The 72,089-nt window shown below is 35.6% G+C and overlaps 1 protein-coding gene and 1 long non-coding RNA gene across 2 annotated transcripts; one reads left to right on the top strand and one right to left on the bottom strand.

Annotated features, from left to right (window-relative positions):
* The first annotated feature begins 26,154 nt into the window (after nucleotides 1–26,154).
* On the top strand, nucleotides 26,155–26,843 carry LOC139495005 (uncharacterized). The gene is made up of 2 exons (XR_011657234.1): nucleotides 26,155–26,387; nucleotides 26,800–26,843. It is a non-coding gene; the product is annotated as an uncharacterized lncRNA (long non-coding RNA).
* A 14,761-nt stretch (nucleotides 26,844–41,604) lies between these two features.
* LOC139496471 (uncharacterized) lies at nucleotides 41,605–71,405 on the bottom strand (the record flags this gene model as incomplete). Its single annotated transcript, XM_071285089.1, is given in 9 exon segments — nucleotides 41,605–41,671; nucleotides 42,701–42,885; nucleotides 51,593–51,720; nucleotides 55,513–55,615; nucleotides 56,684–56,758; nucleotides 64,762–64,853; nucleotides 66,593–66,710; nucleotides 69,467–69,538; nucleotides 71,323–71,405. Coding segments are annotated over 8 exon segments (839 nt in total), but the record flags the coding sequence as incomplete, so codon positions are not given.
* Between the last annotated feature and the right edge of the window lie 684 nt (nucleotides 71,406–72,089).

Here is a 72,089-nt window from a genome sequence, read left to right as displayed (position 1 = left end):
AGTATCAAAAGGAACGCAACACATACTTACAGTACCACAGGGAAGGGGATAGATATATATAGTATCAAAAATAACGCGACACATACTTACACTACCACAGGGAAGGGGATAGATACATATAGTATCAAAAGTAACGCGACACATACTTACAGTACCACAGGGAAGGGGGAAGATACATATAGTATCAAAAGCAACGAAACACATACTTACAGTACCACAGGGAAGGGGGAAGATACATATAGTATCAAAAGGAACGCAACACATACTTACAGTACCACAGGGAAGGGGGAAGATACATATAGTATCAAAAGGAACGCGACACATACTTACAGTTCCACAGGGAAGGGGATAGATACATATAGTATCAAAAGGAACGCGACACATACTTACAGTACCACAGGGAAGGGGGAAGATACATATAGTATCAAAAGGAACGCGACACATACTTACAGTTCCACAGGGAAGGGGATAGATACATATAGTATCAAAAGGAACGCGACACATACTTACAGTAACACAGGGAAGGGGATAGATACATATAGTATCAAAGGGAACGCGACACATACTTAGAGCACCACAGGGAAGGGGATAGATACATATAGTATCAAAGGGAACGCGACACATACAGTACCACAGGGAAGGGGATAGATACATATAGTATCAAAAGGAACACAACACATACTTACACTACCACAGGAAAGGGTATAGATGCTTATTGTATCAAAGGGAACGCGAAACATACTTATAGTACCACAGGGAAGGGTAAAGATACATATAGTATCATAGGGAACGCGACACATACTTACAGCACCACAGGGAAGAGGATAGATACATTAAGTATCAAAGGAAACGCGACACATACTTACAGTACCACAGGGGAGGGGATAGATGCATATAGTATCAAAAGTAACGCGACACATACAGTACCACAGGGAAGGGGATAGATACATATAGTATCAAAAGGAACACAACACATACTTACACTACCACAGGAAAGGGTTTAGATGCTTATTGTATCAAAGGGAACGCGAAACATACTTATAGTACCACAGGGAAGGGTAAAGATACATATAGTATCATAGGGAACGCGATACATACTTACACTACCACATGGAAGGGGATAGATACATATAGTATCAGAGGGAACGCGACACATACTAACAGTACCACAAGGAAGGCAATATATACATATAATATCAAAAGGAACGCGACACATACTTACAGTACCACAGGGAAGGGGATAGATACATATGGTATCAAAAGGAACGCAACACATACTTACAGTACCACAGGGAAGGGAATTGATACATATAGTATCAAAGGGAACGCGACACATACTTACAGTACCACAGGGAAGGGGATAGATACATATAGTATCAAAGGGAACGCGACACATACTTACAGTACCACAGGGAAGGGGATAGATACATATAGTATCAAAAGAAATGCGACACATAGTTACACTACCACAGGGAAGGGGATAAATGCATATAGTATCAAAAGGAACGCGACACATACTTACAGTACCATACGGAAGGGTGAAGATACATATAGTATCAAAAGGGAACGCAACCCATACTTAGAGTACCACAGGGAAGGGGATAAACACATATAGTATCAAAAGGAAGGCGACACATACTTACAATACCACAGGAAAGGGTATAGATACATATTTTATCAAAATGAACGCAATACATACTTACACTACCACAAGAAAGGGTATAGATACATATTGTATCAAAGGGAACGCCACACATACTTACAGTACCACAGGGAAGGGTAAAGGTATATATAGTATCAAAGGGAACGCGACACATAATAACAGCACCACAGGGAAGGGGATAGATACATATAGTATCAAAGGGAACGCGACAAATACTTACAGTACCAGAGGGAAAGGGATACATACATATAGTATCAAAAGAAACGCGACACTGCAGTATCAGAGGGAAGGGGATAGATACATATAGTATCAAAAGGAACGCGACACCAACTTACAGTACCACAGGGAAGGGGATAGATACATATAGTATCAAATGGAACGCGACACATACTCAAAGTACCACAGGGAAGGGTAAAGATACATATAGTATCAAAGGGAACGCGACACATACTTACAGCACCACAGGAAAGGGGATAGATACATATAGTATCAAAGGGAACGCGAAACATACTTACAATACCACAGGGAAGGCAATATATACATATAGTATCAAAAGGAACACGACAAATACTTACAGTACCACAGGGAAGGGGATGGATACATATAGTATCAGAGGGAACGCGACACATACTAACAGTACCACAGGGAAGGCAATATAAACATATTTTATCAAAATGAACGCAATACATACTTACACTACCACAAGAAAGGGTATAGATACATATTGTATCAAAGGGAACGCCACACATACTTACAGTACCACAGGGAAGTGTAAAGATATATATAGTATCAAATGGAACGCGACACATACTCAAAGTACCACAGGGAAGGGGATAGATACATATAGTATCAAAAGAAATGCGACACATAGTTACATTACCACAGGGAAGGGGATAAATGCATATAGTATCAAAAGGAACGCGACACATACTTACAGTACCATACGGAAGGGTGAAGATACATATAGTATCAAAAGGGAACGCGACCCATACTTAGAGTACCACAGGGAAGAAGATAGATACATATAGTATCAAAAGGAAGGCGACACATACTTACAATACCACAGGAAAGGGTATAGATACATATTTTATCAAAATGAACGCAATACATACTTACACTACCACAAGAAAGGGTATAGATACATATTGTATCAAAGGGAACGCCACACATACTTACAGTACCACAGGGAAGGGTAAAGATATATATAGTATCAAAGGGAACGTGACACATAATAACAGCACCACAGGGAAGGGGATAGATACATATAGTATCAAAGGGAACGCGACAAATACTTACAGTACCAGAGGGAAAGGGATACATACATATAGTATCAAAAGGAACGCGACACCAACTTACAGTACCACAGGGAAGGGGATAGATACATATAGTATCAAATGGAACGCGACACATACTCAAAGTACCACAGGGAAGGGTAAAGATACATATAGTATCAAAGGGAACGCGACACATACTTACAGCACCACAGGACAGGGGATAGATACATATAGTATCAAAGGGAACGCGACACATACTTACAGTACCACAGGGAAGGCAATATATACATATAGTATCAAAAGGAACACGACACATACTTTCAGTACCACAGGGAAGGGGATGGATACATATAGTATCAAAGGGAACGCGACACATCAATACAGTACCACAGGGAAGGGGGTAGATACATATAGTATCAAAAATAAAGCGACACATACTTACAGTACAACATGGAAGGGGAAAGTAACATATAGTATCAAAAAGAACGCGACACATAACTACAGGACCACAGGGAAGGGGGAGATACATATAGTATCAAAGGGAACGCGACACATACTTACAGTACCACAGGGAAGGGGATATTATACATAAAGTATCAAAGGGAACGCGACACATACTTACAGTACCACAGGGAAGGGGGAAGTTACTTATAGTATCAAAAGGAACGCGACACATACTTACAGTACCACAGGGAAGGGGTTAGATGCATATAGTATCAAAGGGAACGCGACACATACTGACAGCACCACAGGGAAGGTGGTAGATACATATAGTATCAAAAGTAACGCGAAACATACTTACACTACCACATGGAAGGGGCTAGATACATATAGTATCAGAGGGAACGCGACACATACATACAGTACCACAGGGAAGGCAATATATACATAAAGTATCAAAAGGAACGCAACACATACTTACAGTACCACAGGGAAGGGGATAGATACATATGGTATCAAAAGGAACGCGACACATACTTACAGTACCACAGGGAAGGGTAAAGATACATATAGTATCAAAGGGAACGCGACACATACTTACAGTACCACAGGGAAGGGAATAGATACATATAGTATCAAAAGAAATGCGACACATAGTTACAAAACCACAGGGAAGGGGATAAATGCATATAGTATCAAAAGGAACGCGACACATACTTACAGTACCATACGGAAGGGTGAAGATACATATAGTATCAAAAGGGAACGCGACCCATACTTAGAGTACCACAGGGAAGGGGATAGATACATATAGTATCAAAAGGAAGGCGACACATACTTACAATACCACAGGAAAGGGTATAGATACATATTTTATCAAAATGAACGCAATACATACTTACACTACAGCAAGAAAGGGTATAGATACATATTGTATCAAAGGGAACGCCACACATACTTACAGTACCACCGGGAAGGGTAAAGATATATATAGTATCAAAGGGAACGCGACACATAATAACAGCACCACAGGGAAGGGGATAGATACATATAGTATCAAAGGGAACGCGACAAATACTTACAGTACCAGAGGGAAAGGGATACATACATATAGTATCAAAAGGAACGCGACACATACTTGCAGTATCAGAGGGAAGGGGATAGATACATATAGTATCAAAAGGAACGCGACACCAACTTACAGTACCACAGGGAAGGGGATAGATACATATAGTATCAAATGGAACGCGACACATACTGAAAGTACCACAGGGAAGGGTAAAGATACATATAGTATCAAAGGGAACGCGACACATACTTACAGTACCACAGGAAAGGGGATAGATACATATTGTATCAAAGGGAACGCGACACATACTTACAGTACAACAGGGAAGGCAATATATACATATAGTATCAAAAGGAACACGACACATACTTACAGTACCACAGGGAAGGGGATAGATGCTTATTGTATCAAAGGGAACGCAAAACATACTTATAGTACCACAGGGAAGGGTAAAGATACATATAGTATCATAGGGAACGCGACACATACTTACAGCACCACAGGGAAGAGGATAGATACATTAAGTATCAAAAGGAACGCGACACATAAATACAGTACCACAGGGAAGGGGGTAGATACATATAGTATCAAAAATAAAGCGACACATACTTACAGTACAACATGGAAGGGGGAAGTAACATATAGTATCAAAAAGAACGCGACACATAACTACAGTACCACAGGGAAGGGGGGAGATACATATAGTATCAAAGGGAACGCGACACATACTTACAGTACCACAGGGAAGGGGTTAGATGCATATAGTATCAAAGGGAACGCGACACATACTGACAGTACCACAGGGAAGGTGGTAGATACATATAGTATCAAAAGTAACGCGACACATACTTACACTACCACATGGAAGGGGCTAATTACATATAGTATCAGAGGGAACGCGACACATACATACAATACCACAGGGAAGGCAATATATACATATAGTATCAAAAGGAACGCGACACATACTTACAGTACCATAGGGAAGGGGATAGATGCATATAGTATCAAAGGGAACGCGACACATACTGACAGTACCACAGGGAAGGGGGAGGATACATATAGTATCAAAAGGAACGCGACACATACTTACAGTTCCACAGGGAAGGGGACAGATACATATAGTATCAAAAGGAACGCGACACATACTTACAGTAACATAGGGAACGGGATAGATACATATAGTATCAAAACGAACGCGACACATACTCACAGTACCACAGGGAAGGGGGGAGATACATATAGTATCAAAAGGAACGCGACACATACTTACAGTTCCACAGGGAAGGGGATAGACACATATAGTATCGAAAGGAGGGCGACACATACTTACAGTAACATAGGAAACGGGATAGATACATATAGTATCAAAACGAACGCGACACATACTTACAGTACCACAGGGAAGGCAATATATACATATAGTATCAAAAGGAACACGACACATACTTACAGTACCACAGGGAAGGGGATAGATACATATAGTATCAAAAGGAACGCGACACATAAATACAGTACCACAAAGAAGGGTATAGATACATATAGTATCAAAAGTAACGCGACACATACTTACAGTACAACAAGGAAGGGGGAAGATACATATAGTATCAAAAGGAACGCGACACATACCTACAGTACCACAGGGAAGGGGGGAGATACATATAATATCAAGGGGAACGCGACACATACTTACAGTACCACATGGAAGGGGATATTATACATAAAGTATCAAAGGGAACGCGACACATACTTACAGTACTACAGGGAAGGGGAAAGATACTTATAGTATCAAACGAATGCGATACATACTTACACTACCACAGGAAAGGGATGGATATATAATGTATCACAGGAAAAAGGACACACATACTTGCAGTACCACAGGGAAGTTGAAAGATACATATATAATCAAAGGGAACGCGACACATACTTACAGTACCACAGGGAAGGGGATATATACATATAGTATCAAAACGAACGCGACACATACTTACACTATCACAGGGAAGGGTACAGATACATATAGTATCAACAGGAACGCGAAACATACTTATAGTACCACAGGGAAGGGGGTAGATACTTATAGTATCAAAGGGAACGCGAAACATACCTACAGTACCACAGGAAAGGATATAGATACATATAGTATCAAAAGGAACGCGACACATGCTAACAGTACCAGAGGGAAGGGGATAGATACATATAGTATTAAAGGGAACGCGACACTTTCTCATAGTACCACAGGGAAGGGGATAGATAAATATAGTATCAAAAGGAACGCGACACATACTAACACTAAAACAGGGAAGGGTATAGATACATATAGTATCAAAAGGAACGCGATACATACTTACAATACCACAGGGAAGGGGGTAGATACTAATAGTATCAAAAGAACGCGATGCATACTTACAGTACCACAGGAAGGCAATGATACTTAAAGTATCACCGGAAAAAGTACACACATACTTACAGTATCACTGGAAAGGGGATAGATACATATAGTATCAAAGGGAACGCGAAACATACTTACAGTTCCAGAGGGAAGGGGATAGATACCTATAGTAACAAGAGGAACGCGACACATACTTACAGTACCACAGGGAAGGGTATAGATACATATAGTATCAAAGGGAACATGTCACATGCTTACAGTACCACAGGGAAGGGAATAGATACATATAGTATCAAAAGGAACGTGACACATACTTACAGTACCACAAGGAAGGGGATAGATACATATACTATCAAAGGGAAGGCAACATATACTGACAGTACCACAGGGAAGGGGGTAGATACATATAGTATCAAAAGTAACGCGACACATACTTATAGTTCCACAGGGAAGGGGATAGATACATATAGTATCAAAAGGAACGCGACACATACTTACAGTACCACAGGGAAGGGGATAGATACATATAGTATTAAAAGTAACGCGACACATACTTACAGTACCACAGGGAAGAGGGAAGATACATATAGTATCAAAAGGAACGCAACACATACTTACAGTACCACAGGGAAGGGGATAGATACATGTAGTATCAAAAATAACGCGACACATACTTACACTACCACAGGGAAGGGGATAGATACATATAGTATCAAAAGTAACGCGACACATACTTACAGTACCACAGGGAAGGGGGAAGATACATATAGTATCAAAAGGAACGCAACACATACTTACAGTACCACAGGGAAGGGGGAAGATACATATAGTATCAAAAAGAACGCAACACATACTTACAGTACCACAGGGAAGGGGGAAGATACATATAGTATCAAAAGGAACGCGACACATACTTACAGTTCCACAGGGAAGGGGATAGATACATATAGTATCAAAAGGAACGCGACACATACTTACAGTACCACAGGGAAGGGGGAAGATACATATAGTATCAAAAGGAACGCGACACATACTTACAGTTCCACAGGGAAGGGGATAGATACATATAGTATCAAAAGGAACGCGACACATACTTACAGTAACACAGGGAAGGGGATAGATACATATAGTATCAAAGGGAACGCGAAACATACTTAGAGCACCTCAGGGAAGGGGATAGATACATATAGTATCAAAGGGAACGCGACACATACAGTACCACAGGGAAGGGGATAGATACATATAGTATCAAAAGGAACTCGACACATAGTTACAGTACCACAGGGAAGGGGATAGATACATATAGTATCAAAAGGAACGCAACACATACTTACACTACCACAGGAAAGGGTATAGATGCTTATTGTATCAAAGGGAACGCGAAACATACTTATAGTACCACAGGGAAGGGTAAAGATACATATAGTATCACCGGAAAAAGTACACACATACTTACAGTATCACTGGAAAGGGGATAGATACATATAGTATCAAAGGGAACGCGACACATACTTACAGTTCCACAGGGAAGGGGATAGATACATATAGTATCAAAAGGAACACAACACATACTTACACTACCACAGGGAAGGGGGGAGATACATATAATATCAAGGGGAACGCGACACATACTTACAGTACCACATGGAAGGGGATATTATACATAAAGTATCAAAGGGAACGCGACACATACTTACAGTACTACAGGGAAGGGGAAAGATACTTATAGTATCAAACGAATGCGATACATACTTACAGTACAACAGGGAAGGGGGAAGATACATATAGTATCAAAAGGAACGCGACACATACCTACAGTACCACAGGGAAGGGGGGAGATACATATAATATCAAGGGGAACGCGACACATACTTACAATACCACATGGAAGGGGATATTATACATAAAGTATCAAAGGGAACGCGACACATACTTACAGTACTACAGGGAAGGGGAAAGATACTTATAGTATCAAACGAATGCGATACATACTTACACTACCACAGGAAAGGGATGGATACATAATGTATCACAGGAAAAAGGACACACATACTTGCAGTACCACAGGGAAGTTGAAAGATACATATATAATCAAAGGGAACGCGACACATACTTACAGTACCACAGGGAAGGGGATATATACATATAGTATCAAAACGAACGCGACACATACTTACACTATCACAGGGAAGGGTACAGATACATATAGTATCAACAGGAACGCGATACATACTTATAGTACCACAGGGAAGGGGGTAGATACTTATAGTATCAAAGGGAACGCGATACATACCTACAGTACCACAGGAAAGGATATAGATACATATAGTATCAAAAGGTACGCGACACATACTAACACTACAACAGGGAAGGGTATAGATACATATAGTATCAAAAGGAACGCGATACATACTTACAATACCACAGGGAAGGGGGTAGATACTAATAGTATCAAAAAAACGCGATGCATACTTACAGTACCACAGGAAGGGAATGATACTTAAAGTATCACCGGAAAAAGTACACACATACTTACAGTATCACTGGAAAGGGGATAGATACATATAGTATCAAAGGGAACGCGAAACATACTAACAGTTCCACAGGGAAGGGGATAGATGCATATAGTATCAAAGGGAACGCGACACATACTGACAGTACCACAGGGAAGGGGGAGGATACATATAGTATCAAAAGGAACGCGACACATACTTACAGTTCCACAGGGAAGGGGACAGATACATATAGTATCAAAAGGAACGCGACACATACTTACAGTAACATAGGGAACGGGATAGATACATATAGTATCAAAACGAACGCGACACATACTCACAGTACCACAGGGAAGGGGGGAGATACATATAGTATCAAAAGGAACGCGACACATACTTACAGTTCCACAGGGAAGGGGATAGACACATATAGTATCGAAAGGAGGGCGACACATACTTACAGTAACATAGGAAACGGGATAGATACATATAGTATCAAAACGAACGCGACACATACTTACAGTACCACAGGGAAGGCAATATATACATATAGTATCAAAAGGAACACGACACATACTTACAGTACCACAGGGAAGGGGATAGATACATATAGTATCAAAAGGAACGCGACACATAAATACAGTACCACAAAGAAGGGTATAGATACATATAGTATCAAAAGTAACGCGACACATACTTACAGTACAACAGGGAAGGGGGAAGATACATATAGTATCAAAAGGAACGCGACACATACCTACAGTACCACAGGGAAGGGGGGAGATACATATAATATCAAGGGGAACGCGACACATACTTACAGTACCACATGGAAGGGGATATTATACATAAAGTATCAAAGGGAACGCGACACATACTTACAGTACTACAGGGAAGGGGAAAGATACTTATAGTATCAAACGAATGCGATACATACTTACACTACCACAGGAAAGGGATGGATATATAATGTATCACAGGAAAAAGGACACACATACTTGCAGTACCACAGGGAAGTTGAAAGATACATATATAATCAAAGGGAACGCGACACATACTTACAGTACCACAGGGAAGGGGATATATACATATAGTATCAAAACGAACGCGACACATACTTACACTATCACAGGGAAGGGTACAGATACATATAGTATCAACAGGAACGCGAAACATACTTATAGTACCACAGGGAAGGGGGTAGATACTTATAGTATCAAAGGGAACGCGAAACATACCTACAGTACCACAGGAAAGGATATAGATACATATAGTATCAAAAGGAACGCGACACATGCTAACAGTACCAGAGGGAAGGGGATAGATACATATAGTATTAAAGGGAACGCGACACTTTCTCATAGAACCACAGGGAAGGGGATAGATAAATATAGTATCAAAAGGAACGCGACACATACTAACACTAAAACAGGGAAGGGTATAGATACATATAGTATCAAAAGGAACGCGATACATACTTACAATACCACAGGGAAGGGGGTAGATACTAATAGTATCAAAAGAACGCGATGCATACTTACAGTACCACAGGAAGGGAATGATACTTAAAGTATCACCGGAAAAAGTACACACATACTTACAGTATCACTGGAAAGGGGATAGATACATATAGTATCAAAGGGAACGCGAAACATACTTACAGTTCCACAGGGAAGGGGATAGATACCTATAGTAACAAGAGGAACGCGACACATACTTACAGTACCACAGGGAAGGGTATAGATACATATAGTATCAAAGGGAACATGTCACATGCTTACAGTACCACAGGGAAGGGAATAGATACATATAGTATCAAAAGGAACGTGACACATACTTACAGTACCACAAGGAAGGGGATAGATACATATACTATCAAAGGGAAGGCAACATATACTGACAGTACCACAGGGAAGGGGGTAGATACATATAGTATCAAAAGTAACGCGACACATACTTATAGTTCCACAGGGAAGGGGATAGATACATATAGTATCAAAAGGAACGCGACACATACTTACAGTACCACAGGGAAGGGGATAGATACATATAGTATTAAAAGTAACGCGACACATACTTACAGTACCACAGGGAAGAGGGAAGATACATATAGTATCAAAAGGAACGCAACACATACTTACAGTACCACAGGGAAGGGGATAGATACATGTAGTATCAAAAATAACGCGACACATACTTACACTACCACAGGGAAGGGGATAGATACATATAGTATCAAAAGTAACGCGACACATACTTACAGTACCACAGGGAAGGGGGAAGATACATATAGTATCAAAAGGAACGCAACACATACTTACAGTACCACAGGGAAGGGGGAAGATACATATAGTATCAAAAAGAACGCAACACATACTTACAGTACCACAGGGAAGGGGGAAGATACATATAGTATCAAAAGGAACGCGACACATACTTACAGTTCCACAGGGAAGGGGATAGATACATATAGTATCAAAAGGAACGCGACACATACTTACAGTACCACAGGGAAGGGGGAAGATACATATAGTATCAAAAGGAACGCGACACATACTTACAGTTCCACAGGGAAGGGGATAGATACATATAGTATCAAAAGGAACGCGACACATACTTACAGTAACACAGGGAAGGGGATAGATACATATAGTATCAAAGGGAACGCGAAACATACTTAGAGCACCTCAGGGAAGGGGATAGATACATATAGTATCAAAGGGAACGCGACACATACAGTACCACAGGGAAGGGGATAGATACATATAGTATCAAAAGGAACTCGACACATAGTTACAGTACCACAGGGAAGGGGATAGATACATATAGTATCAAAAGGAACGCAACACATACTTACACTACCACAGGAAAGGGTATAGATGCTTATTGTATCAAAGGGAACGCGAAACATACTTATAGTATCACAGGGAAGGGTAAAGATACATATAGTATCACCGGAAAAAGTACACACATACTTACAGTATCACTGGAAAGGGGATAGATACATATAGTATCAAAGGGAACGCGACACATACTTACAGTTCCACAGGGAAGGGGATAGATACATATAGTATCAAAAGGAACACAACACATACTTACACTACCACAGGGAAGGGGGGAGATACATATAATATCAAGGGGAACGCGACACATACTTACAGTACCACATGGAAGGGGATATTATACATAAAGTATCAAAGGGAACGCGACACATACTTACAGTACTACAGGGAAGGGGAAAGATACTTATAGTATCAAACGAATGCGATACATACTTACAGTACAACAGGGAAGGGGGAAGATACATATAGTATCAAAAGGAACGCGACACATACCTACAGTACCACAGGGAAGGGGGGAGATACATATAATATCAAGGGGAACGCGACACATACTTACAATACCACATGGAAGGGGATATTATACATAAAGTATCAAAGGGAACGCGACACATACTTACAGTACTACAGGGAAGGGGAAAGATACTTATAGTATCAAACGAATGCGATACATACTTACACTACCACAGGAAAGGGATAGATACATAATGTATCACAGGAAAAAGGACACACATACTTGCAGTACCACAGGGAAGTTGAAAGATACATATATAATCAAAGGGAACGCGACACATACTTACAGTACCACAGGGAAGGGGATATATACATATAGCATCAAAACGAACGCGACACATACTTACACTATCACAGGGAAGGGTACAGATACATATAGTATCAACAGGAACGCGATACATACTTATAGTACCACAGGGAAGGGGGTAGATACTTATAGTATCAAAGGGAACGCGATACATACCTACAGTACCACAGGAAAGGATATAGATACATATAGTATCAAAAGGTACGCGACACATACTAACACTACAACAGGGAAGGGTATAGATACATATAGTATCAAAAGGAACGCGATACATACTTACAATACCACAGGGAAGGGGGTAGATACTAATAGTATCAAAAAAACGCGATGCATACTTACAGTACCACAGGAAGGGAATGATACTTAAAGTATCACCGGAAAAAGTACACACATACTTACAGTATCACTGGAAAGGGGATAGATACATATAGTATCAAAGGGAACGCGAAACATACTAACAGTTCCACAGGGAAGGGGATAGATACCTATAGTAACAAGAGGAACGCGACACATACTTACAGTACCACAGGGAAGGGTATAGATACATATAGTATCAAAGGGAACACGTCACATGCTTACAGTACCACAGGGAAGGGAATAGATATATATAGTATCAAAAGGAACGTGACACATACTTACAGTACCACAAGGAAGGGGATAGATACATATACTATCAAAGGGAAGGCAACATATACTGACAGTACCACAGGGAAGGGGGTAGATACATATAGTATCAAAAGTAACGCGACACATACTTACAGTACCACAGGGAAGGGGATAGATACATATAGTATTAAAAGTAACGCGACACATACTTACAGTACCACAGGGAAGGGGGAAGATACATATAGTATCAAAAGGAACGCAACACATACTTACAGTACCACAGGGAAGGGGATAGATACATATAGTATCAAAAATAACGCGACACATATTTACACTACCACAGGGAAGGGGATAGATACATATAGTATCAAAAGTAACGCGACACATACTTACAGTACCACAGGGAAGGGGGAAGATACATATAGTATCAAAAGGAACGCAACACATACTTACAGTACCACAGGGAAGGGGGAAGATACATATAGTATCAAAAAGAACGCAACACATACTTACAGTACCACAGGGAAGGGGGAAGATACATATAGTATCAAAAGGAACGCGACACATACTTACAGTTCCACAGGGAAGGGGATAGATACATATAGTATCAAAAGGAACGCGACACATACTTACAGTACCACAGGGAAGGGGGAAGATACATATAGTATCAAAAGGAACGCGACACATACTTACAGTTCCACAGGGAAGGGGATAGATACATATAGTATCAAAAGGAACGCGACACATACTTACAGTAACACAGGGAAGGGGATAGATACATATAGTATCAAAGGGAACGCGACACATACTTAGAGCACCTCAGGGAAGGGGATAGATACATATAGTATCAAAGGGAACGCGACACATACAGTACCACAGGGAAGGGGATAGATACATATAGTATAAAAAGGAACGCGACACATAGTTACAGTACCACAGGGAAGGGGATAGATACATATAGTATCAAAAGGAACGCAACACATACTTACACTACCACAGGACAGGGTATAGATGCTTATTGTATCAAAGGGGGCGCGAAACATACTTATAGTACCACAGGGAAGGGTAAAGATACATATAGTATCACCGGAAAAAGTACACACATACTTACAGTATCACTGGAAAGGGGATAGATACATATAGTATCAAAGGGAACGCGACACATACTTACAGTTCCACAGGGAAGGGGATAGATACATATAGTATCAAAAGGAACGCAACACATACTTACACTACCACAGGAAAGGGTATAGATGCTTATTGTATCAAAGGGAACGCGAAACATACTTACAGTACCACAGGAAGGGAATGATACATAAAGTATCACCGGAAAAAGTACACACATACTTACAGTATCACTGGAAAGGGGATAGATACATATAGTATCAAAGGGAACGCGACACATACTTACAGTACCACAGGGAAGGGGATAGATAGATATAGTATCAAAAGGAACGCGACACATACTTACAGTACCACAGGAAGGGGATGGATGCATAAAGTATCACAGGAAAAAGGACACACATACTTACAGTATCACTGGAAAGGGGATAGATACATATAGTATCAAAGGGAACACGTCACATGCTTACAGTACCACAGGGAAGGGAATAGATACATATAGTATCAAAGGGAACGCGAAACATACTTACAGTACCACAGGGAAGGGGATAGATAGATATAGTATCAAAAGGAACGCGACACATACTTACAGTACCACAGGAAGGGGATGGATGCATAAAGTATCACAGGAAAAAGGACACACATACTTACTGTACCACAAGGAAGGGAATAGATACATATAGTATCAAAGGGAACGCGAAACATACTTACAGTACCACAGGGAAGGGATAGATAGATATAGTATCAAAAGGAACGCGACACATACTTACACTACCACAGGGAAGGGTATAGATACATATAGTATCAAAGGGAACGCGACAAATACTTACAGTACCACAGGGAAGGGGGTAGATACTTATAGTATCAAAAGGAACGCGACACATACTTACAGTACCACAGGAAGGGGATGGATACATAAAGTATCACAGGAAAAAGGACACACATACTTACTGTACCACAAGGAAGGGAATAGATACATATAGTATCAAAGGGAACGCGACACATACTTACAGTACCACAGGGAAGGGGATAGATACATACAGTATCAAAAGGAACGCGACACATGCTTACAGTACCACAGGGAAGGGGGAAAATACATATAGTATCAAAAGGAACGCGACACATACTAACACTAAAACAGGGAAGGGTATAGATACATATAGTACCAAAGGAACGCGATACATACTTACAATACCACAAGGAAGGGGGTAGATACTAATAGTATCAAAAGAACGCGATGCATACTTACAGTACCACAGGAAGGGAATGATACATAAAGTATCACCGGAAAAAGTACACACATACTTACAGTATCACTGGAAAGGGGATAGATACATATAGTATCAAAGGGAACGCGACACATACTTACAGTACCACAGGGAAGGGAATAGATACATATAGTATCAAAGGGAACACGTCACATGCTTACAGTACCACACGGAAGGGAATAGATACATATAGTATCAAAAGGAACGCGACACATACTTGCACTACCACAGGAAGGGTATAGATACATTTAGTATCAAAAGGAACGCGATACATACTTACAGTACCACAGGGAAGGGGTAGATACTTATAGTATCAAACGAATGCGATACATACTTACAGTACCATAGGGAAGGGGATAGATACATATAGTATCAAAAGGAACGCGACACATACTTACAGTACCACAGGGAAGGGGGAAGATACATATAGTATCAAAAGGAACGCGACACATACTTACAGTTCCACAGGGAAGGGGATAGATACATATAGTATCAAAAGGAACGCGACACATACTTACAGTAACACAGGGAAGGGGATAGATACATATAGTATCAAAGGGAACGCGACACAAACTTAGAGCACCTCAGGGAAGGGGATAGATACATATAGTATCAAAGGGAACGCGACACATACAGTACCACAGGGAAGGGGGAAGATACATATAGTATCAAAAGGAACGCGACACATAGTTACAGTACCACAGGGAAGGGGATAGATACATATAGTATCAAAAGGAACGCAACACATACTTACACTACCACAGGACAGGGTATAGATGCTTATTGTATCAAAGGGAACGCGAAACATACTTATAGTACCACAGGGAAGGGTAAAGATACATATAGTATCACCGGAAAAAGTACACACATACTTACAGTATCACTGGAAAGGGGATAGATACATATAGTATCAAAGGGAACGCGACACATACTTACAGTTCCACAGGGAAGGGGATAGATACATATAGTATCAAAAGGAACGCAACACATACTTACACTACCACAGGAAAGGGTATAGATGCTTATTGTATCAAAGGGAACGCGAAACATACTTACAGTACCACAGGAAGGGAATGATACATAAAGTATCACCGGAAAAAGTACACACATACTTACAGTATCACTGGAAAGGGGATAGATACATATAGTATCAAAGGGAACGCGACACATACTTACAGTACCACAGGGAAGGGAATAGATACATATAGTATCAAAGGGAACACGTCACATGCTTACAGTACCACAGGGAAGGGAATAGATACATATAGTATCAAAAGGAACGCGACACATACTTACACTACCACAGGAAATTGTAAAGATACATATTGTATCAAAAGGAACGCAATACATACTTACACTACCACAGGAAAGGGTATAGATACACATTGTATCAAAAGGAACGCGACACATACTTGCACTACCACAGGAAGGGTATAGATACATTTAGTATCAAAAGGAATGCGATACATACTTACAGTACCACAGGGAAGGGGGTAGATACTTATAGTATCAAACGAATGCGATACATACTTACAGTACCATAGGAAGAGGATGGATACATAAAATATCACATAAAAAGGACACACATACTTACAGTACCACAGGGAAGGGGAAAGATACATTTTTGTATCAAAGGGAACGCGATACATACTTACAGTACCACAGGGAAAGGGATAGATACATATAGTATCAAAAGGAACGCGACACATAATTACACTATCACAGGGAAGGGTACAGATACATATAGTATCAAAAGGAAGGCGATACATACTTACAGTACCACAGGGAAGGGGGTAGATACTTATAGTATCAAAGGGAACGCGACACATACCTACAGTACCACAGGGAAGGGGATAGATACATATAGTATCAAAGGGAACGCGACACATACTTACAGTACCACAGGGAATAGGATAGATACATAAAGTATCAAAAGGAACGCGACACATACTTACACTACCACAGGGAAGGGTATAGATACATATAGTATCAAAATGAACGCGACACATACTAACAGTACCACAGGGAAGGGGTAGATACTTATAGTATCAAAAGAACGCGACACATACTTACAGTACCACAGGAAGGGGATGGATACATAAAGTATCACAGGAAAAAGAACACACATACTTACAGTATCACAGGGAAGGGATAGATACATATAGTATCAAAGGAAACGCGACACATACTTACACTACCATAGGGAAGGGAATAGATACTGATAGTATCAGCAATATCACACGGAAAGGGACTCATACTTCAATTACCACAGAGAAGGGGATGGATACATAAAGTATCAAAAGGAAAAAGGACACACATACTTACTGTACCACAGGGAAGGGAATAGATACATATAGTATCAAAGGGAACGCGAAACATACTTACAGTACCACAGGGAAGGGGATAGATAGATATAGTATCAAAAGGAACGCGACACATACTTACAGTACCACAGGAAGGGGATGGATACATAAAGTATCACAGGAAAAAGGACACACATACTTACTGTACCACAAGGAAGGGAATAGATACATATAGTATTAAAGGGAACGCGAAACATACTTACAGTACCACAGGGAAGGGGATAGATAGATATAGTATCAAAAGGAACGCGACACATACTTACACTACCACAGGGAAGGGTATAGATACATATAGTATCAAAGGGAACGCGACAAATACTTACAGTACCACAGGGAAGGGGGTAGATACTTATAGTATCAAAAGGAACGCGACACATACTTACAGTACCACAGGAAGGGGATGGATACATAAAGTATCACAGGAAAAAGGACACACATACTTACTGTACCACAAGGAAGGGAATAGATACATATAGTATCAAAGGGAACGCGACACATACTTACAGTACCACAGGGAAGGGGATAGATACATACAGTATCAAAAAGAACGCGACACATGCTTACAGTACCACAGGGAAGGGGGAAATACATATAGTATCAAAAGGAACGCGACACATACTAACACTAAAACAGGGAAGGGTATAGATACATATAGTACCAAAGGAACGCGATACATACTTACAATACCACAAGGAAGGGGGTAGATACTAATAGTATCAAAAGAACGCGATGCATACTTACAGTACCACAGGAAGGGAATGATACATAAAGTATCACCGGAAAAAGTACACACATACTTACAGTATCACTGGAAAGGGGATAGATACATATAGTATCAAAGGGAACGCGACACATACTTACAGTACCACAGGGAAGGGAATAGATACATATAGTATCAAAGGGAACACGTCACATGCTTACAGTACCACAGGGAAGGGAATAGATACATTTAGTATCAAAAGGAATGCGATACATACTTACAGTACCACAGGGAAGGGGGTAGATACTTATAGTATCAAACGAATGCGATACATACTTACAGTACCATAGGAAGAGGATGGATACATAAAATATCACAGGAAAAGGACACACATACTTACAGTACCACAGGGAAGGGGAAAGATACATTTTTGTATCAAAGGGAACGCGATACATACTTACAGTACCACAGGGAAAGGGATAGATATATATAGTATCAAAAGGAACGCGACACATAATTACACTATCACAGGGAAGGGTACAGATACATATAGTATCAAAAGGAAGGCGATACATACTTACAGTACCACAGGGAAGGGGGTAGATACTTATAGTATCAAAGGGAACGCGACACATACCTACAGTACCACAGGGAAGGGGATAGATACATATAGTATCAAAGGGAACGCGACACATACTTACAGTACCACAGGGAATAGGATAGATACATAAAGTATCAAAAGGAACGCGACACATACTTACACTACCACAGGGAAGGGTATAGATACATATAGTATCAAAAGGAACGCGACACATACTAACAGTACCACAGGGAAGGGGTAGATACTTATAGTATCAAAAGAACGCGACACATACTTACAGTACCACAGGAAGGGGATGGATACATAAAGTATCACAGGAAAAAGAACACACATACTTACAGTATCACAGGGAAGGGATAGATACATATAGTATCAAAGGAAACGCGACACATACTTAACTTACACTACCATAGGGAAGGGAATAGATACTGATAGTATCAGCAATATCACACGGAAAGGGACTCATACTTCAATTACCACAGAGAAGGGGATGGATACATAAAGTATCAAAAGGAAAAAGGACACACATACTTACTGTACCACAGGGAAGGGAATAGATACATATAGTATCAAAGGGAACGCGAAACATACTTACAGTACCACAGGGAAGGGGATAGATAGATATAGTATCAAAAGGAACGCGACACATACTTACAGTACCACAGGAAGGGGATGGATACATAAAGTATCACAGGAAAAAGGACACACATACTTACTGTACCACAAGGAAGGGAATAGATACATATAGTATCAAAGGGAACGTGAAACATACTTACAGTACCACAGGGAAGGGGATAGATAGATATAGTATCAAAAGGAACGCGACACATACTTACACTACCACAGGGAAGGGTATAGATACATATAGTATCAAAGGGAACGCGACAAATACTTACAGTACCACAGGGAAGGGGGTAGATACTTATAGTATCAAAAGGAACGCGACACATACTTACAGTACCACAGGAAGGGGATGGATACATAAAGTATCACAGGAAAAAGGACACACATACTTACTGTACCACAAGGAAGGGAATAGATACATATAGTATCAAAGGGAACGCGACACATACTTACAGTACCACAGGGAAGGGGATAGATACATACAGTATCAAAAGGAACGCGACACATGCTTACAGTACCACAGGGAAGGGGGAAATACATATAGTATCAAAAGGAACGCGACACATACTAACACTAAAACAGGGAAGGGTATAGATACATATAGTACCAAAGGAACGCGATACATACTTACAATACCACAAGGAAGGGGGTAGATACTAATAGTATCAAAAGAACGCGATGCATACTTACAGTACCACAGGAAGGGAATGATACATAAAGTATCACCGGAAAAAGTACACACATACTTACAGTATCACTGGAAAGGGGATAGATACATATAGTATCAAAGGGAACGCGACACATACTTACAGTACCACAGGGAAGGGAATAGATACATATAGTATCAAAGGGAACACGTCACATGCTTACAGTACCACAGGGAAGGGAATAGATACATATAGTATCAAAAGGAACGCGACACATACTTGCACTACCACAGGAAGGGTATAGATACATTTAGTATCAAAAGGAACGCGATACATACTTACAGTACCACAGGGAAGGGGTAGATACTTATAGTATCAAACGAATGCGATACATACTTACAGTACCATAGGAAGAGGATGGATACATAAAATATCACAGGAAAAGGACACATATACTTACAGTACCACAGGGAAGGGGAAAGATACATTTTTGTATCAAAGGGAACGCGACACATACTTACAGTACCACAGGGAAAGGGACAGATACATATAGTATCAAAAGGAACGCGACACATAATTACAGTACCACAGGAAGGGGATGGATACATATAGTATCAAAAGGAAGGCGATACATACTTACAGTACCACAGGGAAGGGGGTACATACTTATAGTATCAAAGGGAACGCGACACATACCTACAGTACCACAGGGAAGGGGATAGATACATATAGTATCAAAGGGAACGCGACACATACTTACAGTACCACAGGGAATAGGATAGATACATAAAGTATCAAAAGGAACGCGACACGTACTTACACTACCACAGGGAAGGGTATAGATACATATAGTATCAAAAGGAACGCGACACATACTAACAGTACCACAGGGAAGGGGTAGATACTTATAGTATCAAAAGAACGCGACACATACTTACAGTACCACAGGAAGGGGATGGATACATAAAGTATCACAGGAAAAAGAACACACATACTTACAGTATCACAGGGAAGGGATAGATACATATAGTATCAAAGGAAACGCGACACATACTTACACTACCATAGGGAAGGGAATAGATACTGATAGTATCAGCAATATCACACGGAAAGGGACTCATACTTCAATTACCACAGAGAAGGGGATGGATACATAAAGTATCAAAAGGAAAAAGGACACACATACTTACTGTACCACAGGGAAGGGAATAGATACATATAGTATCAAAGGAAACGCGAAACATACTTACAGTACCACAGGGAAGGGTATAGATAGATATAGTATCAAAAGGAACGCGACACATACTTACAGTACCACAGGAAGGGGATGGATACATAAAGTATCACAGGAAAAAGGACACACATACTTACTGTACCACAAGGAAGGGAATAGATACATATAGTATCAAAGGGAACGCGAAACATACTTACAGTACCACAGGGAAGGGGATAGATAGATATAGTATCAAAAGGAACGCGACACATACTTACACTACCACAGGGAAGGGTATAGATACATATAGTATCAAAGGGAACGCGACAAATACTTACAGTACCACAGGGAAGGGGGTAGATACTTATAGTATCAAAAGGAACGCGACACATACTTACAGTACCACAGGAAGGGGATGGATACATAAAGTATCACAGGAAAAAGGACACACATACTTACTGTACCACAAGGAAGGGAATAGATACATATAGTATCAAAAGGAACGCGACACATACTTACAGTACCACAGGGAAGGGGATAGATACATACAGTATCAAAAGGAACGCGACACATACACTAAAACAGGGAAGGGTATAGATACATATAGTACCACAGGAACGCGATACATACTTACAATACCACAAGGAAGGGGGTAGATACTAATAGTATCAAAAGAACGCGATGCATACTTACAGTACCACAGGAAGGGAATGATACATAAAGTATCACCGGAAAAAGTACACACATACTTACAGTATCACTGGAAAGGGGATAGATACATATAGTATCAAAGGAAACGCGACACATACTTACAGTACCACAGGGAAGGGAATAGATACATATAGTATCAAAGGGAACACGTCACATGCTTACAGTACCACAGGGAAGGGAATAGATACATATAGTATCAAAAGGAACGCGACACATACTAACACTACCACAGGAAATTGTAAAGATACATATTGTATCAAAAGGAACGCAATACATACTTACACTACCACAGGAAAGGGTATAGATACACATTGTATCAAAAGGAACGCGACACATACTTGCACTACCACAGGAAGGGTATAGATACATTTAGTATCAAAAGGAACGCGATACATACTAACAGCACCACAGGGAAGGGGATAGATACATATAGGATCAAAGGGAATGCGACATATACTTACAGTACCACAGGGAACGGGATAGATACATATAGTATCAAAAGGAACGCGACACATACTTGCACTACCACAGGAAGGGTATAGATACATTTAGTATCAAAAGGAACGCGATACATACTTACAGTACCACAGGGAAGGGGGTAGATACTTATAGTATCAAACGAATGCGATACATACTTACAGTACCATAGGAAGAGGATGGATACATAAAATATCACAGGAAAAGGACACACATACTTACAGTACCACAGGGAAGGGGAAAGATACATTTTTGTATCAAAGGGAACGCGACACATACTTACAGTACCACAGGGAAAGGGATAGATACATATAGTATCAAAAGGAACGCGACACATAATTACACTATCACAGGGAAGGGTACAGATACATATAGTATCAAAAGGAAGGCGATACATACTTACAGTACCACAGGGAAGGGGGTAGATACTTATAGTATCAAAGGGAACGCGACACATACCTACAGTACCACAGGGAAGGGGATAGATACATATAGTATCAAAGGGAACGCGACACATACTTACACTACCACAGGGAAGGGTATAGATACATATAGTATCAAAAGGAACGCGACACATACTAACAGTACCACAGGGAAGGGGTAGATACTTATAGTATCAAAAGAACGCGACACATACTTACAGTACCACAGGAAGGGGATGGATACATAAAGTATCACAGGAAAAAGGACACACATACTTACACTATCACAGGGAAGGGAATAGATACATATAGTAGCAAAGGGAACGCGACACATACTTACACTACCACAGGGAAGGGTATAGATACATATAGTATAAAAAGGAACACGACACATACTTATAATACCACAGGGAAGGGTGTAGATACTTATAGTATCAAAAGAACGCGACACATACTTACAGTACCACATGGAAGGGTATAGATACATATAGTATCAAAAGGAACGCGACACATACTTACAGTACCACAGGGAAGGGGGAAGATACATATAGTAGTAAAAGGAACGCGATACATACTTACACTACCACAGGGAAGGGTATAGATACATATAGTATAAAAAGGAACACGACACATACTTACAGTACCACAGGGAAGGGGGTAGATACTTATAGTATCAAAAGAACGTGACACATACTTACAGTACCACAGGAAAGGGATGGATACATAAAGTATCACAGGAAAAAGGACACACATACTTACAGTGTCACAGGGAAGGGATAGATACATATAGTATCAAAGGGAACGCGACACATACTTACAGTACCACAGGGAAGGGTATAGATACATATAGTATCAAAGGGAACGCGACACATACTTACAGTACCACAGGGAAGGGGATAGATACATATATAATTAAAAGGAACGCGACACATACTTACACTACCACAAGGAAGGGTATAGATACTTATAGTATTAGCAATATCACACGGAAAGGGACTCATACTTCAATTACCATAGAGAAGGGGGAAGATACATACTTACACTACCACAGGGTAGGGGATAGATACTTACAGTGTCACATAGTAGGAGATATGTACTTACAAATACAGAGAAGGGGATATATAATAACAATATAGTAACGCAATTATTTTTTGTTTGTTTCAAATTGATTGACAAGACCGAATATATGTATTGTGTGAAAAACCTGAAGTCGAAGATGAAAAACAGTTGATGCTAGATGAGAAACCTAGACACAAATATTTATGCCTATGGCCTATTACGATAGCGAAAGACTTATTCATTTACTGAAACATTACCAAGTTCTAAACTGCAATATTTGTAAATTCAGCATTCATTCATAGAAAGAAAAAAAACTTTTCGTCTAATTCTGTATTTCTCTTTTCGATTTTTTACGTATTTCGAATATGAGATATTGCGTATATTTGTTCCACCTAACAGAAGTTCCAATGGTAACTGTTATAAACATTGTCATAATATCTATTCCTGTTGGAACAAATGTTCTAAACCATTTATTCCGTTAGGAACATATAATGTTATTTTTATTCCTGTGGAAATAATATTCAAGAATATCTTTTCCTTTTGGAACTAATATTATGATGGAACTTCTATTCCGTGACACAATGGGCCGGATGTAAATATCAAATTGATGTACATGTACATGTACTTGTATAAATATATGTTATAATACACATGTCACTATAATAAATAATTTCTTATTTTATTACTTGCTTACTTAATTAATCAATTACTTACTATGAAAGATCAAGTGTCCTTATCGTGTTTTCTCCATTTGTAGACACAATATCAGGTAAATGACTGTATTAAAGCTATTATATTGTAAGTGAGTAGATTTTACAAAACACAAAACTTGGTTAATGTATGTATTGTTTTAAAAACTTCTTTCAACATACCACATGTGAAACAAGTGATCTGCATAAATTAAAAATGAATTGATCGATAATAAGTTTTAATTAACGATCAATAGATCAATTGATAGTTTACACGCTAGTGAATGTTATATACTATGAAATTAGGTGTTTTGCCATGGGGCGAAGTATGCATTTATACTACGTACAAGCCTCCTTTCACAAGGAGCACCACCATGAGTCATGGTGTGAAAGTTCCTCGCCTGCATTATCTTACTTTGTTTGAATGGTAATAAATACGTTTCCTCGTGATTAAGTACATGTAGTAATTATTTTTCTAGTTTGCCCGGAATATAAACAATTAAAAAAGTAAGCTTACAATATATTTAATAGACGTGTTAGAAGAGTCAATACGATTCTGGGGCTAATGTTAAATACCAATACTACCTATAGTTTAAAGTTGGGACCACCCCAAAAAGCCTAAATACTCGTTCATCATTGTTAGGGATATATATATCATAGATATATTAATGATACATGTATTGGTACAGTTATTTTATTATTATAAAAGGTCCAAAGTAATGTTTGCTGAACATTAAACTTATTGTTTATATAAATGCTAGCTGATATAGTTAGTTCATTAGACTTATGTAGGTTATATTTGTATTTTAACAGGACCAGAATATCTTCATATTATATTAATCTGGTGATGTTTCCAAACAGGAGATAGACCTTTGTACCATATACATGGTAAGATCAGTGTTACATGTATTTTTAGTTTACTGTATTGTCTGTGTTTGTCTATTTAATTTTAGTTCAGTATATGTATTGTTTGTGTCTTGTGAATAGTAGTTACCTGTATGTCAATTATTACATGTAAACATTATAGTAAGAAATTGTAGTTCATTCATAAATCTATGAATGAGTAGCGTAATATAATTGGACATATGTAGTAATTAATCCTAACTTGGTTTATAATTGAGTTTGATTGAATTCATATAATTATAATATATACACTTAAATAGTATTGGTTGTATTCTTACAGAAAAGAGCTAGTTTATCGTATTTTATACATGTACTTTCCGTTTTATGATTTAGAGTTATATCCCTTTGTACACTGTACTGTCTATGTATTTACGTTTTGTTATTTGTGTACTTTCAGGGTTGATTTATTTATGTCGTATGAATAAAGCATCTTAAACTTGACGAATCCTTTTATTCTGTCCAAGAACCCTATTACATTTGGCGCCCACTAGTAGGTTAGACGTTCAACGACATATTTCCTGTTGGAGCCTCACTGAAGGTCAGGATCTAGGACGTGACATCCACCGGAAGATTGGAAAAATCAGTCGAAAATATTCAACACGTTGGTGAAAATTGTTTATTGTACAGACTATTTGCTGTTGTATACATTGTTTATGTAATGAAATGGTGAGAATATACACATAGTTTACACTCTATATAAATATTTTGTAAATATTTGGTGTCAGAAAGCCACTATTGAAGAAAAACATTGACTTTGAAAACATCCAAAATTTGAAATTGGCCATTATCATGCATGTTTTGTGTTGATATTGTATATCATTGTACTGTTTATAAATTTTCTTTGTTTGAATAATACTGACAACTGGTCTGCTTGTCCATCGAGAAAACCAACGGCCTAATTTATGTATTAACAAGAATGTTTCCCTAGTACACGAATGCCCCATCTGCACTATCATTTTCTATGTCCAATGGACTGTGAAAAATCTCCAATTGGCATTATAATTAGAAAGATCATATCATAAGAAAAATGATAGTGCAGATGGGGCATTCGTGTACTAGGGAAACATTCTTGTTAATACATAAATTAGGCCGTTGGTTTTCTCGTTTGTATTGTTATACATTGTCGTTTCGGGGCCTTTTATAGCTAACTATGCGGTATGAACTTTGCTCATTGTTGAAGGCCGTACGATGACCTATAGTTGTTTATTTCTGTGTCCTGTTGGTCTCTTGTGGAGAGTTATTTCATTGGCAATCATACCACATCTTCATTTTTATATTTACAGTACAGTAGAAATAAAAGTAACCTATCAGAAAAATGCAATAAAAAAACTTTCCTGAAACTATAAAAGACAAGTGTTAAATACCAAGTGTTCCTCTCTTAAAGATCCCAAATTGACGATCATTAGCCAGTTGTGAATAGCTGTACAATATACAGACAAATTTATATAACGATAAAGAAAAAGAGACATATGTTTATAAAGAAAAGCGGACTTAAGTAAACTAGTAGTACTTTGTTTTATCAGATTACTGGTGACAAAAGTTTTATATCATTTACTCATGAATCACGCATGCACATTTTCAAAAAATAGACCAGCGTTTATCGATGAAAAATTATGTAAAAGGTGACAATCAAAGAGACAGCAAGTCAATGCCATAATTAAATACAAATTAAAGGCAATATGTAGTCATCTCCAATAAATAGTTGTTTATACAATTTGTCAATCCCTAAATACATTCGGCAATCCTCGGTAGAATTCGCTACTCTCCTTAGATGAGGATACGAAATCGGTTAAGTTTAGACGAATGTCCCTAAATCGTCTACGAAATCTGGGATTACGAAAAATTTAATATAAGCAATTACTGACGAGTTTCCTGTGGAAATATACACGTACATGAATATGTATATGTGACGGCATCAAATTTACCAATATATTATAACAATGTTAGTCTGACACAGAACGGTATAACTATCATAACTAAAGGGTTAATGTCCATATCATCAACTTCTCTTACGCAAATGTAAGTCCACTGCCTCTAAACAGCACCTGTATGTCGTTAAAAATATTAAATAATCATTATCAACAAATTAAGACAGTACCTTTTAGTCTACTTTACCTAAATGAATACCAAAGAAATGCATAGATCTAGAAATATGTTATGCTGGTCCACATTAAAAGTTAATAGGAACATCATGCTCGGAGAAGACCTTCGATAAGAAAAAAGACAATACTAGTCAATTAAGATTGGAGTAGAGTACAACCGCACGAGCGGGGTTCGTACCTTCAAACTCAGTGTTGACTCACGGATATTTTTGGTACACGCCAAAAAGACAGCAAAGAACGGCACCAACAATTCAACACATCCGAAGGTAAACAGTATGATCATTGCAAAAACACAAATAAGGTCAACAATGAAATCAACACATCTGAAGGTCAACAATGAAATCAACAAATTGTCTGGTCCGACAATAAATGAAAATTAAAAAAAATCCCACCTGCGCTTTCTCAATTATATTTTTACAGTGTGTTTTACTACTTTGAGGACAAATTATAAAATTGAGAATGTCTAGTAATTTTAAAATAATTTCACCACAAGATTTTTTTTTAGGACCTTTATTGGGACTCCGGGATTGGGTGTTTTAAGCTCCGGATTTCGGGATTTACCCCTTCGGGATCCAGGAATTCTTTTTTTCAAATTACGGGATCCGGGATTTAACTTTATTTAGATTCTTGACCTCGGGATTTCGTGTTTTTAAGCCCGGGATTTCGGGATCAGGACCCCTCCTACCCCCCCCCCCTCTGTAATCATATCCATGTGAAATTTTAGTAATTTGAATTAGACATTTGTTCACGCATACAATGTACATGAGTACTTGAATTGAGCAAATACAATCAGTTAACTTTCACTACGAGCACCCATGAGATCTTAAATTGAGCAAATATGATCACTTACATGTATGAGTAAAATTTGAGCTAGATCTACTCAATTGAGTTAGATATAGCAATATTGAGACTAATCTAAATGGTTATTTGAGCACACATGAGGCTATTTATACTAATCAGAGCGATATAGGGATTCTGCATGAGCAAACTTAGCAAATCTTTATTGAGACAAACCTATGAGCCATGACTGCAAGAGATATTTTAAAGGTTTTCCAGAACCCCAGATTAAAAGTTGAACTGCAACATTGCAAAGGGTTAGTGTATTATTTTATTTTATCAAAATGTTAAATGTTTAATGTTTTTTGTTTATTTATTATTTTGTGGAAATTTAAATCTCAAGAATCTTTCTGTGAGTTTGCATGAATAATTCCATGTTTTTTAAAATTTGTACCAGAAGCCCAAGTCACGCATAAGTTAACAGGGATATAAAATGTCCACGATCAAAACCACATGTACATGTATATTCTAGATAATTTAAACAAAATGTTCAGCAACATTTAAAGGAACCTATCTATTTTTAATTCCCAAACATAACTGTTATTACTTAAGCAACCTTGTTAACAGTTTAGATTTCTATCAAATCGGATGAGAATCCAGGAGTTTTAAAGGGGGAGGGGTCTAGCCAGTCAACATTTCGGGTAAAACTATATAAAAAAAGGACTACGTATTTACCATACATGAAGCTCCTTGAAAAGGGCGTGCCTTCAGCTCCCTCCTCCCCAAAAAAATCTGCCTCAGCAATTTAAAACCCTCTTACGCTGTATATTCACGTAGCTGTATAGTGGACCCTATGGGACTACAATCTATGTAGACATCTGAATCACCGAAAATCAACTGATATTTTCATGTATAATTTGATAATTAAATTTTAACACATTTATACATTTTTTTAAATTTGATCTTGACAATTTTTTGTTCATTTAAAAATATAGGGACAACAGAGTTGGTGTATGTGGGTTCGATTCCCACCCTAGGCATTCATTTATATTGGCTGGTGCAAAGCGGGCAGTTTAGCTTAGTGGCCCCACACTGACTCTGTTGTTCATATGTCACTTAAAAAAATCAGGCAGCCTCCTTCAGGTCTTGCCATCTTTATTTTTCTTTTTGTAAATCATACACAACAAAACCATTGAATGATTGTGAAAATTATACCACAGATAACTATGGTAAAACTTAAATTGTTCTTGGCATAATTAACCTTGGCTGCCATCCAAGATCCAAAAAGTTTTTATATTGATGAATTCTATCAGATTTGGATTCTTTTGGTCACAAAACATTTTGGATGGTAGGTGACGGCCAAATCTTTATTCCTAAAGGATTAATTTCGGGTCTGAAAATTGCCCAAAATCATCTTCTTTTGACAAAATTTGGAACATAAAATGTACTTTTATGAAAAGAACTGATTTATTGAGCGTTAAGACTTTTGAAATAGACCCATTTACGGAACCAAATTGTGAACTTTTTGGAGCTTTATGTTAAAGTTTATATTTAAGGCCATTTTGGGCAATAAGTGAAACTTGTCCTTTGAATCAGTGGTTTCACAATAACCATACTAAATACTAAGTATCTGTTAGAAGATAGCTCTTTCACAGTACATTGTTAAACTTAAAGATAAATATATACCAACAATGACCAATATTAATGATGGAATGAGAATATACATGTATATACTGTTTTATATTGTTACATGTATAGTACATACATAAATGAAAATTAACACCAAACTGTTGTCATTATTCATAAAAAAAGAAGCGAAAAGGGAGGTATGATTGGTAATCAGACATCAGCTCTATACAAAATGACGAAAAAGAAATAATGCTTACTATACAACACTTTTACAATCAGAAAAAAACTATACATACATCAGTAAGAAAAAGTCATGAAATGACAAATGTTAAACAATATATACAAGAAAACTAACGGCCACATCAATGTACAAACGGAAAATCAAGATATACACCAAAAAATTGGTGGGGTTCGTGTTGCTCGGTCTTAAGTTTTCTATGTTGTTTCTAGTGTACTTTTATTTGTTTGCACGTCTTTTACAGTTTTAGTCATGGAATTGTAAGTTTATTTTCGATTTATGAGTTTGCTGTTCATCTGGTATCTTTAGCTCCAATATCACAATTTATCTGTTTCAATATGATTGTCTTGAACCTCTTTATTATAGTTTAGTGAGTGACTACAATGTATATAGCTACTCGAAGAATTGTTTGCTAAATTGATTCTCTATTATAAGTTATATGCTAACTATTTTTGTATGTGTGCAACTATATGGTCATACTGCCAATCTAACAGTTCTCATTTGACCACATAATCATTGATAATTCACAAAGTTAAGTTTCCTAGTTCAAGTCAGTATCTCAGATATGATATACATATATATATATAGCAAATTATATTATTTGTACTATATTGTAAGATGAACATATCTGTCCGGCAGGTATAATATAAACACCTGTCTTATCAATAATTGAACATAACTTGAGGTCCTCTGATGTTCAGTACTTCAGTACTTTGATTATATATATCTAAGTCACTGACTTCAATCTGCAAAAATCTACAGAAAAGAAAAATATTCATTATTCCTGTACATATTATATACAAACACAAATATTAGAAGACAAACACTATAATTCGAGGGACGAACATTTAAAGTTTAATTTCGTAAAGAATACTTTGACAAGGACAGTAATGAAAGCGAAGAAACATTGAAATTAAGTGACAAATTTTTGTCTATATTCCGTATATACATTTATGGAATATTTTGATACATATTTTTTTAATATTTTGATACATATTTATTGAACTTTTGTATACATATTTATTGAACATTTTGATATATATTTTATATACATGTACTATGACGTTTACAGATTTCTTCTGTATGAATTTCTGTAAGATTATATATACGTCACAAAAATACGTGTCTGTTTCTCGTGTAGTTTGCTTTTATTTAGGAAGATTTCCGTTGTTATTCTAGGGTATATATGTTGTACTATTATGTAATTTATTTATGCGGTTATTTGTTCTGAGTGTTTGTTTGGACAGTATTCCTCAAATGTAGTATTGCATGACCTGGATTGATGTTCTCTTTAACGATTTATGACTTTTAACAGCGGTATACTACTGTTGTCTTTATTTAGGACGAAGTTTTGATTTGTTATATCCTGTTCCTTAATTACAAAATTTAAAAAAAAATTAATATTGTCTTTTAAAAGTAATTTTCTTAATTTCGAAAATATGTCAAGTATATTAAGACATCATTAATCTACTGCTGCCGAAATATTGTCTTATAAATCATACATAAAATAATGGTAACATTGCAAATTCAACACACAAGTCGATGAAAAAGTAAAATGACAAAAACCGGTTCAAAATACATGACACCGGTAATGAACATCAATAAACAAGGCAAAGGGCTTAGACTAACTCAACTTTTGAAGGAAGGTAATCAGTGCTGCTCGAAACAAGAAAAATAGATGTACGCATGTTCCATTCTCAATTTTGTTTTTATATTATTTATGTCCATTTGTCAATGGTGGAATTCAAAGTCATCATTATTTGTTCTTTATGATTTTTGCTTTGTGTAACGCTGGAATAACAGCACGTATATTTAGCGGATGGCAATTTGTGTAATCATATTAATCAACATTATGTATTCAAACATATATGAAAAAAAATCAAAATAAACCTGAAAATCATTTTCTAAGTATTTATTTAATGGTGTTCGAAATATGAAATCAGACAAAATTTGAAAACATATTTAGATAAAAAGAAAACCAAGTTCGTAATGAACATAGTAATACAAATCTGATTAGCCTGTATTTTTCCCGTTTTAGAAAGAATCATAGAGGACATTCAAATCAGCCAGATTTTATATTATATGATGTCACGTTTGGTAATGTCATCTGATGATAGACGTCGCATTGGACAGCATGCTGGGCAAGATGATCAAAATAAAGCCTTGCTTAATTTGGTACAGAAAAGTGGAGAGTTAACATATACAGTGTGTGTAGATGCACTTCGAACATATGAAAACACAGATCTAGCGATCAAATTGAAATATTATCAAAAGGAGGGTTCCGATTCAGAATTAGGAAATGTCGAAAATAAAGGTATCAGCTTGCCAAAACATTAAATTCAAAAGTGTATATGGTATACACATTAGTTTTAAAATACATTAAACGGATAAAAAGAACCACAAAGCATACTGAAAAGTATAACATAGCAAATAAACACTTAAACTAAATATTAGAAAATAAAATCATATCTTAAGCAAGAACTAATAGGTCAAGATAAAATAACTTGTCTTCGTACAGCCATAAAACAGTTCAACGTGATACCCCATCTTTAATTTAATCTAAACACGTCTACAGTGAAGCTACTAACATGATATTGTTGTAGTGTTACACTTGACTAACAACACTTTAATGAATAAGGGTTATGATATGACAGAAGATTTAGTAGATAACTGTATTGTATTTCAAGCTCTGACACCATCAATTGGTGATTTTATGGTCGCAAATTAATTACTTACTAGAGACGCATTAACGGAGCTAGTACAAGGGTATTTGTGACTTTCAAATCACCAATTGGTGCCGCCAGCGCTTAAAATACAATATTATTATCTTCATTCTAATGAGACTGACAGAAAACATCGTCAAATCATTCAAAATCTGCCATACGTCGTTTTCGCTTGATCGTACGTTTTCACATCAATGCCATGAAAATCAAAATGGACGTTCCAAACGATGTTGCATTAGTTTAACATTATAATATTAAAATATCAAAGTAATTATGTGTTCTAACTTAGAATGGTGAAGTTGAAATCATCCCTTCGTAAATTTTACGGACGCCATCACGAGTTGGTTGACCGTTATGGAATAACCATTTCACAAATGATATCGGATATGTTCCTCACGTCGTAACTACAATCCCCTTCCCTTTCATGAATTTGACCTACCGAATTAGACTATTTACCGGATTTGTAATCACATAAGCAACACGACGGGTGCCGCATGTGGAGCAGGATCTGCTTACCCTTCCGGAGCACCTGAGATCACCCCTAGTTTTTGGTGGGGTTCGTGTTGTTTATTCTTTAGTTTTCTATGTTGTGTCATGTGTACTATTGTTTTTCTGTTTGTCTTTTTCATTTTTAGCCATGGCGTTGTCAGTTTGTTTTAGATTTATGAGTTTGACTGTCCCTTTGGTATCTTTCGTCCCTCTTTTAGATATAGTACGCAAACATTTAGTTGATCCTTTGTCGATCAATGCTTCTTGCTTAGCAAAGACTATTCCTTAATATTACGGCAGAGCTTCATTTTACCCATGAAAGGCTTTGCATATGTTTTGCATAACTTTAGGATAAATATTGTTAATTTGCACTATTGCGATAACATGTTCTACATAGTCTAAATAACTGCCAACTTGTAACGATTGGTATCAGACAAAATAAATGAATGATTGTTTAGTAGATAACAAAGCACTTTGTTACTGAATTAATAGATAACATATGTATTGTTATCCTCACTTCCTCAACGGTACCAAAACAAAGATAGTGGTTGTGTTTGTCATGTTTCAAATTAAGCCGCCAAAGTATTTCCTAGTTTATGGTACCTGACCCATTCATTAACATGTTTCAAATAAAGTCGCCAAGGTATTTCCTAGTTTCTGGTATCTGGCCCATTCATTAACATGTTTATTTAGTGAAAAGATCGCCAAAGTATTTCCTAGTTTATGGTACCTGACCCATTCATTTACATGTTTCAAATAAAGTCGCCAAGGTATTTCCTAGTTTCTGGTATCTGGCCCATTCATTAACATGTTTAATTAATGAAAAGATCGCCAAAGTATTTCCTAGTTTATGGTACCTGACCCATTCATTTACATGTTTCAAATAAAGTCGCCAAGGTATTTCCTAGTTTCTGGTATCTGGCCCATTCATTTACATGTTTCAAATAAAGTCGCCAAGGTATTTCCTAGTTTATGGTATCTGGCCCATTCATTTACATGTTTAATTAATGAAAAGATCGCCAAAGTATTTCCTAGTTTATGGTATCTAACCCATTCATTTACATGTTTCAAATAAAGTCGCCAAGGTATTTCCTAGTTTATGGTATCTGGCCCATTCATTTACATGTTTAATCAATGACAAGATCGCCAAAGTATTTCCTAGTTTATGGTATCTGGCCCATTCATTGACATGTTAAATCAATGACAAGAATTCTAAGATTTTGCTTTTTATCGACTTTTTATAAACACCAACTTTTTTATTTTGTAAGACTATCTCTATTATCAATTACCAACTCAGTTGACTTATACTTTTTGCATCATGGATTTTTTCGTGAACAGGCACGATCAACAGGTTGTCAATTTCTATTATAGATTTATATGATCAAAATTGTAGGATAGTCAGATTGGAATATTCCAGTGTATAAAGTTCGTCTACAGAAGAATTATTCGAATATAGTTGACAACATACAGCATGAGAAGATAGTCGATCATCTGATATCACGTGATGTGTTGACTATAGCTGATAGTCAAATGATAAATGCCTGTCCAGCACAAATATAAAGGAACAGGAAATTAATCGACAAACTTTTGCATAGAAGTGAAAATGGATTTTTTGAATTCATCAATGCATTACGAGAAGACTCAGAATATGCAGAACTGGCAGATAGAATAGAAAACACAACTGTTGCAAGTAGAGATATATCAACCTATCAGAGTCGCTTCAAATGAACTACAAGCGAGTTGGTTATATTTTCGTGAGAAATATGCTGGCTTATCTAATTAATTAATGTTATTATAACACACATTTCAAATCTCCTACAGATATCGTCTGTTTACTATATATCATTTGATAATTAACATGTTTGTAATATTCCTCGAACCAACATGTGTATCATGAACACAAACATAGCCGAAACGTTATGTAATGAAGCTTCTGTAAGTCATTTGTTTATTGGCCGTGGCATAATTTTTAGCGACTACTTAAAATACTATAGAGGTTTTTGTCACAAGAATTTTTCCTTTTTATGTGTTTCAGGAAAACTATTCCTTGTTATATGAATTCTTTCAAGCTCTATATTTCCGTCAGAAATTTTCAAACTCACTTCGACTATTGATGAAGGCTAAATTTTCATATTATATATAATGAACATGAGGTCAACTATATTAGTTGAACAGCTTGATTGTTTTGGCATGATTAGAATTGTTACTCAGTCTGCACAAGTTTCCTTGATTTGATGTATATTTAGATACTAGAAACTAATATAATTTAATTTGATAAATTGTACAATTGAAAAACACATGTGTTAGTCTGGCAGGATTCATCAGACCTTGACATTATCAACAATACTTATTGATGATGTTCAATTTATGTGGTACTTGGAAAAACCTTTACTAACAATCCTTTCAGTTTGAATTTGTCTTAAAACATTTGACTTATCTATACTTTACACAAGTATAACCAATTCCAAAATTAAGATAAATTGAGAGATTTATGTTCTGTTGCTAAAGTTATAGCGATCAACGTAGATACAAGTATCTTGTCTTAGGGAGGGATAAAGCGTATTTTGTTAAAAAAAATCATTGTGTTTCAAACAATTTTTTTTGAACTAATATTATCAAGATGCTTGATTTTGCTTGATATTTTTTGTCACGTTTGAATAACTTTTTGGCTTCCCTTTAACTACCTATATAGATGATGTTCTCTCACTAAATTATTCTTAATTTTGTGACTATGTTGGACACATCTATCTCATCGAACATGAGATACAGGATACAACACATACAGTTAAGTTTTACCCTTATGTTTACTTACATCAACATTAACTATGAGGGCAGGTTAACAACTAAACATAAGGACAAAAGGATGCTTTCTGCTTCACAAATTCGATGTAGCAACATGCTAAGGGCGTCTGCATACGGAGTATATATCTCTCATTTAATGCAATATTCCACTTCTTGTATTTCCTGATAGAGGGTTGCTGATCACAAGGACGCTATTAAATCGAGAGTTTAAAGTAGCGAAGTTGAAATCATTACTTCGTAAGTTTCTAGGATGCCCTCACGAGTTAGTTCAACGTTATGGTTATCTATTAAACTAGCTGATGACGGCATAAATGAACCTAATATCAGAAATAGAATTCCGTCATTTCATTTTCCCGTTTGTGGAATACCGAACTAGGCTTATAATTGGGTTTGTACTAACATGATTAACACGGCGGCTGCGAAATACAGAGAAGTATCTTCCCACCTTTTACTTAAACGCCTGCCATTTAATATCTAATCAATTGTATATACGTGTTTTCGTTTTTTTATAACACGATGACATTTTGTATATTTATTCTAATTTGTATAAGAGACTCCTGCTTATGATATGTTTTATGCCTGTCATTTAATATTGTTTTAATTTTAAATAAGTGTTTTCGTTTACTTGTGAACTATACACATGGAAAAAAGTATTGCAACACCTTGATTTTTTAAAACTTGAAAAATCAGCCTCTTTTTTTGGATTAAATATAATAAAATATGTGTATAATATTATTGAAACATAGTTTATGATAACATTGGCATTGAAACGAACAAAAAATGTTTGAAAAAAAATGATTTATATAACCACAATTTTAATATCAAAATGGAGTGTTTTTTGTACAAAAAAATGCATTTTACAACTTTAACTGTAGTCGAACTTTACAATGTCAGACATTCCAAAATTAATCCTTAGATGACTGTTCATATCATGGTTGATCGTTATACGCCAAAGAATTAGTACTTTGTGCGCAGCCTCCATTCAAACGGATAACCGCATCTAAACGTCTTCTGTTTCCTGCCATAAATCGACTAATTTGTTGCTAAGTTAGCAGCAACCATTTCTGATGAAGGACATTGTTTATTTCATGATGTGTTTGAATTTGGGTGTCCTTTCGCACACTTTCCGCCCAATAGTTTCCCAAATATGCTCGATATGGTTGAAATCCGGGCTACGATCGTGCCAAGGAAGATGAACCGAATTCCATTTGAACATTGGATCTTCCTCCACGATGCTAATTTCCAACTTTGGCGAGCTCTGCACTACATTGGATACGGAAAACTGTGTGTCTGTTCGTTAGCAAAGGTCTCCGAAATGGTCTTATCGCACGATAACCAGTAGCGATGAGTCGATCTCGAACAGTTCTTGTTAAAAGGCTCCTGTATGGCCACCACTCTCTTTTTAGGATTGTTTTGTATGCAATGGGTTTCCTTCTGACCAACCTTCATTATTCTTGATTTTCCTTAGCAAATGGTATAGGGGGTCTTCATTATCTTGGAATGTCTTTAACAGCGTTTATTGCCTGATTTATTCTCAAAACGACTTATAGTGAAATGGTGATGACCAACGATACGTGCAGTTTTTACAGAGACATCCCTGCTTCCCTTATGCTGATAATCTGCCATCTTGCTGCAGTTAAGAGTTGTCAAGGACCCATTATATGGTGTCAATTACATAACTTTAAAAATTTGGTTATTTAAAGGGTTGAAAACAATGAGGATAAAAACAACTGTTTTGCTGTTAACGGGTACAGTAGCTGCATGTGCAGATAAAAAAATTATCGAGTCGATATTTATTGATTAAACTCAGGTGATACTTAAATAATGTTTAACTAGTTCTATTTTACCAAATTATATCCCAAAAATATGAAAAGTGGTTTTTTAATTTTAATTTCATTTTGGTGTTGCAATACTTTTTTCCATGTGTATAGTATAAGGACATATAGTTCATCTATTCAACATTGTATTAGAAGCTCTTGTTCATATTTTCGTCAAACATTTTTGTAAGTGCATACTAGTATTTCATCAATAATTATTGAAAATACGTGTTTTGCTTTTTGTAAATATCTTCTTCATTGTTTTGGAGGCTCTATTTTTATATGTTTGTCATTAGAAATGTATTCGACATTGTTTAAAAATAAACTCTATGTTATTTTTTGTTCAAATGCCTGTCATTAGATATGTAATCAATTGTAAATAAGTGTTTTTGTTTTGATGTGTAGTAGATACATTTGGTATAAATATATATGTACTATGAAATTCTCATCAATATATTGTCATTGTAAATTTAAAAATCTTGTTAACTCGGTGTTTGGCTAATAATAGATTTTTTTTGTAGTAAACATGTAATCACCGTCCGATTTAAGTATCAATACAAGTAACTTTTGTAAACCTTCACAAATTTTCAATAAACCTTAAGAAAAACGCAATCGTTATTAGGATATATAATCTGAAGATAGTTTGAAAATCCATCGGTTAAGTTCTTTGATGTGCAATATCTTATTGATTATTGGCCTAAGTTTCACTGTATTCCGATGAAAATTCTAATAGCAATGTCTCTAATCAAATGACAAAATCAAACTCAAACACCTCAAACGAATGAATATAAACTGTCATATTCCTGATATGGAACAGGCATTTTCTTTCGTAGATACTGGTGGAATGAACCTGGTTTTATACCTCACATGTCATTGAATATAAGTCTCACATCTTTGAATTATGAGCTTATTTTTTATATTATTATGCGTATGTGTAGGATTATACATTCTTAAAAAGATGATTTTGATTAAATAAAGTTTATAGATTTAGAATGGTTTTATGTTGTAACATGATTTTCCATCTTTCAATTTCTTTGTAGCAAAATTCCGACAGCGCCTCCATATGTAGCAAACCTCTCCCAGTTGATACGATATTCTAAGGCTTGTTTTTCCTATCATGATTTCCTTGATCATGTTGATAGAGGGTTGCTGCTCTTTCGTCTCTCTTTTAGCAGAAATGAATTCAAGGTATTGGAAGGACCAATAACATCGCTGTTATGTAAAATAGAGTAAATAACCCGAGTTGGTAAATGTCGGAGAAGAGCATGATGTTTTAGATTTTGGGAATTTTTTATTTTTTGTTTTAATGATGGCAATTAACCTTTTATCAAAATGTAGCCGTAGCTCGTTGTCAATCATAGTTGTTTTCTGTTGAGTATTAATTAGGTCATTTGTTTCCCATTCATACTTATTTTAAAATGTATCAGACCGGAATCGTTTGTAGATCACTAAACGATGTTCGTTTTGTATATTTTTGAAGGCCGTAATTTGACCTGTGATTAGCACTTGCAGCATATTTACTTAGGTTCATCTAGTGCATGTTTATATGTTATGTCTGATTTGCAATAATAAAACCTGAATAAAATCAGTTACAGAATAAATAAAGTACGCAGTTGAAGAGGATTAAAAACAAACATTCCTGAAATGTAATCCCATATATAGCTGTTCAAAAGTCATAATTTGATTGAGAGAAGTAAAATCCGGGTTACAAACTAAAACCGAGGAAAACACAACAAATATACAAGAAAACAACGGAAGAGCAGCAACTCTGAAGTGTAACAAAAAACAAACGCCAACATACATAGAAACGATTCATTTGATAGCAACTGCTCTATTGTATAACTAACACTTGATATTATGTTTGCAAACTGATAGCGTCCATACATAAGAAAATGCATGTACCAAGTCAGGAATATCACAGTTGTTATCTATTCGTTTGATGTGTTTGGACTTTTGATTTTGCCATTTGATTTTGGACTTTCCTTTTTGAATTTTCCTCGGAGTTCAGTATTTTTGTGTTTTTATTTTTTATCAAAAGGTATCACCAGCTTAGAAGTTAGTAATATAACAACTTGGACATGTTTTGTTTTGATTTTTTGTTGTTCTTGGTCGGGTTGTCGTCTCTTGACACATTCCCTATTTCCTTTCTAAATATATTATATTTCACAACATTACTTTATTTTACTTCAAATTACAGAAAGCAATATTTATATCAGCTTCAAAATTATGTAATTATATGTTGGCTTCGTGATTACTGAAGAGCCTTAATTGTGGACATGAGCACGTTCTATGTTTTGTATGCATAACCGACATTGTATATTCTGATTGTAGAATGATAACATCCGAAGGTATCAATAGCCTGGTAGGTAGCTTGTTATACTGTTTTTAGATAATGTCCATTACTTTTTTTATCAATTATATAAAAAAAGAAGATGTGGTATGATTGCCAATGAGACAACTATCCATAAAAGACCAAAATGACACAGATATTAACACCTATAGGTCACCGTACAGCCTTCAATTAGTTCGTTTAACAAATACTTCAGTCAGTCACGACTCGGGGAAACCTTGATGACGTACGTTTTGCATGGCGTGAGGTATCCTTATGAAAACAAACACGTATCATATTTCTTTATGACTTTATTACTTTAATGTCCATACATATTAAACTGATATTTCTTTTTGTTTTCTTCTGAAAAAGAGAAAAACAGCGTGATATGGTATTGATATTGAATCATTTTGCAGTTAAATTGATTTAAGACATATTATAAAAACTAAATACATGCGTAAAGAAGTGTTGATTTCAACATAGGTGCAAAACATAATTAAGTTCTCAGTAAACTTCTTGGTATCCTTACGATTGTAGTCTAATAATTTGTACTTATGGTTGTTTATATGCTTTTTGTTTGTGCCTTTTTGTTTCTCTTTGCTGACATATTTGTTTGTTCTATATTGATTAAGATCATAACACAATGTTGACTTTTGTGTCCCTAATTTCAACATTTTTACCTTTCATGTCTGTTTGCTTCACTCAACGTTATCAATATAATAGAGTTTAATATGACTTATTGGCTTTTCGATTAGAGTTGTTCCTCGGAGTTCGGATTTTTTGTTATTTTACATTTATACTAAAGAAGGAAACCAAACTTTTTTTTCTTATATCGATATATGTAGTTCAATGGTATGATGGATGTTTAAAATGGAAAAACAAATATCTAATGTTGCATGATACGATATTCTTAAGACAAATTCACAATTTTTTTAAATGACCTTCATTTGCCCTTCCAGGTTTTAACACTTCTTACCGAGTGTTTGTATTGTGAGTAAGGTAGACTTATGTGTAGATGTCACAACTTATATGCTATCCTAATGTACATATTATCGTCCTGAAAATGCTAGTAATATTTTCTGCTGGACATTTCTGAGCTATCCATAAACCTTACAAGGGAGTTTTACGTAGACTTAGTATGCGCGAAAGTGTAGAACACACGGATTGATTACGGTATTCGAATTGGGTTATTTTCTCAAAAGTGGCGTTTTCTATGGAAAAAATATTGTTTCAGATCTGACTAAACCTCCCGTAAAGTCGGAGGTTCAACCGTAAAGGCGGAGGTTCTCCAGTAAAAGCGGAGGTTCTCCCGTAAAGGCGGAGGTTCTCCCGTAAAGGCGGAGGTTTTCCAGTAAAGGCGGAGGTTTTGTAAAAATATATAGTTAAACCTACGATGTAAGATCGCTGCATTATTTATTTGGTACAGGCGGTTTTATTACAGCTGTTGCGGTAACTACACCATTTTGATTTCTAGCAGAACATGTCCAGTAACCATAGTGTTGAGATGTTATAGTCATATCAAGAATTTGGTTTTCACTCCTCAGCTGAACAGGTGGTGTTGTCACAACATGATGTACCTACAATAAAGATAACTTGTTTAAACTGCAAATTCAAGTTATACGGATGACTATGTAACTACGGTACGTGTTGCTTTAAATCAACAAACAGGTTCGTTAAGCTGAACTTGGTACATAAATACGTACCAATGTCGTCGTCCCATATGAATTAGATAATGAATTCGGTAGTTTTGGATTGCAAAGGTCTCTCAACATCAAAAACTCTTGCAATAAAAGACCTGTTCCAAAACCTGGTTTACCAAAGCAACATTCGTGAGTGTTTTTAATCATAAGCATACAACAATCATTACACTCAATGACCTGCTTGTTTGTTCTGTATATGAATTTAAAAAAAAAGGATAGAGAGACGTTTCCAACTTCACCATTTTGAACTCTTGGATTAAAAGCCTCCTTGTGAACAAAACTCCTCTATTCCGGAAAAGAAAGAACAATCCCTGAAATATCTTTCAAACAGGATATGAACATGATGAACTCTGTATACAGATGATGTAATGTTGGCTTATAGACATGAGAAGTTGACAAACTAGATATAGGAAGATGTGGTGTGAGTGCCAATGAGACAACTCTCCATCCAAATAACAATTTAAAAAGTAAACCATTATAGGTTAAAGTACGGCCTTCAACACGGAGCCTTAGCTCACACCGAACAACAAGCTATAAAGGGCCCCAAAATTACTGGTGTAAAACCATTCAAACGGGAAAACCAACGGTCTAATCTATATAAACAAAACGAGAAACGAGAAACACGTATATATAACATAAACAAACGACAACTACTGTACATCAGATTCCTGACTTAGGACAGGTGCAAACATTTGCAGCGGGATTAAACGTTTTAATGGATCCAAACCTTCTCCCTTTTTCTGAAACAATAGCATAACATCACAACATAGAAAAACACACGATAAAATATCAATTGGCAGACTTAACTCAATCAAAAAACGTATGATTACACAATGAACGAATACATTTGATCTGCGATATCTGAATACAAATGCATAGTTAATTGAATATTAGAGACAAACATTCATGACCAAAAAGCTAACAAACAAATTCAAACAAAGCCATGGCAGGACATCACTGAGAAATATTTAACCAATCAATATTCACTTTAGAAAAAAAACCGGTTTTAAAAAAATAATTATAATCTTGAAGTTTATACAAATGTTGTAAGACTAAGTGAAAAATTGAAGATATTACAAATAATCAAAGCTAGTGTACAGACAAAACTACCCTGTTACTGTTATACCCGGTTGTTGATTTATGTATGATTTCATATCTTTAGACACCAACTTTCGGTTTAGAATTTTTCCTTTAATTTTTCTTTGTCATATATTTCACGGAACATTTTCTATTATTAAACAAAACTGGGTTTTTTATCAGGATAGTGTAGTAAAAAGAAAAAAATCGGACGCCACAAAAGATAAGTGTATGACGTCAAAAATGTCTCTGCTAAAGTGATGTTGTTGTCCACCTCATAGTTTTTCCTTAGTGTTTGGTAAGATGTTGTTTTATCTTTCCATCGTAATGGTATTTGTTTATATTATAGAAAATCAAAGTATATGGAAAATCCATCCATGACACAAAATCAGTACATGTATAGCAAAAACACATAACAGATTGTACCTCTCTCTTTGTCTTATTAGCAAAAACACATAACAGATTGTACCTGTCTCTCTTTGTCTAATTAGCAAAATCACATAACAGATTGTACCTGTCTCTCTTTGTCTTATTAGCAAAAACACATAACAGATTGTACCTGTCTCTCTTTGTCTAATTAGCAAAAACACATAACAGATTGTACCTGTCTCTCTTTGTCTAATTAGCAAAAACACATAACAGATTGTACCTGTCTCTCTTTGTCTTATTAGCAAAAACACATAACAGATTGTACCTGTCTCTCTTCGTCTAATTAGCAAAAACACATAACAGATTGTATCTGTCTCTCTTTGTCTAATTAGCAAAAACACATAACAGATTGTATCTGTCTCTCTTTGTCTAATTAGCAAAAACACATAACAGATTGTATCTGTCTCTCTTTGTCTAATTAGCAAAAACACATAACAGATTGTATCTGTCTCTCTTTGTCTAATTAGCAAAAACACATAACAGATTGTACCTGTCTCTCTTTGTCTAATTAGCAAAAACACATAACAGATTGTACCTGTCTCTCTTTGTCTAATTAGCAAAAACACATAACAGATTGTATCTGTCTCTCTTTGTCTAATTAGCAAAAACACATAACAGATTGTATCTGTCTCTCTTTGTCTAATTAGCAAAAACACATAACAGATTGTACCTGTCTCTCTTTGTCTAATTAGCAAAAACACATAACAAATTGTACCTGTCTCTCATTGTCTAATTAGCAAAAACACATAACAGATTGTATCTGTCTCTCTTTGTCTAATTAGCAAAAACACATAACAGATTGTACCTGTCTCTCTTTGTCTAATTAGCAAAAACACATAACAAATTGTACCTGTCTCTCTTTGTCTAATTAGCAAAAACACATAACAGATTGTACCTGTCTCTCTTTGTCTAATTAGCAAAAACACATAACAAATTGTATCTGTCTCTCATTGTCTAATTAGCAAAAACACATAACAGATTGTATCTGTCTCTCTTTGTCTAATTAGCAAAAACACATAACAGATTGTACCTGTCTCTCTTTGTCTAATTAGCAAAAACACATAACAGATTGTACCTGTCTCTCTTTGTCTAATTAGCAAAAACACATAACAGATTGTATCTGTCTCTCTTTGTCTAATTAGCAAAAACACATAACAGATTGTATCTGTCTCTCTTTGTCTAATTAGCAAAAACACATAACAGATTGTATCTGTCTCTCTTTGTCTAATTAGCAAAAACACATAACAAATTGTATCTGTCTCTCATTGTCTAATTAGCAAAAACACATAACAGATTGTATCTGTCTCTCTTTGTCTAATTAGCAAAAACACATAACAGATTGTACCTGTCTCTCTTTGTCTAATTAGCAAAAACACATAACAAATTGTACCTGTCTCTCTTTGTCTAATTAGCAAAAACACATAACAGATTGTATCTGTTTCTCTTTGTCTTATTAGCAAACACACATAACAGATTTTTACCTGTCTCTCTTTGTCTTATTAGCAAAAACACATAACAGATTGTATCTGTCTCTCTTTGTCTAATTAGCAAAAACACATAACAGATTGTACCTGTCTCTCTTTGTCTAATTAGCAAAAACACATAACAAATTGTACCTGTCTCTCTTTGTCTAATTAGCAAAAACACATAACAGATTGTACCTGTCTCTCTTTGTCTAATTAGCAAAAACACATAACAAATTGTATCTGTCTCTCATTGTCTAATTAGCAAAAACACATAACAGATTGTTTCTGTCTCTCTTTGTTTAATTAGCAAAAACACATAACAGATTTTTATCTGTCTCTCTTTGTCTAATTAGCAAAAACACATAACAGATTGTTTCTGTCTCTCTTTGTCTAATTAGCAAAAACACATAACAGATTGTTTCTGTCTCTCTTTGTCTAATTAGCAAAAACACATAACAAATTGTACCTGTCTCTCTTTGTCTCATTAGCAAAAACACATAACAAATTGTATCTGTTTCTCTTTGTCTTATTAGCAAACACACATAACAGATTTTTACCTGTCTCTCTTTGTCTTATTAGCAAAAACACATAACAGACTGTATCTGTCTCTCTTTGTCTAATTAGCAAAAATACATAACAGATTGTATCTGTCTCTCTTTGTCTTATTAGTAAAAACACATAACAGATTGTATCTGTCTCTCATTGTCTAATTAGCAAAAACACATAACAGATTGTTTCTGTCTCTCTTTGTCTAATTAGCAAAAACACATAACAGATTGTATCTGTATCTCTTTGTTTAATTAGCAAAAACACATAACAGATTGTTTCTGTCTCTCTTTGTCTAATTAGCAAAAACACATAACAAATTGTATCTGTATCTCTTTGTTTAATTAGCAAAAACACATAACAGATTTTTATCTGTCTCTCTTTGTCTAATTAGCAAAAACACATAACAGATTTTTATCTGTCTCTCATTGTCTAATTAGCAAAAACACATAACAGATTGTATCTGTCTCTCTTTGTCTAATTAGCAAAAACACATAACAGATTGTATCTGTCTCTTTTTGTCTAATTAGCAAAAACACATAACAGATTGTACCTGTCTCTCTTTGTCTAATTAGCAAAAACACATAACAGATTGTATCTGTCTCTCTTTGTCTAATTAGCAAAAACACATAACAGATTGTATCTGTCTCTCTTTGTCTAATTAGCAAAAACACATAACAGATTGTATCTGTCTCTCTTTGTCTAATTAGCAAAAACACATAACAGATTGTACCTGTCTCTCTTTGTCTAATTAGCAAAAACACATAACAGATTGTATCTGTCTCTCTTTGTCTAATTAGCAAAAACACATAACAGATTGTACCTGTCTCTCTTTGTCTAATTAGCAAAAACACATAACAGATTGTATCTGTCTCTCTTTGTCTAATTAGCAAAAACACATAACAGATTGTACCTGTCTCTCTTTGTCTAATTAGCAAAAACACATAACAAATTGTATCTGTCTCTCATTGTCTAATTAGCAAAAACACATAACAGATTGTATCTGTCTCTCTTTGTCTAATTAGCAAAAACACATAACAGATTGTACCTGTCTCTCTTTGTCTAATTAGCAAAAACACATAACAAATTGTACCTGTCTCTCTTTGTCTAATTAGCAAAAACACATAACAGATTGTACCTGTCTCTCTTTGTCTAATTAGCAAAAACACATAACAAATTGTATCTGTCTCTCATTGTCTAATTAGCAAAAACACATAACAGATTGTATCTGTCTCTCTTTGTCTAATAAGCAAAAACACAAAACAAATTGTACCTGTCTCTCTTTGTCTAATTAGCAAAAACACATAACAAATTGTATCTGTCTCTCATTGTCTAATTAAAAAAAACACATAACAGATTGTTTCTGTCTCTCTTTGTTTAATTAGCAAAAACACATAACAGATTTTTATCTGTCTCTCTTTGTCTAATTAGCAAAAACACATAACAGATTGTTTCTGTCTCTCTTTGTCTAATTAGCAAAAACACATAACAGATTGTTTCTGTCTCTCTTTGTCTAATTAGCAAAAACACATAACAAATTGTACCTGTCTCTCTTTGTCTCATTAGCAAAAACACATAACAAATTGTATCTGTTTCTCTTTGTCTTATTAGCAAACACACATAACAGATTTTTACCTGTCTCTCTTTGTCTTATTAGCAAAAACACATAACAGACTGTATCTGTCTCTCTTTGTCTAATTAGCAAAAACACATAACAGATTGTATCTGTCTCTCATTGTCTAATTAGCAAAAACACATAACAGATTGTATCTGTATCTCTTTGTTTAATTAGCAAAAACACATAACAGATTGTTTCTGTCTCTCTTTGTCTAATTAGCAAAAACACATAACAAATTGTATCTGTATCTCTTTGTTTAATTAGCAAAAACACATAACAGATTTTTATCTGTCTCTCTTTGTCTCATTAGCAAAAACACATAACAGATTGTTTCTGTCTCTCTTTGTCTAATTAGCAAAAACACATAACAGATATTTATCTGTCTCTCATTGTCTAATTAGCAAAAACACATAACAAATTGTATCTGTTTCTCTTTGTCTAATTAGCAAAAACACATAACAGATTGTTTCTGTCTCTCTTTGTCTAATTAGTAAAAACACATAACAGATTGTACCTGTCGCTCTATGTCTTATTAGCAAAAACACATAACAGATTGTTTCTGTCTCTCTTTGTCTAATTAGCAAAAACACATAACAAATTGTATCTGTATCTCTTTGTTTTATTAGCAAAAATACATAACAGATTGTATCTGTCTCTCTTTGTCTAATTAGCAAAAACACATAACAGATTGTACCTGTCTCTCTTTGTCAAATTAGCAAAAACACATAACAGATTGTATCTGTCTCTCTTTGTCTAATTAGCAAAAACACATAACAGATTGTATCTGTCTCTCTTTGTCTAATTAACAAAAACACATAACAGATTGTTTTGTCTCTTTTTGTCTAATTAGCAAAAACACATAACAGATTGTTTCTGTCTCTCTTTGTCTTATTAGTAAAAACACATAACAGATTGTTTCTGTCTCTCTTTGTCTTATTAGTAAAAACACATAACAGATTGTTTCTGTCTCTCTTTGTCTAATTAGCAAAAACACATAACAGATTGTTTCTGTCTCTCTTTGTCTAATTAGCAAAAACACATAACAGATTTTTATCTGTCTCTCTTTGTCTAATTAGCAAAAACACATAATATATTGTTTCTGTTTCTCTTTGTCTAATTAGCAAAAACACATAACAGATTTGTATCTGTCTCTCTTTGTCTAATTAGCAAAAACACATAACAGATTGTACCTGTCTCTCTTTGTCTGATTAGCAAAAACACATAACAGATTGTACCTGTCTCTCTTTGTCTTATTAGCAAAAACACATAACAGATTGTTTCTGTCTCTCTTTGTCTAATTAGCAAAAACACATAACAAATTGTATCTGTATCTCTTTGTTTAATTAGCAAAAACACATAGCAGATTTTTATCTGTCTCTCTTTGTCTCATTAGCAAAAACACATAACAGATTGTACCTGTCTCTCTTTGTCTTATTAGCAAAAACACATAACAGATTGTTTCTGTCTCTCTTTGTCTAATTAGTAAACACACATAACAGATTGTATCTGTCTCTCTTTGTCTAATTAGCAAACACACATAACAGATTGTATCTGTATCTCTTTGTCTCATTAGCAAAAACACATAACAAATTGTTTCTGTCTCTCTTTGTCTTATTAGTAAAAACACATAACAAATTGTTTCTGTATCTCTTTGTCTAATTAGCAAAAACACATAACAGATTGTATCTGTCTCTCTTTGTCTAATTAGCAAAAACACATAACAGATTGTTTCTGTCTCTCTTTGTCTTATTAGTAAAAACACATAACAGATTGTTTCTGTCTCTCTTTGTCTAATTAGCAAAAATACATAACAGATTGTATCTGTCTCTCTTTGTCTAATTAGCAAAAACACATAACAGATTGTACCTGTCTCTCTTTGTCAAATTAGCAAAAACACATAACAGATTGTATCTGTCTCTCTTTGTCTAATTAGCAAAAACACATAACAGATTGTATCTGTCTCTCTTTGTCTAATTAACAAAAACACATAACAGATTGTTTTGTCTCTTTTTGTCTAATTAGCAAAAACACATAACAGATTGTTTCTGTCTCTCTTTGTCTTATTAGTAAAAACACATAACAGATTGTTTCTGTCTCTCTTTGTCTTATTAGTAAAAACACATAACAGATTGTTTCTGTCTCTCTTTGTCTAATTAGCAAAAACACATAACAGATTGTTTCTGTCTCTCTTTGTCTAATTAGCAAAAACACATAACAGATTTTTATCTGTCTCTCTTTGTCTAATTAGCAAAAACACATAATATATTGTTTCTGTTTCTCTTTGTCTAATTAGCAAAAACACATAACAGATTTTTATCTGTCTCTCTTTGTCTAATTAGCAAAAACACATAACAGATTGTACCTGTCTCTCTTTGTCTAATTAGCAAAAACACATAACAGATTGTTTCTGTTTCTCTTTGTCTAATTAGCAAAAACACATAACAGATTTTTATCTGTCTCTCTTTGTCTAATTAGCAAAAACACATATCAGATTGTTTCTGTCTCTCTTTGTCTAATTAGCAAAAACACATAACAGATTTTTATCTGTCTCTCTTTGTCTAATTAGCAAAAACACATAACAGATTGTACCTGTCTCTCTTTGTCTAATTAGCAAACACACATAACAAATTGTACCCGTCTCTCTTTGTCTAATTAGCAAAAACACATAACAGATTGTTTCTGTCTCTCTTTGTCTAATTAGCAAAAACACATAACAGATTTTTATCTGTCTCTCTTTGTCTAATTAGCAAAAACACATAACAGATTGTTTCTGTTTCTCTTTGTCTAATTAGCAAACACACATAACAGATTGTATCTGTCTCTCATTGTCTAATTAGCAAAAACACATAACAGATTGTATCTGTATCTCTTTGTCTAATTAGCAAAAACACATAAGAGATTGTTTTGTCTCTCTTTGTCTAATTAGCAAAAACACATAACAGATTGTTTCTGTCTCTCTTTGTCTAATTAGCAAAAACACATAACAAATTGTATATGTCTCTCTTTGTCTAATTAGCAAAAACACATAACAAAATTGTACCTGTCTCTCTTTGTCTAATTAGCAAAAACACATAACAGATTGTTTTGTCTCTCTTTGTCTAATTAACCAAAACACATAACAGATTGTTTCTGTCTCTCTTTGTCTAATTAACAAAAACACATAACAAATTGTATATGTCTCTCTTTGTCTAATTAGCAAAAACACATAACAAAATTGTATCTGTTTCTCTTTGTCTAATTAGCAAAAACACATAACAGATTGTATCTGTCTCTCTTTGTCTAATTTGTTTCGATTGTCTAACTGAAAGTTTTGCCTTGTTTTTCGTTTTTACCTAGTTTAACAATTTATTAAATGTAATATACTATTATTAATCTTTATGTAGTTACATAACGGGAAGTTGTACCGCTTTTTGATAAAATGATATTTTTTGTAAGTGTTTTTACTTACATTTTGATGAGTCCATGTGATGTTCAACGGTACTCCGTTGATATGAGCTACTGCACATTGCAGTTCAATTTTGTCTCCTGGTAATGCGTTTCGGTCCTGTGGTTGTTTTACTGTCATTATAGGTTTAGCTGAAAAATGGTGGGTATACAAACAATTATTATAACATTTATATTGACTGCATAGTCAATTAGTAGCCTATAAATATTCAAATCTCGTCAATCGTACGTGCATAAAGTGCCATTTATAGTCCAAAGCTGAAGTTTCACAGTTAAGAAAATTAGGATCAATTAAGTGACCGTCGTCATATAAAAGGAATAACATAAGTGTCGAGCACTATCTGGATAGCAACACATGACGGGACTAGATAAGATGGTTCAATTGATGCTTAATTATTTTATGAGCAGGGATATGATATACTTGATAATGGCACATTCATAAATACAATATTTAGATTGCATAATGGTGTTTCATTATCTTGGACAAGTTTAAATACTACATGCATAATATTTTATATTAATATGGATCTTGTCTATATACCAACTTTGATTATTTTGAATATCTTCTAATTTTCACTTCTTCCTACTACATTTGTATAAACTTCAAGATTTTCCTGTATTATTCAAACCGTTTTTATTTTGTTTTTTTTCAAAAGTGATTATTTTCGAAGGGTTAAATATTTCGCAGTGGTATCTTGCCATGACTTTATTTGAGCTTGTTTGTTTGTTTTTTTGGCTTTGAATGCTTGTCCCTCATATTTTATTAACTGTCAATGCATTCAGATATCTTAAATCAAATGTATTCGTTCATAGTGTATTAATTTACGTTTTTTGATTGAGTTAAGCCTGCCAATTGATATTTTATCGTGTGTTTTTCTATTTTGTGATGTTATGCTATTGTTTCAGAAAAAGGGAGAAGGTTTGGTACCATTTAAACCTTTAATCCCGCTGCAAATGTTTGCACCTGTCCTAAGTCAGGAATTTGATGTACAGTAGTTGTCGTTTGTTTATGTAATTTATACGTGTTTCTCGTTTCTCGTTTTTTAAATAGACATGATAGATTAGACCGTTGGTTTTCCCGTTTAAATGGTTTTACACTAGTAATTTTGGGGCCCTATATGGCTTGTTGTTCGGTGTGAGCCAAGGCTCCGTGTTGAAGACCGTACATTTTATAGCTGACTATGCGGTATGGGCTTTGCTGATTGTTGAAGGCCGTACGGTGACCTATAGTTGTTAATTTCTGTGTCATTTTGGTCTTTTGTGGATAGCTGTCTCATTGGCAATCATACCACATCTTCTTTTTTATATTACCTATAATGGTTTCATTTTTTTAAATTGTTGTTTGGATGGAGAGTTGTCTCATTGGCACTCACATCACATCTTCCTATATCTATATCCGTTGATCAGGACATGTTCCAGATACAAGCATATCTATTGATCAGGACATGATCAAAATACAAGCATACACGTTGATCAGGACTGATCAAAATGCACGCAGATCCGTTGATCAGGACATAATCGTAATACAAGCAAATCCTTTAATCAGGATATGATTGAAATACAAGCATACATGTTGATCACGGCATGTCCGAAATACAAGCAGATACGTTGATCAGGAAATGTTCGAAATAAAAAGCAGATCCATTGATTTGTTCCTGTTGTAAATACTAGCAAATATGTTGACTTGGACATCGTTAAAATACAAGCTGAACTATTGATTTGGACATGTACTTCATACATGGAGATCCATTTACCAGGACGAGTTCATAATACAAGAAGACCCGTTCATCAGGGCAGGCTTATAATACAATCAGAACCGTTCATCACAACATGTTCATAATATAAGCAGATCAGATCCGCTGATCAGGACATGTTAATAATAGAGGCAAATCCATTCACCAGGTCATGTTCGAAATTCAATCAGATTCGTTTGCCAATTAGACAACTCTCCATCCAAGTCACAATGTGTTTAAACTAGAATAGGTCAAATAATGGCCTTCAACACAGAACCTTGGCTCACACCGAACAGCAAGCTGTTAAGGGACCAAAATTACAAGCGTTAAACAATTCAAACAGGAAAACCAGTGGTCTAATCTATATGAAAAACAAAAAACGAGAAACGTTAATAAACCACATCAACAAATGAAAACCACTAAACATCTGGTCCCTAACTTAGGACATTTGCAAACAAAAACAGTTGGTTTAAACGTTTTAACATGCACCAACATTCAACCTAACCTGAAACAGTAGTATACCATACAACATAGTAAGACACACTATAAAACACCAATTGAAAAGACTTAAGTATGTTCGCTTGTCATGTTTTGGGATTTTTGTGAGATTTTCGGAATTCTCTGGTTTTATCTATTTGAATGCTTTAAAAATATTGCTCACTGAGCCCCATTTCCTTTTTATAAATGTTTTACATACATAATTATAAGCCATCTGTAAAAGTCTTATAAAATCCTTGTTAATTTTTTTAATAGTATTTGAAAACTTAAACTTGTCAATGATAAAGCTATGAAAAATTAAGAGAGAACATTTTACCGCCAAAACTTCAATGGCTCATATCTCTAAAACAAGCACACGGACCTATATATTTTTTTCGCTCTTTTTGGTTACTTAATTACTCCCCTATCAACATATAATAGTGTTTCGAAAAGGTTTTTTTTTATTTTGAAACTTAGAAGTGAACTTCCTTAACTCGATCATTTAAATAATCTACACAGGTACACTGAAATGTTATAATTCAATTGTTATTAGGAGTATGTCAATACTTTTTTACAAAATAAATTTGCAGTTCATAGTACAACAGAACTGAAAATTTATAGAAATACTGAATACTTATCAAAGATGGTATATATTGAAACTGGTGAGATTAGATATAACAAAAAAATAGGAAACATTGAATAACAAAAATGCATTACACATTGCGTCGACAGGTCAAATGAATCATATCTATAAAACAAGCAGATCCATTGACCAGGACATGTTCATAATAGATGCAGATCCGCGCTGACCAGGACATGTTCATAATAGAGGCAGATCCGCTGACCAGGACATGTTCATAAAAGAGGCAGATCCGCTGACCAGGACATGTTCATAATAGAGGCAGATCCGCTGACCAGGACATGTACATAATAGAGGCAGATCCGCTGACCAGGACATGTTCATAATAGAGGCAGATCCGCTGACCAGGACATGTACATAATAGATGCAGATCCGCTGACCAGGACATGTACATAATAGAGGCAGATCCGCTAACCAGGACATGTACATAATAAAGGCAGATCCGCTAACCAGGACATGTTCATAATAGAGGCAGATCCGCTGACCAGGACATGTACATAATAGAGGCAGATCCGCTGACCAGTACATGTACATAATAGAAGAAGATTCGTTGATCAAGACATACCCATGAAATAAGCAAAACCTTGACTAGGATTTGTTCATAATACAAGCAGATCCGTTCATCAGGTAAGTCCTTTTGTCAAGAAAATTAATGTGTGTATCAGTTTATACTTTTAATTGCCAGCAAGCAAGCAGGATAAATAAAGAACTAGTTTGAATAAATAAAAGAAATCAAACCCTGAGAAATACAGCATGGAATGGAAAATTACTGTAAAAAGTAAAAACACAAAAAAAACGGACAATTTTAGACAACAAATCCATTACCTCTAGTTAAGCATATTTCGGCTATTGTTTTAGAAAACTTTAACTGATATAATGGTCTGAGGTTAGTACACTACAAAAGACATTGCTACAAGAAGTCAGGAAAATAAAGTATGGATTATGGTAGGACATCAGTTTGGTATGCGTGTGTGATCATATTATAACCATTGAAACAAGTATGGTACGCACTGAACAAATATTTGTATTTAAGAAAATTAATAATGAGATAATAACTACTTCAATTTTACTTACCATTATTAAGTAACCCACAGAGCTTTATATTGCAGTAGCTATCGTGGCAACATTTACTACAATAATCACCAAAACCAGCATCTGCTTCTAATGCTCTACACAACTGCAAAAATTATTAACAATATTAATCTCATGTCTATATTGTTTGATTGCTGTTCTACATGTACATCACTATATGTCAATGCTGTGTGACATCTTATAACTATCGGTAACTCTTCATTATGAGGTACCTAAAGTGCAATACCAAGATGAACATGGATGTCCTTTAAGGAGAGTCATCAGGTAATAATATGTTGGCTGTCTACTATGAAGAATCACACGTGCTAAGGGTGCCAAGCTTCCAGACTGGTAACAGCACTTAACGTTATGTTTCTAGAAAAAGGATCATTTGCATCCAATGTAATATAAACATTCAGCTTTCGGTATTTTGTTATTTTACACTTCTGTATTTTGTTATTTTACACGAGTGCATTCCTTTAAAACAAAAGTTGACATAACTATAATAAAGGAGTAGGTCCAATAAGGGCCGTTTTTGGCCTCAAATTTCAGGTTCATCTGACGAAAGATTTTGACCACTTTTTAAACACTTAAGTGGCTATTTTATTTGAATCAATTAGTTTATGTGAAAGATTGTAACTGATTTCGTCATAAAAAACGCACCGATTCAAGCTGAAATATGAAAAATCTACCAAATATGACGAAAAATGCCACTTTTCAGATGTTTTTTTTTCAAAATTGAAAGTGGCTGCATCCGTGTTCATTCTCAACCTTTATATATGTTATGTATTATCATAAAATACAACTCACATTTCAATATTAAGGATGAACACGAATGCGGCCACTTTCGTTTTACACGAAAACCGTCTAAGATTTAACTAAAATGCTAGAATTGTGAAGATTTCAGTAATTTAGCACGACTTAATGGTGCTAATACCCGATATATATGCATTGTGCTGTAAAAAACAACCTATATTTATGTAGAAGAAGCATTTTACTGTCCAATGAATTATATAAAGTTTACATTTTAACAATTTTGTAAAACTGCTATATTTAGGGGCCAAAAAGAGGTCTTATTGGACCTACTCCTTTAAAATAAACCATTTATTATAAAAACTTTTCAGATCAGAAGTTCGACAAAAAAGTATCAAATAAGCACAAAATATTCTCTTACCATCTTAGATGTGCATCCCAGTGAGTATCTGATTTCGTAATTTGTGCTAATGTGACGCATATCAGAATGACACTCCTGTAATACAATCCAAATTATAATGGTACATTGAATAAACCTTACACACAAACAATACAATGCACATTATAATGTTACAATGAATAAACCTTACACACAAACAGTATAATATACATTATAATGTTACTGTCGTGAATATAGGCCAAGAGACATTAGAACGCTTTGTAATGTAATTGTTTCCCGTACTTTCGCGCACACTATTGTTAATGTAACGTAACGTTATTGTTACGTATATATATATTTCATCTTACGATCATAAAGCATCTGAACTAGCAAGACGTTATTTTCTTCCACAACAAAAGTGAAAAACCCTCAAGATATTGGTGCCGTGACGAAAAACCACAACTAGAGATGAGTTCGAAACTCAAAACAGTACGAGCCGCACATAGACGAGCAGTAATAAAACTACTGAAAAAAGCAGACCCGACAGAAGAACCGCAACAAGATGTTGTCAACCTCAGATCCATGATGGAGCTTATCAAAACCAAGAAGAAGACATTGTCTGACCTCAATGAGAAGATTCTAGAATCTATTGAAGAAGAAGAAGACCTCGACGAAGAAATTGAAGAAGTTGACAGATACGAGTTAGAGATTCAAATTGGAATAACGAAAATTGAAAAGTTCACAAAAGAAGTAAGTGTTAGTCAGTCTAAAAATCAATCAGCTCTTAACCCTAATGCATCAGATTTTATATGCAATAACCCCAGCGTGCAAGAACATTCTAACCAGATAATTTTCAACTCAGAGCAAACAAGCCTAAGCCAGTCAAGCATGCCCACCTCCACAGTGTCAAGTCATTATAACAAATTGCCTAAACTCAACTTGCCAACTTTCGGCGGAAATCTATTGGAATGGTCAGCCTTTTGGGATTCCTATAATAATTCCGTACATGAAAATCCTTCATTGAGTGACGTGCAACGATTTAATTATTTAAAATCGCAACTTTATGGAGAAGCTAGCCAGTGTATTTCGGGAATGCAAATGACTAATACAAACTATAATCAAGCAATACAAATTCTACCCGAGAGATTTGGCCAACAACACAAAATAGTAAACGCATACATGCAAAATTTGCTAAATTTGCCTGCACCAACGCCCGGAATTAGGGGACTGAAATCGTTCAGTGACACAATAGAAAGTAATATACGTGAACTAGAAGGAATGGGTCGATATCAGGAATCGTACGGAAGCCTTTTAATACCACTAATACTCAACAAGCTTCCATGTTTTGTCAGACAAAACATTACTCGAGACCACGGTAATGATGATTGGGATATTTCAAGTTTACGCAAAGCAATAAAGAAAGAAATTTGTATCCAAGAGGCCGCTAACGCCAATCGTATTGAAACCGATATTATCCCCACCGCATCGTTCGTGACAGAAACTACAAATAAAAGATGGAAGTCAACAGGGTCTAAAGATAGTAACAAAAATAGTTCCGTTAAGACTAAAAGGCCGTGTTTGTTTTGTCAAAGCCCGCATCACCCAAATGAATGTACAAAGATCACCGATATAAACGCCCGCACCCAAATCGTAATGGAAAAACGAGTTTGCTTTAACTGTTTCGGTAATCACAAGGTTTCGGAATGCAAGTCAAAATACAGTTGCCGAAATTGCAGTAAGAAACATCACAGTAGCATCTGCCGTAATAATTTACTAAATGAAAACTCCACTTCAAATGAAAATAAAGCCGTAACAAAACCTGTCAACGAAGAGCTTCAAAGTACCACAGAAACAAAGAGCGCCGCTATGCATTCTGCAGTTACAGCACATACCGAAATTCTATTGAAAACCGCCGTAGCGCCCGTATGGTACCATGATGAAAGTGTTATGACTAACATTCTACTCGATGAAGGCGCCCAGAGTTCATTTATTTCTCAAGAACTAGTAGAGAAACTCCATATCAAACCAACTGGTATAGTAAGCATGCAAATTTCTGCATTTGGCGGGAAAGAAGGTGATGTACGCAACCTGGAGAAAGCAACATTATCCATTGAGACCGAAAGAAAAGAAAGAATTCCAATGGAAGTAATTATTGCTCCAAAAATTGCCGCACCGATACATATGAAGAAACGGGTAAACATTAACAGCTTGCCCTATTTACGAGGATTACAACTTGCCCACCCAGTCACGCAGGATGAAAAGTTTTCCATTTCACTTCTCGTTGGAGCAGACTATTACTGGTCTTTAGTACAAGATGAAATTATTCGAGGTGACGGACCAACAGCTGTTAAATCTAAAATAGGCTATTTGCTATCAGGACCACTGAACACAGATATCAACACTCAACAATGGAACTCTACGATGATGAATGTCTTAGTTGCGCACAAACCCGAGGAGTGCGATTTACAGAAATTTTGGGAAATTGAGTCGAGCGGATTAGAGGCGGATTCTGATGAAAACACAAAAAATGTACAAAACCTAATGCTTGAGTACAAAAACTCTAGCATAACATTTAAGGAAAATAAATATGTCGCAAAACTACCATGGAAACAAGATCATCCCGAGTTACCCACTAATGAATATATAGCAAGAAGGGGGACCCAGAATGTTATAGATAGGTTGGCTAAAGATCCGGATATGTTAAATCTATACGACAAGATTATCAAAGAACAGGAGATGAAAGACTTCATAGAAAAGGTACCCATTACAGAAATAGATCGCGAGCATGGAAGAATCCACTACATACCACACCATCCCGTTAAGAAAGATTCAAACACGACCCCTATTAGGATTGTATATGACTGCAGTTGCCATGGAAATCCAGATTTACCCAGCCTTAATGACTGCCTATCTTCAGCACCACCTATTTTAAATAAATTGACAAACATACTTACAAGATTTAGATTAGGAAAATATGGCATCACAACGGACATAGAAAAAGCATTTTTACAAGTAAGACTTGACAATGATGACCGAGACGCCACACTTTTCTTTTGGTTATCCGATTCAACTGACCCAACAAGTGAATTGATTATGTACAGATTCAAAGTTGTTCTTTTTGGAGCAACGTGTTCGCCGTTTATTTTAAACGCAACATTACTGAAACATTTATCCACGAGTCAGAGCAAAGTAGCAACAATTCTACAAGAAGATCTATATGTTGACAATGTACTATCTAGCATTAACTCGGAAGAAGCCACAATTAAATACTTCAATGAATCCAGAGAATTGCTAAAACAGGGAGGCTTCAACTTCCGTTCATGGATGTCGAACAGCGACAAACTCAGAGATTTAGCCTTATCGGAAAAAGTACTGGATGCAGACAAGGTGACAAAAATATTGGGAATGCGCTGGGATGCAAACTCAGATACACTCAGCTTTGCCGAAACAAAACAATTAAAGATGGACACACAGTTGACAAAACGTGAACTTTTGAGACAGTCTTCTGCTATATATGACCCGTTAGGACTACTCGGACCGATAACCATTAGAGCAAAAACACTCATTCAAGACATTTGGAAAAAAGGTTATGCATGGGACGAGAAACTACCAAAAGAAATTGAAAACGAATGGACCGATGTGAAGAATGACATCTTACAGATAACTACGAAACTTCAAATACAGAGATACTATTTTGCAAACGAGGACGAAGAAACTACCGAGTCTACTCTACAAATTTTTGTTGATGCAAGTCAGAAAGCATACGGAGCTTCCGTTTACTTGAGTAAAGGCACAGGGTCGACACTTGTTATCGCGAAGAACCGTGTTGCACCGTTAAAATTAATAACTCTACCAAAATTAGAATTAATGGCTGCAGTGATTGGAGCACGACTCTCAAAAGATGTAATCAAAAACTTAGGAATCAAAAGAGCAGTATTTTGGAGCGATAGCCAAATAGTTCTACATTGGCTCACCTCATCGAAATCGTCAAACAAGTTTGTAAAAAATCGTGTTAGTGAAATTAAAGAACTAACTGAAACTCATGAATGGAAATATGTACCCACAGAAATGAACCCAGCTGACCTACAAACACGTGGATTGACTGCATCGCAATTTGAAGATTCGACATTATGGATGAATGGACCCCAATGGTTAACGGACGAGCGTAAATGGCCTACGTGGACAGGACATGTGGAAATAAGCACTCAGCTATCTAATATCACCGGACCAAAGACACACAGAAGTGACGATAAAATACCAAGTGATCCGCCGCAAATATCACAAATCATAGACATGAACAGGTATTCTGATCTAAATAAACTTTTAACTGTAACTGGATACGCCTTGAAATTCGTTAAGAACTGCCAGAAAAAACGTCCATATCGACTACGGAGTTCACAAGGTGACAGGAACCTAAGAACAAGTCTAACAAAAGAGGAAATTTCATTAGCTATGAATTTATGGATCAAAGATACACAGCAAGACAGGTTCGTGAAAGAGCTAGAACATATTTCGTTAAACTCGAAAGTTAAATCACTACCGCTTGTACAACAGTTACGTTTATATTTGGATGAAAATGGAATCATACGATGTAAAGGCAGAATACAAAATTCATCTATAGAAGAAAACGCGAAGTTTCCTATTTTACTACCAAAGAACCACAAACTTACAGATTTTGTCATTATGGACGCACATCTAAGAAATCTACATACAGGAGTGGGTCAGACAATAACACATATAAGGCAATCTTACTGGATACCAGCAATTCGACAATGTGTGAACAGTGTCTTACGTAAATGCATACAGTGCCAAAAAATAATTGGTAAACCGTATAACAGCCCGGAACCACCACCACTACCAAAGGATCGAGTAAAAGACACCATACCATTTTGCACAACTGGGATAGATTTTGCCGGACCTCTACACATCAAGGATACATCAACACAACCGAGAAAGGTATATATATGTTTATTTACATGTGCATGTATACGAGCTATACATTTGGAACTTGTACCTGATTTGTCATTGAACACTTTTATCCTAGCATTTAGACGTTTTATCAGTCGAAAAGGAATACCGCAAACTATTTATTCTGATAACGCACCTACATTTGTAGCCGCATCAAATGCACTTCAAAGTCAGCTGAATTTACATATCAACTACTGGAAATTCATTCCGAAAGGAGCGCCGTGGTATGGCGGATGGTGGGAACGTCTAGTTGGCTTAACCAAAATGACATTAAAGAAAGTATTTGGTAAAGCACTCGTCAGCGAACAATCTTTGACAACAATACTCACTGAGATTGAAACTATTATAAACAATCGCCCACTTACATATATATCTTCAGATATAAGAGATCCCGAACCCTTGACGCCATCTCATCTTTTACACGGGAGGATTATTACGACCACAGAGATGCACAACGACAAACACAACGCGAATATTCAAGAACTTGATACGATCACAGCAAACAAAATATTTGAGAGAAAAGGACTCTTATTAGACCATTTCGCAAAACGCTGGTCTAATGAATATCTAACCGGATTACGTGAATATCATCGAGCCTCTGGAAAACATACTGGACAAGTTAACATCGGTGATGTAGTTCAACTAGGAAGTGAATCGCCACGACTTTTATGGAGATTAGGAACAATAGAAGACGTCATCAAAGGAGGAGATGGACTTATTCGAGCAGCAAAAGTACGGACTTCTAGAGGACTAGTTACCACACGACCAATTGTGAAGTTATATCCATTAGAACTATAGTAACTGTTATAAGATTTTGTGAAGGACAGTTAACGTAAAGTGGAATTACAAAAACTTTCAATGTGATCAATTTAAAGAACTTTAATAGTTTTGATTATTTATCATTTTAAAATAATTTTATTTCTTATGCATTTTGAGGCCCCCAGAATGTCGTGAATATAGGCCAAGAGACATTAGAACGCTTTGTAATGTAATTGTTTCCCGTACTTTCGCGCACACTATTGTTAATGTAACGTAACGTTATTGTTACGTATATATATATTTCATCTTACGATCATAAAGCATCTGAACTAGCAAGACGTTATTTTCTTCCACAACAAATGTGAAAAACCCTCAAGATAGTTACAATAAATAAACCTTACACGCAAAACATTGCAATAAACATTATAATGTTACAATGAATAAACCTTACACACAATCAATACAATACACATTCTAATGTTACAATGAATAAATACGCCACAATTTGAGAAGGATAAACAATAAACACTAAACTACTTATAAGCCGATCACTGATTAAGTCACAATTTGAGTTGGATAAACAATAAACACATAGATATAGGAAGCTGTGGTGTTAGTGCCAATGAGACAACTCTCCATCCAAATAACAATTTATAAAAGAAAACCATTATAGTTCAATGTACGGTCTTCAACACGGAGCCTTGGCTCACACCGAACAATAAGTTATGAAGGGCCCCTAAATTACTAGTTTAAAACCATTCAAACGGGAAAATCAACGATCTAATCTATATAAAAAACGAGAAACGAGAATAAAGTATAAATTACATAAACAAACAACAACTACTGTACATACCTACTTATAAATGGACCACTGATCAGCCAAAATTTGAGATGGATAAACAATAAACACATAACTACTTATACGTCGACCACCGATAAAGCCACAATTTGAGATGGATAAAAAATAAACACATACCTATTTAAAGTCGACCACAGATAAAGCCATAATTTGAGATGAATAAACAATAAACACATAACTACATATAAGTCGACCACTGATAAAGCCACATTTTGAGATGAATAAACAATAAACACATAACTACTTATAAGTCGACCACAGATAAAGCCACAATTTGAGATGAATAAACAATAAACACATAACTACTTATAAGTCGACCACAGATAAAGCCACAATTTGAGATGAATAAAAAACAAACACATAACTACTAATAAGTCGTCCACTGATAAAGCCACAGTTTGAGATGAATAAACAAGAAACACATAACTACTTATAAGTCGATCACTTATAAAGCCACAATTTGAGTTGGATAAACAATAAACACATAACTACTTATAAGTCGACCACTGATAAAGCCACAATTTGAGATGGATAAACAATAAACACAGAACTAAATGGATGATCTCGATTGCTTTAATAATCGCTTTACAGACGCATTCTTGATTTAGTTATGTTCTTAGTGAGACATTGGACTTCTCTGTAGGAAAACATATATAGGTTACATCATGAATTTGAATAAATTAAGGCCTGGCTGTAAAATGGTTTAACGATTTTAATGTCGTCATTTTAGAAACAAAACTGGTTGGAAAATAAAAACTTAATCAGAACAAAATCAAAATCATATTCTACGAAAATGTGAAAAAAAACTCAATTTAAAACCTTGAGACTTTGTTGAGAAACACTTCTTATGCTCTGAATATGTTAAGACAAAATCAAATATATTTTCATATATATATATTTGTGGACTTTTTACCTATTATGTCTTTTTGATTTGTTCACACATTGTTGTCAATTTAGTGGAATTATATTTGACTGTCATAAAAATGTGAGGTTCGGATAGTCAACCATTTTATCTACATAAGGAAATGCATTTACCAAGACAGGAATATGACAGTTGTTTGCTATTCATCTGATGTGTGTTGCTCTGTCTTTTGTTTTGTGTTGCATTTCAGTGTTTCTATCGTTTTGATATTTTCCTCTTGTATATGATGTGTTTCTCTCGGTTTTAGTTTGTAACCCGGATTTGTTTTCTCTCAATTGATTTATGAATTCCAAACATCGGTATAACACTATTATTTATTTGAGCTTTTGATTTTGTCATTTGCTTATGGCCTTTCCGTTTAGAATTTTCCGCGGAGTACGGTATTTTGTGTTATTTTACTTATTACCTAGTTGCAACATAATACATGCATCTGTTCTTATTGTAGTACAATCATTCAATCCGTAATCGAAGCTTTACATGTGAAGCAGCATATGCTTACTTTTTATTTTTATTTGCACTCGATTTTCGTTTCGCCATTGTTTGTGTTTGTCCATGGTATTATCGATTTCCTGACAATTTATGAACTGTGATTTTGCTGCGAATGATTCTCACCTGGTCTACGCCACAAACTTCTGTGTGTGTACAGTGTTCTGGTTTCAAAACATCATAACAGCTAAAGCACTCCAAGTGGTTTGCGAATAAGGCTTAAACAAAATAGTATACACTAACTGAAGATTTACTATCAAGAACAGATCAATCGTCAATATAAAAAAGAAAAATCTAAAGTCGCAGGCAAGCTAGAACAATGTGTTTCAGAAGATATTTATTTGTATGAGACCAAATTAACAGAAAATTCGAATTGATACAGTTTACATTGCTGTAAATTTCATCGTTAATATTTTGATTAAAAAAATATCAGCTGAAAATGTATACGCATTTTTTAAAATACAATCTTGGTAGGTATTCTTATTGTTAAAAGAAAAATTTGACGATAAAAACACAAGAATAAACACTTGGATAAACCTATCAAAACCAAACGTGTAAAAGTATACACACATGCATATAGAACTCAGACTTTTATCCATTAAATTTGAATTTAGCATTTAATTAAAATTTTATTGAATATGTTTTTGCTTTATATAGATCTGAGTTATTTCAATTTCAAATGACAATTTTTCACTTTTATAGTTGGTTCGTATGTTGTATTGATACACCACTGTTTCAAGTTAGGGGGAACGTTTAGTATCAACAATCTTATACAACCCATCACGTTATATGTGTGCCTTTTCAAAGCGTATTAGAGCTGACTATGCGGTATGGGTTTTGCTCATTATTGACAGCTGTATGGAGACCTGTAGCTGTAATCCTTGGTCATTCGGTCTCTGGTGGAACATCTTGCTTATTTTTTTATATGGGTTTGACATTTTTATCTATTGTATCTATTTGTTTTGTTTCTGGTGGAGAGTTGTCTCATTACATCTTCTTATTTTTGTATATGGGTTTGACATTTGTATCTATTGTATCTATTTGTTTTGTTTCTGGTGGAGAGTTGTCTCATTACATCTTCTTATTTTTGTATATGGGTTTGACATTTGTATCTATTGTATCTATTTGTTTTGTTTCTGGTGGAGAGTTGTCTCATTACATCTTCTTATTTTTGTATATGGGTTTGACATTTGTATCTATTGTATCTATTTGCTTTGTTCACACATCGTTGTCAATATATGGGTTTGACATTTGTATCTATTGTATCTATTTGTTTTGTTCACACATCGTTGTCAATATATGGGTTTGACATTTGTATCTATTGTATCTATTTGTTTTGTTCACACATCGTTGTCAATATATGGGTTTGACATTTGTATCTATTGTATCTATTTGTTTTGTTCACACATCGTTGTCAATATATGCATACAAGTGGGAGGTTAATATATAGTTATCAAAGGTACCAGTATTATAATTTACTACGCCAGACGCGCGTTTCGTCTACATAAGACTCATCAGTGCACTCACATCAAAATAGTCAAACAAGTACAAACTTGTACAGAATTAAGAATCCAAAATTCCAAAAGGTTGTGCCAAATACGGCTACGGTAATATATACCTTGGATAAAAAAATCCTTAGTTTTTCAAAAATGTTTTGTAAACAGGAAATTTTTAAAAATGACCACATAATTGATATTCATGTCAACACCAAAGTGCTGACTACTGGGCTGGTGATACCCCCGGGGACGAAACTATATAAGCTAGCTTTAAAACAAGTTTTAATCCACCTTTTTCAACATAATAAAATACCAGTACCAAGTCAGAAATATGACAGTCGTTATCCATTCGTTTGATGTATTTGAGTATTTGATTTTAGCACTTGATTAGGGACTTTTCTTTTTGGATTTTCCTACGTGTTCGGTATTTTTGTGATTTTACATTTTTATATGAAACTTACGCTGTGATGTACACAAATGTTTGTTGCAAAAGTCCGAGTTACAGCACTGAAAACAACCGACAGATGCTCTCTTGTTTATCTCTGCAGATCGTTTTCCCGATGATATGAGTTTACATACCTGTAAAAGTAGAAAGTAACGTTAAAGTTTAAGTCAGCAGCTTGTAATTCAGCGGTTGTTGTTTGTTTATGTGTTACATATTTGTTTTTCGTTCATTTTTAGCTCACCTGGCCCCAAGGGCCAAGTGAGCTTTTCCCATCACTTTGCCCCCCGTCGTCCGTCGTCGTCGTCCGTCGTCCGTCGTCGTCGTCCGTCGTCCGTCGTCCGTCGTCGGTCGTCCGTCGTCCGTCGTCCGTCGTCCGTCGTCGTCCGTCGTCGTCAGTCGTCGTTAACTTTTACAAAAATCTTCTCCTCTGAACCTACTGGGCCAAATTAAACCACACTTGGCCACAATCATCATTGGGGTATCTAGTTTAAAAATGTGTCCGGTGACCTGGTCAACCAACCAAGATGGCCACCATGGCTAAAAATAGAACATAGAGGTAAAATGCAGTGTTTTGCTTATAACTCAAAAACCAAAGCATTTAGAGCAAATCTGACAGGGGTAAAAATGTTTAACAGGTCAAGATCTATCTGCCCTGAAATTTACAGATGAATCGGACAACCCGTTGTTGGGTTGCTGCCCCTGAATCGGTAATGTTAAGGAAATTTTACTGTTTTTGGTTATTATCTTGAATATTATTATAGATAGAGATAAACTGTAAACAGCAATAATGTTCAGCTAAGTAAGATTTACAAATAAGTCAACATAACCGAAATGGTTAATTGACCCCTTTAGGAGTTATTGCCCTTCAAAGTCATTTTTAACCATTTTTCGTAAATCTTAGTTATCTTTTACAAAAATCTTCTCTTCTGAAACTACTGGGCCAAATCAATCCAAATTTGGCCACAACTATGTTTGGGATATCTTTATTAAAAAATGTGTGGCGTGACCCAGCCAACCAACCAAGATGGCCGCCATGGCTAAAAATAGAACATACGGGTAAAATGCAGTGTTTTGCTTATAACTCAAAAACAAAAGCATTTAGAGCAAATCTGACAGTGGTAAAATTGTTAATCAGGTCAAGATCTACTTGTCCTGAAATTTACAGATGAATCGGACAACCTGTTGTTAGGTTGCTGTCCCTGAATTGGTAATTTTAAGTAATTTTTTTCTGTTTTTGGTTATTATCTTGAATATTATTATAGATAGAGATAAACTGTAAACAGCAATAATGTTCAGCTAAGTAAGATTTACAAATAAGTCAACATAACCGAAATGGTTAATTGACCCCTTTAGGAGTTATTGCCCTTCAAAGTCATTTTTAACCATTTTTCGTAAATCTTAGTTATCTTTTACAAAAATCTTCTCCTCTTAAACTACCGGGCCAAATTAATCCAAACTTGGCCACAATCATCTTTGGGGTATCTATATTTAAAAATGTGTCCGGTGAACCAGCCATCTAACCAAGATGGCCGCCACGGCTTAAAATGGAACATTGGGGGTAAAATGCAGTTTTTGGCTTATAACTCAAAAACCAAAGCATTTAGAGCAAATCTGTCATGGGTAAAGTTGTTGATCAGGTTGAAATATATCTGCCCATAAATTTTCAGATGAATCGGACAATCCTTTGTTGGATTGCTGCCCCTGAATTGGTAATTTTAAGGAAATTTTGCTGTTTTTGGTTATTATCTTGAATATTATTATGGATAGAGGTAAACTGTAAACAGCAATAATGTTCAGCAAAGTAAGATTTACAAATAAGTTAGCATGACCGAAATGGTCAATTGACTCCTTTAGGAGTTATTGCCCTTCATAGTCAATTTTTAACCATTTTTCGTAAATCTTCTCCTCTTAAACTACTGGGCCAAATTAAACCAAACTTGGCCACAATCATCTTTGGGGTATCTTTTTTTAAAAATGTGTCCGGTGAACCAGCCATCTAACCAAGATGGCCGCCACGGCTAAAAATGGAACATAGGGGATAAATGCAGTTTTTGGCTTATAACTCAAAAACCAAAGCATTTAGAGCAAATCTGTCATGGGTAAAGTTGTTGATCAGGTTGAAATATATCTGCCCATAAATTTTCAGATGAATCGGACAATCCTTTGTTGGATTGCTGCCTCTGAATTGGTAATTTTGAGGAAATTTTGCTGTTTTTGGTTATTATCTTGAATATTATTATTGATAGAGGTAAACTGTAAACAGCAATAATGTTCAGCAAAGTAAGATTTACAAATAATTCAACATGACAGAAATGGTCAGTTGACCCCCTAAGGAGGAATTGTCCTTTATAGTAAATTTTTAACAATTTTCATAAAATTTGTACATGTTTACTTACATTTTCCACTTGAACTACTGGGCCAAGTTCATTATAGATAGAGATAATTGTAAGCAGCAAGAATGTTCAGTAAAGTAAGATGTTCAAACACATCATCATCACCAAAACATAATTTTTTCGAATCCATCTGCTTCCTTTGTTTAATATTCACATAGACCAAGGTGAGCGACACAGGCTCCTTAGAGCCTCTAGTTTTATATAAATAAGGCCGTTAGTTTTCTCGTTTGAACTGTTTTACATTGTAATTTCGGAGCCTTTTATAGCTGACTATGCGGTATGGGCTTTCCTAATTGTTGAAGGCCGTACGGTGACCTATAGTTGTTAATTTATGTGTCATTTTGGTCCCTTGTTGAAAGCTTTTGATATTGCCATTTGATTAGAGGCTTTCCATTTTGAGTTTTCCACGTACTCATATGACTAAATATTCAGTATTTATGTGATTTTTACTATTCACTATACGCTTGTCTATAACATATGCATTATAGAATACTTACATTAGTTGACATGCATCCTGATTCGACCAATGTATTACCGACAGCTCCCACACTTTTACGCACAAAACATTCCTGAAAAAAAAAATAAGATAATCAAAATCATAATATCCATGATACTAAACATATTGAGCTACTTTTATGAATATTGATTGGCAATTTGCAGTCTTAATAACATATTGAGCTACTTTTATGAATATTGATTGGCAATCTGCAGTCTTAATAACATATTGAGCTACTTTTATGAATATTGATTGGCAATCTGCAGTCTTAATAACATAGTGTCCCCATCGAATGAGTCTTTATACCGAATTTTTGTTTACCATTAGTAAATCGACAAATGCCATTTTTGAAGCAGAATAAGTTTACCCGTCCGGAGCACCAAATCCATGTAGTGCTTTGTAGATTGTCTTATGAGTCCCGATTCTCCAATTGGTATATTCCACCTTTTTATTACACGACTTATCACAGTTGATTCATCACTTGGTCTTCTGCAGACCGGCAGTAAAAAAAAACATGAAAAAATGGGGCGTTCAATTGGCTGTACATAATTTCAAATGTTAATTTGAAATGGGGACATTCAAATTCGATATCTCTTTAATAAACCACGCTCTATGCATGTTAAGAACTATTGCAACCACCCTTTAAGGAATCTATCCGTATGTGGCCTGTGTCTGTCCTGTCTAACTTTCATTAATTTTTCAGCCGGTAATCATTCCAGTTTGAATACAACCTCAACCCACCCCTTACCTCTAAACTCCAACCCCGCTTCCTCCATTATAGACAATGCATCAAATCATATTATTATTCTTGAACATTTTTTTTACTCTCTATTTGGTTGAATAAAATTTTAAAAAAATATTCAACAAATGAATATGAATATATATACCTCGTGATCACCACAGGTTATAGTATGACTACAATCCTCTATTTTAGGACCACCAGAACATTTACATATACCTCGTGATCACCACAGGTTATAGTATGACTACAATCCTCTATTTTAGGACCACCAGAACATTTACATATACCTCGTGATCACCACAAGTTATAGTATGACTACAATCCTCTATTTTAGGACCACCAGAACATTTACATATACCTCGTGATCACCACAGGTTATAGTATGACTACAATCCTCTATTTTAGGACCACCAGAACATTTACATATACCTCGTGATCACCACAGGTTATAGTATGACTACAATCCTCTATTTTAGGACCACCAGAACATTTACATATACCTCGTGATCACCACAAGTTATAGTATGACTACAATCCTCTATTTTAGGACCACCAGAACATTTACATATACCTCGTGATCACCACAGGTTATAGTATGACTACAATCCTCTATTTTAGGACCACCAGAACATTTACATATACCTCGTGATCACCACAGGTTATAGTATGACTACAATCCTCTATTTTAGGACCACCAGAACATTTACATATACCTCGTGATCACCACAGGTTATAGTATGACTACAATCCTCTATTTTAGGACCACCAGAAAATATATACCTCGTAATAACCACAGGTTATAGTATGACTTCAATCCTCTATTTTAGAACCACCAGAATATATATACCTCGTTATCACCACAGGTTATAGTATGACTACAATCCTCTATTTTAGGACCACCAGAATATATATACCTCGTTATCGCCACAGGTTATAGTATGACTACAATCCTCTATTTTAGGACCACCAGAATATCTATATCTCGTTATCACCACAAGTTATAGTATGACTGCAATCCTCTATTTTAGGACCACCAGAATGTATATACCTCGTTATCACCACAGGTTAGAGTATGACTACAATCCTCTATCTTAGGAACACCAGAATATATATACCTCGTTATCACCACAGGTTATTGTATGACTACAATCCTCCATTTTAGGAACACCAGAACATTTAAAGCATCTCACGTTTGCAGCTAAAACAGAGTAAATATGAAAAATCTACTAATCTTAATCTATCTACCAACACTAGATAAATACTTATTCATTTGTATATTGCATCAAGTCGGTTCATATGAACTTCTCTAGTGATGGTACGTCCATTTATTTTAACTGTATATTTTAGCATTTTCCTTGATTTTTAGTTTTTTATCGTATGAACTTCCCTGGTGATGGTACGTTCGTTTATTGTAACTAGGTATCTGCCATATGGACGTCAAAGTTTTCGGTTCAATAATATATGATGTTGGTTCAGTCCTATATCATCAAAATTGAGAACGAAATTGGGGAATGTGTCAAAGAGACAACAGCCTGATCAATAAGCAGAAAACAGCCGAAGGCCACCAATAGTTTTCAACACAGCGCTAAAATATTCCGCACACGGAGGCGTGGTTTGGCTTCTAAACAAAAATATGTATTAGTTATGTGATAATGGACGACCTACTAAAATCCGAATACATTTTCATCATATGTTGTATTAGTAGGTATCTAGCATTACCATCTCCGTAATAATCTTAGCATGTCATTTCAATAAAAAAAAATATTCAATAATGAAAACAAATCAAAATGGGGGAATGAATTTAAGTACTTCAATTTCATTAATTTAAACCAGTTATTTCATCTAAAAAAAGAGGCAAATGAGTACAAAAAGAAACCCAAAA

This window comes from Mytilus edulis, chromosome 11, assembly GCF_963676685.1.
Source record: "Mytilus edulis chromosome 11, xbMytEdul2.2, whole genome shotgun sequence".
NCBI lineage: Eukaryota > Metazoa > Mollusca > Bivalvia > Mytilida > Mytilidae > Mytilus > Mytilus edulis.
The sequence above is the reverse complement of the archived record's forward strand: the minus strand, read 5'-3'. Positions and strand labels throughout refer to the sequence as shown.